The sequence below is a fragment of the Sphaeramia orbicularis genome, chromosome 4 (genome assembly GCF_902148855.1).
Source record: "Sphaeramia orbicularis chromosome 4, fSphaOr1.1, whole genome shotgun sequence".
NCBI classification, from domain to species: domain Eukaryota; kingdom Metazoa; phylum Chordata; class Actinopteri; order Kurtiformes; family Apogonidae; genus Sphaeramia; species Sphaeramia orbicularis.
Genome location: NC_043960.1, coordinates 46551995 through 46624083, shown reverse-complemented (window position 1 = coordinate 46624083; position 72089 = coordinate 46551995). Strand labels below are relative to the sequence as shown.

The window sequence follows — 72089 nt, the reverse complement described above, 5'->3', positions numbered from 1 at the left end:
CAATAATTAAATAGGTCACTTGAGGAATGAGTAACACTGATCCAATTTAATCTTTTGAATAATCAACAAAGTGCAAACTAGCTCCATGTACCGTCTAATACAGTCTAATAGATTGCATAGAGTCTAAATCATTCCATTTAAGAAACAGCAGATGGTTGGTGTGTTTCTTTAAACATATTATACGGACAGTATTAGAAATTTCACGAGAAAAAAGTTAGGGAAATTTCCATATTGGAAAAAAAACGTAAGTTTTGCAAAAAAGGAAGTACTGTGTTACAAAGTTGTGACTCGTCAGCTGTCTAATCTCCATGTCTTCGTACATATTCTAATAATCCGAAGTGTGACAGTAAGAGAAAGCATTTTGTCCTGAGGAGGAAACCAAATTATATCTGTGAAAAAATGAAAAAACAATCACAGCCATTTTGGATAGAAAAATGGTAACAGAATTCTCCACCTCTTCTTACCACTTCTTATGTCTTTTTCCTGGAGCCATGTGTCATCACTCTACACCGCTGGGTATATTCACTCCAAATTAAATTAATCAGAAAAACATATAATTTACATTTTATTTTTTGTGACTTTCCAAAAGTTCAAAGTCCAAATTCACATGGCATTTTATAAAATCCCAGCTGGTAACATAAAAAGATGGAAAATTAATTAAAATAGGTAAAATCCGAAGTAGCTCAAACAGTGCAACAAAATGTAACGGAGTAGATGTGTAGATTTTTTCCTTCAATGTCTTCAAATATTTAAGAGTTAAAAGTACCCTGCAATAAAAATGAAATTAGTAGAGTACATTTTTGTAAAAGCACGCTGCATTTTGAAACACTTTTCCATGATTTGTTATTTTTAGCAAATGTTAAATATGTAACAGATTGCATTTCTGACATCTGACGACTAAAATAGAAGTTAATCAGCACCACTTGAACACAACGCAGCCAACTTGACAAGTAGCCAAGATGTATAGTCGATGTGGAAAATCTGTTTCTTTTTTCTCTTCAAAGATAAGGTCTCCAAGATATGTGTTTGAGCAGACATATGGTAGATTAACACTCCCCTTCATGCCTCGTGTGTGTAAGAGGTCGTTTAAAGCAGTTGGTGAATTTAAAAGCGTTTTAGAGCGGCACACGTTGACGATAAAATACGAACTACTACATTTGCGTGACTCAGAGCTGCTCCATTGATCGTAGACACTTTTGATGCTTTTGTCTTCCTCCTGCCATTCTTTTACAGTTTCCTTTCAATGCTCATCTTTTATGCGGTGCAAAAGCACAAATGTATCCTTTGCATTTTCTGATTCAGCACAACAATACACACTGTCTTTTTAGTCGGGCCGCTCCTGTAGCTGCACCACAGCAGCGCTCCGATCGTCACAATAAGCTTACTTTGCCATATCCGGGCAGACACACAGCATGGGCCTTCAGAAAATAGAAAACTAATGGCCGCGCTCTGTTCAACACAATGGTCACTCGTATTTTAGTCCCAGTCTTTATAAAACATTTTGTAGCCACAGCAGGTAGAAAGAGAAAGGCCGCCGTCCCCTTCCCTCTGTACAAACAGGAAGAGAGAGGCGGAGTGAATGAAAGAGAAAAGGACGCTGAAAGTGAGATGAGGAAGCATAAAAGAGGCTCATGGTCTGGTTAATGACAGCCTTATGACAATGAATAACCCCTCTGGTGCTACTCTTTCATACCTGATGTTTGTACGTAACCACACGACATGCTGCGTTTTCTTTGGCCTGGTCCTTTTCTAACTCCCACACCCAGCACCTCAACTCAGATGTTTTGTTTCCTGTGTATCCGTTATTGAGTCGTCAGTTCGTGGGCCCCACTTTCTTTCTCCCTTCTCTTTCCAGGATGAACGCGAGGCCAGAGAGATGGTGAAGAGAGAACAAGACGAGGCCTACCGCCTGTCTCTAGAAGCTGACCGCAAGAAGGTAATTTCACAAGAACAATGTGGCATCTGTAGATAGGATATTTTCTAACATGACTGGATAATTGATCATTGAATGGGCTGTTTTCACTAGAGTGCAATGTGGTAACATGAATGTAAGTCACCAAACACAATGCATTACCTTTAATACATTAGTTTGTCTTAAAAGCCTAAGTCAGTTCAGATTCTCGTTTGCACTGTGGGCACAAACAACAAAAACTCCAACATAAAAATTCATATCATTGTCAAACTCTGTCTTTTTTTGGTGTTTTGGTGGTAAAATATTGTGCATTTCATTTGGGTAGTCCTATGACAGCCTTCACAGGTACAGAATAAGTACAGAATAAGGATATTTGCATCTGATTTAGTGGAGGATTTTAACAGGTATCGTTTGACCACTTATATTACTAACAACACAATCACCGTATAGGTTTGAGTTGTAAGTCAAGTCCTGTTAGGTTTGTTGTTTTGTCACCATACATGTAATGATCATACTTATGTATTTCTCAGTTTCTGTGTCGAGATTTAACTGGAGTAGAGCTGCAGCCATCAATTATTTTTGTAATCAATTAATCTATTGGTTATTATGTTCGATTTGGTTGAAAGATTATTTGAATAAGTGAAAAAAAAATAGTAAAAATGTAAATAAGACATGTCTGAAAATTACAAACAATTTGTCCTTTATTCCAGAACCAGCTGTAACAACAACCACAAAACATATAAAAGTAAAAGGATATATAAAAAATTTGGATATAGAAATAAGTAAAAGTATATATCCAACTTACTAACAACTTAAGATGGAACTAACATTCAACTTTGTGTTGATCCTGGCGTTATGTGTCACAATAAACATCTGTGTGAACACAACAGTGGAACGAATGTTTAGCAGCAGCAAAATTAAGGAAATGAAGCTTTGATTCAGGAAAATTGGAATCAAATAATTTTTTATCGATTTGAGTTGATTGTTTCAGCTCTAAACTTGAGTATTCAGGAAATATGTAAACAGAAGTGAAAAACAAACATTTCATCAAAAAAACACATGGTACAGACTAAAGTGTCAAGTATTTAGTGTGTCGTCGCTTTGCAGTTAATGTCTTATTCTGTGTTTAGAAGATAATCACCAGGCTTCGATCATGACAGTCGTTTCTGTAATTACAGGCCACACTAATGCTGCTTCTCCTCTGACGATATCATTTCCACTCATCGCAGCTGTGTTGGTGTTTTCATTGTGTGATAGCAACCAGACTCAATCAGATACTGTTTTTGTTTCACCTTTGCTGAAAACTGATGCTAAAAATGATATGTCACAAATTGGTTGATGCAGAATCATTATTGTCAAAACAGACTGTGTGTGGGTCAATACTGGACTCCACAAAAGCAGGAAATCTGCAAGAATGGCATAGGAAACATTCGTGTCTGCTCTCATGAGAAGAAAAACAACTTTATTCTCACAAAAAAACAGGAAAATCTCATTTAAACCTTTAAGTTTTGTCCTCCTCTTGAAACTTGAAAATGACAAGGTTTTTTTTGGTTAATGCCCTGTTTTACATTCCATTTATAAAGTGTCAGAAACACAATAATACAGTATAAGAAATAGCTGTAAGTTTTTGTCACAGCTCATAATTTTGGTTTATTTACATTTCATTTGATTACAGTAGAATACAGTACACAACTAATCTATTAAGCTATTTCAGTGTATGATATAACCTATGACGTTCATGTGTGATCAGTGGCTTGTAAACGCGTAAAGTAACATAACTTGATAATTGATCATTGAATTGGTTGTTTTCACTAGAGTGGAATGTGATAACGTGAATGTGAGTCACTGAACATAATGCATTACCTTTAATGCTCTTTTTTGATGTTTTGGTGCACTGCGTGTTTCATTTGCATAGTCCTATCACAGCCTTCACAGATACAGAGTAAGTAACTGAATCACTGTGTTATGATTGTGCTGATTCCATCCCAGTTGACAAATAAATTCTTTGTGTATTAGAGAGAAGCCCAAGAAAGAGAAGAGGCTGAACAGGTCCGTCTGGAACAGATGAGGAAGGAGCAAGAGGAGGAGAAGGAGGTGAGGAGCACAGCCATATCCACCTCAGCATCGCATCACACACATCACTCACATTATGGTTCCATTTTTATCAGTACAAGACTGAACGCTGATCAGTTTCCCTAGTGCACTGTTCTGTCTTTTTTTTTTTGTTTTGTTTCTCTCTTTCTTAGTGTCACTTCACAGTAATGAGTCACCTAGATTGTGGTTTTGGTAAAGCCTGTTTATAAGTTCAGTGTGTGTAGTATGAACAGCCCTACGGCCGTTTCAGAAGAATGAAATATCCTAATTACAGCGAAGCCTGTCCCTGTGAATGTCACCTTAACATACACACAGTTATTGTTCTGTTTTAATGCTCGAAATTGGCACAAGGCACACGCCTCATATTGAAACCCCAATGGACAAAAGACTGAGGCTCAAACACACACAACCTAAGCAAACATGCACATGGACCTGAAAACAATTATTGTCAGAGAAGAGGAGGCAAACACACACACACACACACACGTAGAAGCAGACACACTGTCACGCACATATGAAAACAATTATTGTCTGTATTACAGTCTGTAGTATTACAGTGTAGTCGTCCGTGGTGGTTGTTTACTCAGCAGTGGCTGCATCAGGTATTGGATGACCTGGCTCACTCAGGTGATTTGTCACTTAAGTCAAACAGATGATAACAAAGAAACCCAGGGTCATCCTTCTTAATTATATCACTGTAGTCCACTAACCAAACTCTGGCTGTTTTCAACAACAATGGCTACTCTGACCCTATGTTTCCTGTGGTTTCCGTAGTGTCTCCAGTATTAATATGCATACCTTAGTCAGCTCATATACAGTTTTTTTTTTCCACTGACGTTGGAGAACACAAGAGCTGTAGATTGATTAGGGTTAATGAATTGTTAATAAATCCACGTGCCCTGTCTGAAATGTATAATAATGGATTTTAAACCTAAAACTCTGAATGGGAGGTGTTCCAAACTGTCTGAAAAACAGAAATGATAACACAACCCAGGACTGGGCATTAAGGCTTGTACATGCCAGTTTAATTTCTAAGCCATCTAGGCCTTTAAAAGTAGAACTTTCTAGTTGAATGTCGAGAAGGCCCACAATAGTTCACAATAGCAAATATGAAAAAACAAGGAAAAATTGTGCCAAGAGTTCAGATTAGGAAATCTGTTTCATCATATATTCCTGTAACTGCTTAATGTTTTACTCATCACAGAGAGATTTCAGAGACTGGAAGCAGTGCACTGACATGAAAACACAACATATTTCTTAGTACATAGAACATCTTCTGGGATGGACTACGTTTTGTTATCGCATTTATTTTTCCTGTTTGAAAGGCTATTCAAGCTGAGGAAGGTGCAAACTCTTCTACTGTTATTAATGTACATGTTCATTTATTGTAGTGAGGCTGCTCCTCAATACAGGGTCAAATTAATCACAAAAATAAACATGCTTAATTTGACGTCCCCAGTTTTTATACAGCTTTCACTTATGCAGGCGGTCTCCAGACACAACAAAAGCATCACTTCATCAGTGGACGATGGAAGGTAGAATCTTTTCTCTGTAATGTAGTACCTTTGTGCAAAGAGAATGGGATGAAAGTAGGAGCCACTGAATTGGGGGGGGGGGGGGGACAGGGACAGTATGTATGTGCCTGTGTGAACCGACATTACTATTTACATCCTCTGGGGGGTCTTCGCATACACTTGTGTGGCTGTCAGGTGCACCCCCCCCCCAACTCCACCACCACCCATCATCTGTTTGCTTTTTGTGGTCGGCCTGGCAGAGCTGCACATGCAGACAAATGGACAGATAGATGTTGGTGATTATTTGCACGCAGCCGCCAGGGCCTTGAGGCCGGAGCAGACGCGTGTCCTGTGGTTTCAGTAGGGACACTACCTCACACGTGTTGGTGTGTCTGTGGTTGTCGGTCCATCTGCATCTGTATGTCTACCACTGCCGCACACACATACACACACTCCTGTCCTATTTGTGTGTGCATGTGTGTGTTAGTTTGGTCCCCAGGGGCCCCTTTAACTCAGTCAGCATCAGTTCTTATACCTATGGGAGCTGATGGCGGAGCGGCACGCGCCCTACCCTGCCCACCAAACACCAGAAGCTGCTAATGAGCTACTGTTGTACACTCTTATGAAATATAATTGCATTATGGTGTGTAAATAAAGCCGGGGCGTGTTGTCACAGCATATGCTCCCTGGCTGGCCAAACAGGAACAACAAGCCAGGGGGGTGGGGGATGGGGGCAGCAGAAAGAAGACAGAGGCTCCAGGGAGGGGCTGGAGTATGGTTTTTGGAACACAGGAGAGCTGATTAGCTTCACTGCAGAAGATGACAGTTGATGTTTGTCTTTTGTGCGAGCAAAGCCACCCTCAGTGTGTGCTGTACGTCGGCAGTACAATCATGTTTTGCATCTTTAAAGTAAGATGTCTAACAAAAGAATCATAAAACACTCAATGCCTGAGAAATTCAATTGGCTTGATCTCAGATGTACCTAAAGATGAAGTCACCGAGCAACAGCAGCACAACACGAAGCAGGATAACACTTTTTTGCAACCGTTTGAGCAACAGCAGGCTTTAGGGAACAGGGTGAGACACAGGGCAACTAATTTAATAACATTCTCAGGACAACGAGAAGGTCTTTAAATGAATGTGAGGAAACAGTGCTGCAGTCAGACTGTGGGAACAAGTTCTTGGCTTGAATGTTATAGCTGTTTGGATAGTGTCATCATCTTTATATTTGCCAGTGTTACTGTTGGGCTTAGGCTTACTATAAACACACACATAGGGATAGAGTCATATGATTATATCTGATTGAATCTTAGCTTTAGTATCGATTAGGTCATAACATTGAACAGTCAAAATCACAAAAAAGTAGAATCTCTTTTAGTATTGATGCTACTGATGTCTTTACCTCAGCTTATCTCTTGTATCAGCAAAATTTTAAATAAAGAATAGAAAAGAGTCGGCTTAGTGATGCTAAACGGTTGAAAAAATAATTGCTGCTCCAGTGAAGACAGATGCCACCAGCACCTGTATGTAAAGACTATAGCCTTCAGCCAACAATGTGCAATGATCTGTCTCATTATTTAGGATCTGTGAAGAATGTACAACTCCTCTGTACTGTACCGAAAAATAAGGGAATCAACTGTTCAGTCACTCAGGTCACTGGTGTAAAAGAAAACTGAAAAAGAAGGCTTAAGTTTTAGGAGAAACAGGTAACATGATTGAGGTCTATAAACTTGTCCATGATGGAACAGTACACCAAAAACAGGGATGACTTAAGAAGAAACCCCTTCCACTTGTTTTTCTGACAAAATAAAAATTTGACTTTGCTGTAAAAGCCTGAAATGAGCTTGCACAGGGGAGAGTACAGACTTCTTATCTTAAAAAATGGACTATACATTTTTGTTAAAAGGCAACATTTCAGATGCAGCACTGGAGTGTTCTTATACAGCATCTAAGAAGAAAAACAAAAAATATAATTTTTCCCCCTGAGATTTCTGGTCTACTCTGTAGAGAAAATACAGTATATTTGCCCATATTAGTTACAGAGATGATAGAGGTTTCTATTATTTGTACTAACAGTTGCGGTAATTGCATATCCACTGTTACTTGTATTTGGAGTTGTAGTACTAACAGTTATGGACATTGTTTCTAGCTATTGATAATTATACTAATACCAGCTGTTCTAGTTTTTAACAGTTCTAGTTCAGTTTGTTGTGCATCCATGTGTCTCCCCCTATTTCCCCCCTTCTCCCCCCTCTCCCAATCTCTCTCTCTCCTCTCTCTCTCTCTAACTCTCTAAATTGGCTTAAGAGTCTGGTTTCAACCAACTCTATATGTACAGTGTCATGAGATAACTTTAGTTATGATTTAGCACTTTATAAATAAAATTTGATTGATTGATACGTTTGGGTTTTTTTTTGTTAGTTTTTTATACATTTGGTAATAGTAGGGGTCATCTATTATTGATGAAATGGGAATTGGGTATTAACTTCATCAATGTGTACATGCTTGTGTCCCTTTGAGCTCTTTGCTAAACATTTTTGCTGTTGATAGAAGCCCAAAAGTGCACAGCTTTGGATTTGCTGTCACGAACCACTCAAAGAATCAGTCCATTTGGTCAGTTTAATCCAGATGTCTTTGGCTCTGTTCTGACCTCTCTGGCCTGTCTTGTTTCAGGCCATCCGTTTGTCACTGGAACAGGCCCTACCGCCAGAGCCAGACGAGGAGTCAGGAGAGCAAATCAGCAAACTGCGAATTCGCACACCGAGTGGAGAGTTTCTGGAAAGGCGTTTCCTGGGCAGCTGTAAGCTCCAGGTCCTCTTTGACTTTGTGGCATCCAAGGGATACCCATTCGACGAGTTCAAGCTCCTCACCACCTTCCCTCGTAGAAATGTGAGTGGCATATGTTCACACACTAATGGAAATGCTCCTCACAGTTACAAAAGGGAAATGTCGTAAAATATTGAGATTCAGAATGATTCACAACATGATAGAATATTAGCACCATATCAACAATGTTATCGCAATGAGAGGTCAACTAAAGCTGAAAGGAAAAAACTAATACTTGTATGTACTCTATATATTATACTAATACCCCTCCAAAACACATTTTACATCTCTGAAATCTATCACTAAACCAGTGGTTCTAAAAACCCAAAAAAGAAATGTTGCATCTCCTTGGGGAAGAGTCAAAGATGCATAAGAGTGTCGTACTGATGTGTGAATGAGTGAAGAAGACAGAAATACCCATAAAATTGTGAAATTATGTTTGCATTGAGATGAAACAATGTACAGAAAATGTAGTCATAGCTTAGAGCCTCTGTCACGTACACTGACTGTTACGTCCATGTCCGTGTGTGCCATTATTCCAAGAAATAGTGACTTTGGAGAGTAAAATCAGGGATGAATCCATTTAAAAGTCTGCATTTTAAGAAAAACGTCAAAATTCGATATCAACCAAATACTACATATTGTATATTTTGTAGGATACACAAGCTCTGTACTCTAATATCTCATTAGTCCGCCTTTAGCTTTGATTATAGCACATGTTCACTGTATCATCATTTCAGTAAGTTTATGACACATGACCCCACAGGCTTGGACTATAGGCACTAGGCATGATGGGTAATCACTTTATCCCCCTCTGGAACAGGGTCAATCTGGACTCATCAGACAACATGACCTTTATACATTAAACACAGTCCAATCTTCATGCTTCTATCAAACTGATGGATGTTTAAGAAATGACAGTCTACTGCATCAGATAAAGGGTTAAAGAACCTGTTGTCGATTATACATATTAATCACAGCTATAATTATCCAGTGGAAGGATCTGAACTATTTATTGAGTTAAATTTAGGTGGAGACTCTTTTATGACCAGGCTGTGTGTGTTACATTCCTGTATCAATATTATGTTGCATCTAATATTCATTTCATTTCATTCCATTTCACATCAGTCGCATCATCCTGTCCTCTGTTCTTGATTGTGTTCCGTACTTTACAGTTTTCCTCTGTCCAGCCAAACAAGTGATAAATGTCTTTGAACCACTGTTGAGTAGCAGCAGCTTATTAAGTGATCTGGTCCAAAGCTAACACCTCTGCGGCAGAGATCCACAGCTGTAATTGGCTTTTCCGTTTGGGCCTGAGCTGAACCTCAGATGACAGCTGTTAACACACACATGGTCTCAACTGAACCTTAACTGAACCACTTCACTTAACTAAACCTGTTGCCGTCCATTTGATGATTCTGTTTTTCTTGCTCTTTTACTTTTATGTTTTGTCTGAATTTCACTGAGTGTGCTTGTACCGGTAAGAGTGCATCACTGCCTTTGTTTACTTGTACCTGCAATGAATCAAGTTAAGCCAACTGTTTATCCATCCACCTGTGCACACGTATTATTCAGTGAATATTAATTAGTATCGGCCCGTTGTGAATACAGTACTCTATGACTGTGTTAGGATACAGTTGTCAGCACGAACAGTAGTATTCTCTGTGGCTCTTGCAGCACTCAGCCAGTTACAACCAGTCATTAGAGGGCCTGGTGGCCGCTCGGTGGCAGCCAACTAATGAGCACTGTTTTAACTACCACTTTAATTAGCCATGCTGCTGGAAACAAAAATGGGATTTCCATTAATCAAGAGCTGAGTGGATAAGGAGGGGTGGGAGGTGTGTGTGTGTGTGTGTGTGTGTGTGTGTGTGCGTGCGTATGTGTGTGTGTTTGTATGTGTGTGTGTATATATGTGTGTATGTGTGTGTGTGTGTGTATATATGTGTGTGTGTGCGCGCGCGTGTACATGTGCGTGCGTAGGCCTGCCCAGGCAGTGTGCCATCATATTCTGCAGAGACTGCCGGGGCACAAACACCTCCAACTAACACACACATTAATGCATAGCTCACACTTTTTCATTTCGTCACAATCACACACTTCAACACATGCACAAATATTTTCAAGCAAACACATGCCCCACTCACAACTTTGTCACTTAAAGGATTCACAGTTGTCTCTTTATAATCAAGAGTAAACATGTGTTTGAGACAGAGATAAAGATGTGTCTGCATCGCAGATGAAATTCCGGCAAAAACAGGACGGGAGGATTAGAGGGGAAGAGAAGAGAGAAGAGGATAGTGACTGCAGAACTAGAAGAAAGAGAACAGAGAAGATAAAAGCTTAAACAAAGAAAAGATTTAATCAGAGAAACAGTCTGAAAGAGAAAAGGATAGAGAAGACAAGTGAGGAAGATATTAAAAAGAAGAAGATGGCAGATAATTCCAGAAAACAGAAAGGCTAGAGATTTGGGAAAAGAGAGGAGTGAAGCAGATGAGTGGAAGTGCCAGTATGAGGCTGTGAACACAGGCCCCGGTCTAATCCTGCAGCTCTGTGTTGTAATTAAATGAGAGGGAGCATAGAAAGCCTCCATCCCGTCCAGACGCTCTCACTGTTGCTCTGCCAGGATCAGAGGATAGAGGATAGACCACTATTGCATTTGTAATACTGCACAACTGTTGAAACCTTCTTTCCCTTTTCTACTTTTCTGCGGCTTTGTGCAGTGTCACTCTTTCTTTTGCTATTTCCCTCTCCATCAGCCCACTTTATTTCCGTCCCATTCATTCAACTGCACCACAAATAGTGTTTTTTTCCCCCGGACTGTTCAAGTACTTTCTGCCAAGTGTGGTGTCATAACTGACACATTATTAACAGGGAGAAAGGGTTATATTTTGAATCCCTTAGTCTGGTAATCTGATAAATATTTGTTTGTCCCTGTTTGTAAATCAACTTTTGACATTTTCTGATAATACATCAGAGATCAGATGTCTGTGACTCATGCTGTAGCCACCTTCCTGTAGCTTTGCCAATAAATGCCTATTAGTCTCCAATTTTTGGACTGAGTGTCTGTCTCAACATTTGGTATCAGTGGCTTATGTCTTCAGCTCTACAGCAGGCCTTACACTGGCATCATTTGTACTAGGCTTAGCCGTGCTCAGGAAACTAACCCTTTCTCAGTTTCTATGACTGTCAGCGAGTTTCAAGACGCAAGGAGGACTTTTAGTGTTTCAGTTTTTCTGCTTTTCATTCAAGATTTTTTCCTTGAATTTTTAGTGAGCACAAACCACTGTTAAAAGGCTCGAGGTTGTCTTTCCTCAGCTGTGTGGAGAACATGTTTAGACTCCCGCTGTAATAATCCTTAGGCGATCGCCTCTTCCTGCCCGGCTGCTCGGAGACATCTAAACACTGTCAAGAGCAGCATATTATTTTTCTCACAGTGATACTGTACTCTCTTTCACCTACTCCTTAATCCGTCTTCCAGCTCCGTCAGGGAAACAGGCCTGAATGATTCTGAGACAAAACCTGAGATGCAGAAAAAATAAACAGTGCCACAAAAGGAAGCTGTGCATGTACTTAAATAGATTTTACATCTGTTGTACTGCTGGGTCTTGTTTTTCTTGTTCTTCTATCTGAAAGAGTTGGATTCACAGGACAACGTTTAGCTGTTTATTTGAAAAAGTAATTTCTTTCATAGTTGCTTCCTCCAGATAAATCTTGTAATATATATTCATGACATAAAACTGCTGCTTTGTGGAGCTGTTTGCTGTTCTGAACTTGGATATAAAGTTTAGAATGTGCACAGTTCTGGCCTCATCCAGCTGTTAATGGATTCACTTTCTTCAGTCCCATTGAAATCATTCTGTTGAGTCGATTCCGACCTAAGTATTCACATGGAATCTGATCCCAGAAGATTTCGTTTATTTCTTCAAAGTCTTTAATTGAATGTAACTGTTTCACATTTATGAAGGTCAGTTTTACCTGTTATATTTGTCTTGCCTGGGATGAAATTTTTATGTGCTTGTATTGGAATGTGCAAACATTTTAATCTGACAGAATAGGTGTTAATTTTTACAAGTGCCAGTTACATATAGGATCAAAACGTAATGGTGAGAAAAGAGGGAAAGAAAATTAAAAAGTTGTATCCATCATATTATTAGCCTTATGTGGGTCCAGAAATAACTGGATCAGCTGCTTTCTGTCTTGTTCTGATTGATACTTCCTTCTGATCTGAGGTCAGTTTTATTGTGATGGGCTGTTGTCGTGATTATTGGAGGCATATTAAGGTCCATGTGGCGGCAGTCGGCGTCTCCCTGATCTCCTCATGTTAAAAGCTGTTTCTTTGAATTATTCTCTGAGGAGACCCCCACCTTCAGCCTTCTGCCTCCCCTCCTGCTTCCAGCTTTCCCTCCCTCCATCTCATTTTTCCCTCCTCTTTCCTCCTCTGCCTCTACACCCGCTTGAACTTCCATCTTGTCATGTACATTTTCCCTCTTTTCTCAAACTTTCATTTCACATATCAAATTCCATTTTTAAAAAAAATATTCTTTAAAAGTAAGAAGTAGTGTAAAATGTACATCTTCTCCCCTGTTTTTTGTCGTTTTTCCCAGTCTCATTCTGTCCTCTGTCCCCTATTAGTGCCCCCACCCCCCTCCAGTCTGTGCGGTGCATTCTCCCTTTGAAGTACCGTATTCTGGTATGTTCTTTTCTGTTCACGCCCCGGCGCTACGTGCTGTCAACACTCCTGGCAGCAGATAATGATCTCCCACTGCTTTTGTAATTGGCCAAATAAACACTTGACAACACTAGTTTAAAACAGACAAGTTATTTGGTTTTAATTAACATAGTAGGGCCTGTAATGGCTTCATTAAAAATGCGTTATTTCAGCTGCATGTTTGATTATGTTGGAAACGGACATCTTGAGGGTCTGTGTTTATTTTCCCTTTCTTTTCTTTCATTGCAGAGCGTTGCTTAGTGTCGCCTCCTGTGTTATCAGTGTGTTTTATTCATTCGACTCAAGTGATTTACAATGCGGTATTTATTTTAAACTTCATACTAAGTGCTAATTATGTGGTTTTAACCGGGTGGAAATCTGCTGTTTGATAATGCCAAATACATGGGGTTGATATTAGCTGATTATTTTATGTCATACAATTTTTCAAAAGGAAAGAAAGATAAAATATCAAAGATTGCCTAGAAATGCCATCTGTCTTTTTATTTGGTTCCAGTTTTAAAATTAGGCTTTTTCGTGTGGAACTCCCAGTAATTCTGATGTGTCTTGAGATTTTGCTTTAGGCAAAGTTCAATTTGGTTTTTATTCAGTTAATTTGTGTTATATTTTTAATTAACAAATGAATGTGTTTTTTTTCCAGAAGGGATCTTTAGTCGGATGAAAATCTTAGAAATTAATTTCATCTCTTAAATTACTCAGACGCTTCTCTTATTGAGCCGACTGATTTGATTTAAATCAGCTGATGAAAACTATATTGACTCAAGGTTAAAAACAAACTGCAAACCAGAGAGCTAGATTGTGTCTGTCTTATGTATGTATGTCTGAATGTATGCATGGCTGTGTAGGCGCAGGAGGAGAGAATATGGCTTAGGCAGAGCAGAGGAAAAACAACAGCTTTGTTTGTTGACAGATGCCTCCATGCTTATGGTCTGTTAATTGGATAACAATGTAAACAATCACCGATGGCGCCCGTCTCCTGTGTCAGTGTGGCATCTTGTTTCCCTACTTTCTTTTTCAGAGTCAGATGCTGCTCTCCCCTCGTCGTCTCCCTGGTGCACATTTGTGCATCAAGCACAAACTCCCATTCACAGAACACACACACACACACATACACACACAGGCTTATATGTAGCGCACATACACACATGTACACACATACACACACACACACACCTGCTCCACCCCAAAGCCTCATTTACTCCTACCTGATGCTGTGGTGTCATAACAGCCTGTCGGGTTCATTAGTATGGCAGCCATTTGCGACGTGTGGCTCCTGAGGTGGGAAAATGAATGCAACAGCCCTGTTGGTGGTTTTCTCCACCATTGGGATGGAATATGTTTGCAGCAAACACACACACATGCACGTTTTACCTCTGTTTAAGGCAGCTCTCCTCCAGTGGTGCTACCAGATAGTTGACTAGGTTAGGGGTTACGAGGGTGATGTGACAGCCCCTCCCTGCCCAGGATCCCGCTGAGGAGTCAAGAGTCTAAATGACACGTTGAAATGAGGACAAGGAGATGAAAGACACGAGTCAAAGAGCGGCGCTGTGTACATGCTGTGACATTTTCCATCACCCATGGGACACGGATAGGTTGGCTGATGCTGATGTGTCCTCATCACCTCCTCCTAATTTACTCTCCTCCTTTTGTTCTTTTCTCACCCTTCTTTGTGAGGTTTGGGACACCCTCTAGTTCTGCAGATTTTGTAGTTATCGCAAGATTAAATGTGTAGATTGTTTTAATTATATTGAGTGTCTGCACCTAACAGGTTCCAGGGAGCAAACATGGATTCAGTGTCAGGGAAACACAACTTATGGCCTGTTTCCCATGACGGGGTGGCATCTGTCCCACCGACCGTAATCTAAATACTAAGTGACAATAAAGTCATGCACACAGGGAATTAGAGCTTCACAGTGTGGCCAGAATCTGTCCATAATATTCAGGATCAATAAATATCATCATATATGTCAAACCATTGCTTCTTTGTAGTTTAAAAAATATGTTTAGGTCCTCAGTGTAAGCTGAAGAAGCCAGATGGTTATTTATGGTTTTATACTTTTCACAACAAACACATCAGAAATCTAGAGGGAGGACATTTAACAAAATTAAGCAAAAAGACAAAACACTGAAAGGTTTCAAAAATGATTTAAGTGACAATGTGAACAAACTAAACTAAAAAAACAGAAGAAAAATTTATATCATGATAATTATTATGATAAAATATGGACATTTACAGAGCCATGTAAACCCTTGATTCATGCTCTACACTTTAACAGTTCGGTGTTTATCTCCTACTGGGGAAAAAGGATTCTTAAGGAAAGGAGTGGGAAAATAGTTATTATTTCTTATTACCTCCGCCAAGGAGGTTATGTTTTTGCCAGGGTTTGTTTGTTTGTTTGTCTGTCTGTCTGTTTGTTTGTCTGTCCGTTAGTGTGCAACATAACTCAAAAAGTTATGGACCGATTTGGATGAAATTTTCAGGGTTTGTTGGAAATGGGATAAGGAAGAAATGATTACATTTTGGTGGTGATCGGGGGTGGGGGGGCCCACGGGGGAGGGGGGCACTGATTGTTAGTGTGCAACATAACTCAAAAAGTTATGGACAGATTTGGATGAAATTTTCAGGGTTTGTTGGAAATGGGATGAGGAAGAAATGATTACATTTTGGTGGTGATCGGGGGGGGGGGGGGGGGGGGGGGGGGCACTGATCAGCCTTGGCGGAGGTCTGCGCTCTCCGAGTGCTTCTAGTTAACTCTATTTTAGGTTTTTATGTATATTTTTGTCATTTCTGTCTTTGCTCCCCTGTATGAGTATGTTTATTAGTTGTTGTTTTTACTTATGTAGAAGTTATATACATGATCTAAAATGCTGATAGTATGCTGTCTGAAAATAATAAAAAGATAATTGCAAAAAAAAAATAAAATAAAATAAAAATGGACATCATAATGTTTGCAGTAATAACGGTTTTATCACTGAGCATTACTGGGAGTTTTGTTTGATTTTCTTTTGTTTTTAAAACAGTTTCAGATAAACCATTTAACAGGTAAAATGCGCTAAAATAAGTGAGTTAATAAGTTAGTTAATTTGCTAAATATTTCCCATTGAAGTTGAGATTCTTTTCGGTTTTATTCATCTCATCTGTTAGCTGTTGTTTTTTAATAATTGATCCATGGATATCTGCAAAAATGGCCTCTGGGAAAAAAGACCTTGCACTGTGATTTTCCATTGATTATATTGTGATGATCGGAAAGGTTATTGTGATAAAATAATAATTACCACGATAAATGTGAAATCATTTTTTTACACCTCAAAGACTGACTACTGAAAGTTGCAGGAAAAAGAAGGTTCTTTGTGGTGTTAAATGTACAATTTAATTCAGTCTATAGAGTCAGATATCAGTGATCACAGACTTATCTGAGGGTTTAATAATCTGTACAAACTACAAAACAAAAACCCTCTGCCCTTTATGCCCCCTGGCCCTTGGTTTGAGTGAGAAATACTCCCCCAAAAAATTATTTAACTTGAAAGAAAGATTGTTGAAATCCTCATGAAGAGGATTATTATTAGTTAATAATTAGTTATTAATACTTGATCAAAATATAAAGACGTCTGTGCTTTTTTTTTTTTTTTTGATACTGTGAACAAAATAAAGATCCTAAAGATAAAAAATTCCTTTCAACCTTATAAAATGATATTGATGTAATTATATTCACTGATCTCTAAGAAAAGTGATGTGGATACAATCTGAAAATAGTATTACGATCACTATGATGATTGTTTTCTCACCATCATTCGTAGAACATGTCCTTGTTTTGCAAAATACAAATAAACCAAATGAAAGGTTGAAGCGTGTGACATATTAATGAATATTTGTACTTTACACCTTTGTTCAATTCTGGTTCATGGTCAAAGGTCCTGTTTCGTTCCCTCCAATTGTCCGTCTCAGCCGTATCACTTTGCTTGTTTGTGAAGTTGACCTTTACGGCACGAGGTTTGCCCTTTGACCTTTTACAGCAGGTACAGGCTGTGGGTTAATTATCCCAGTGTGGGGTTAGAATGGCAACCCTAATCAGAGGGGCTGACGTAGCAGTCATCAGATAAGCCCCGGACACATCTCGGTGTCACACCACCTCACCATCACACACCCACTCAGCCCAGGTGTTAGACTGGTCCGATGTAACTCAACCCCTCCAGTGATTAGCTCACATAAGCTAAGAGGCCCAGGGGGCGGTGGGTGTCAGAGAGAGGGAAACACTCAGATTGTCCTGCTTTAAAAAACATAGGTCAGGCAACCTTAATGTCAGCTAACCTGATCAGATTCGTCGTGGGTGGTGCTGCATTATTCCTGTGCTTTCAGACAATAGCCTGTTGCACCAACGACTGAGCACAGATAAATGTTTCTGTTCCAGACGACATCAGCTACCATTCCATCTGCCCTTTGTTATGGCTGAAATGAGTCAAAATTAGACGAAAAACACAAAGTTCTCTCTTCAGTCACTACACACTGACCTTCACAGAGCTTTTCGAACACACACACTTCCTCTGCCGTCCTGTAACCTACATCAGTTTGTTCTGGATTGGAGCCTGTTTAAGAAAACAAACCTGACGGTCCTCTCAGGGAAACAAAACTCTGGCTGCTCAGATTACTGACCAGACTTTTTAAAACATGATGTTAGAATAATACACACACTCTCCTGCTGCAACACCACACACACATTAAATGAATGCAGCCCTTTTCTGCAGTGAATATGTGGAGAGACAGAATCTGATTGGGACAGAGTCACAGAGGCCACTTGTCTGAATGAATCTGAAAATGCTGTTTTAATGAATAAGATGTGATATTTACACTGAATTTAGAACGTATCTAATGCTCAAAGAGGAAAATAATGGCGTGTGTTGCACTGGGTCATATGTAAAAATAAGTAATGATGTATATACTGTATGTGTAAAAAGAAGTAGATTAAGGATGATGCCAAGACTGATGATGCCAGGATACCTGCTGGAACAAACCATTGTATTTAAGATTAACAAAGCAGGCCTTCTGAAGTATATTGTATTGGAGTTGAATCAGTAACCGTCAGCTTTACAGTGGTTGATGCGACTGTTGTGGTTTTTCCACTGTCAGTATTGGCTCAACTGCATCAACTTGACACTGTTTTTTTGGCATTTCCACTCTGTGAGAGCTGAGACTATCAGAAACTGTTTCTAGTTCCCATTTGCCAAGGTTCAAGGTCACAACAGAATCATTACTTGCAATCACACAGATCACAAATTGCTCGGGTCAAATCCTCGCTGTCGCCTCCAAGATGGTGAACTGAGCTGATGGGAAATGTACAAGAGTCAGAAAATTTTAATATTTGCTCTGTCTTTAAGTAATCTTTTAAATTGACCAAAAGTTTGAGGTCTAAACAGCTATAGTGTCAAATCTTTTTTATAGTGTTTTATGTCAGAAATTCTAAGTCACAGTTTTAAGTTTTATCCTGCTCCAGTGTTGGATGATGATAAAAGAGAATAGCCTTTATTGTCATCATGTGTTCAATGGAATTGTTACTCCAGTCAGTGCAACAATATGAATAAAAAGCCAATACGCCAAAAAATAAAATTACAAAAGAAAACTAAAAAGTAAAATAAGAAAATACAATATACAATTTAACAAAAGTAAAATAAGAATACAACTGAAGTAGAATAAAATTAGAATAGACATAAAATGTGAATTGACTCAGTATTTACAGTATTAACAGTATGTATATCTGAATATTAACAGATATACATACATGTAATGTGCTGATACCAGTAGAACAGGGGAACAGCAGCTTGGATATATCACAATATGACAATTCAAGTTCTGTTTACATCAGTGAGTAGTTGAAGTTCATGATGAATCATTTGTACACAGATTTCTAATAGCTTATCGATTAGGTCTAATGTGAATTATAAAAGTTAAAAAAAAGACATCTGGGAAAGACTGCTTTATACTAATCACTGTCATCATTTGCATATGATATTAAATGACCAAATCCTTGTAAAGTGATAAAACTGATACAAGTTTTAGTAACTAAAAAATACAAACATAACCTGAATGTGGGTGCTGAGCTCCAGCTAAGTAACCGCAGACGGACCCTTGTTCTATATAGTTTGGGTAAAACCAAGAGGAGAATGCTGACTGCAGTAGTTGCTGAATGGTAGTGTGAATTTAACAGATGACTTCTGTTAAGTATTAACCATTAAAGACCCATAACTATTATTGTCACAACTTTCAAATTATTGTTTTTATCTTTCCCAAATTATTTATCAGCATTCATTAAAATATCCTCTGCATTTTTTCAGTGAAAATCAGATATTTTCCCATATGTAATTTACTAATGATGTAGATGTTCATAAAAGCTCAGGGGTTCTTTCAGAAACTGAGAAAACTGAAGAAAAAATGATTCTTTCAGCAAAAATATAATTAACTGAACGTAAAAACAAGTGTCTCCATCCACTGTCATCCACTGGTTTTACTGGTGAATCAGTGTTGTAGAAGATGACGGTGTTTCCACGTTCACCCTCTGAACGTCCAAATGGGTCAAATCTGATGACCATGAAAAGATGACAAACTGAATTTTACACCAATTATTTACATGTATTGATAGAATTATTGGATCAACGGGTATTAAACACTTTAGGTCAGTAGATGCTTCGGTCAGTGGTAGATGTTTGGGTCCTTATGGGTTAAACGTGCTGAAATAAGTCAGTTTGTCTTTTTCCAGATCACGCAGTTGGATCCGGGGTCGACTCTACTGGAGGCCAAGTTGTTCCCACAGGAGACTCTGTTCCTGGAGGCGAAAGAATAGGACGTGGTCATCTGGCGGCTCAGAGGACACACTGACTGGTGGACTTGAACAGGCTGAACATAAACTACTCACCGAGCATGGCCCCCCCTTCCACGTCTGGGCCGACAACACACACACACACACATACACACCCACACAGAGGCCACTCTCAGACACACACACACACACACACTCACACACACTGGCATGCACGTCCAGTGACAAACTAGTGCAGTAAGCTTCTCTGTGGTCGGCCTAGTCGCGGTCATCAATGCCTGGTGTTCACGTGTTGCACCGAGGAGCAAAGACAGTATCACAAGCACACGGCCAAACACTCACCTCGCTCGTCTCCTCTGTCTGTCTCTGAAGCCGTCGCACCTTTATCCACATCACCTTCCAAACTGCTGTGTCATGGTTTTCTCACAACACACAAACACAACATAGTGCGATAACAGCATCGAGAGACTAAGTAGATTCATCTTTGTCAGAGGAGGGAAAAAAACGACAAAACCACGGACTTGTTCCCCGTTTCCACGTTCAACACACTAAGGCTGCTTTTTTTAGAACATGTTCTTTTGTGTTTGAAATCAAAAAAATGCTAAAAATAAAATAAAATAAACAGCAAGAAGAGATGTTGCCCCGCAGAAAAGTTTGGGCTGTCTCATCTCCACCTGTGTTTAAACCTTCAAGCCTTCCTAAACCTCTTCTCTACCCCCTCCCCTCCTCCTCCTCCTCCTCCACCCCCACCCCCTCCGTCCACTGTTGCCGTGGGGATGAGACGAACCTGGACGTGGACGGCGTCTGCTGTGGACACTCTGGTCTTTGCCTCCCTGGTTCTGAACGTCCACCGCTCCACAAGCCAACAATCTGCTCCGATTTCAGTTTTTTCTTTTTCTTTCTTTTTTTCTTTTTCTTGATCCTTTTTAAGTTTGATGCTGTATTAGTTTTAGTTTGATATACATTATATAAAATATATGAATATTGACATCAATCCGTGTAGCGCCACTGTCTGTCAAACCCGTCTGGTCTTCCATGTACATTTTGTACCTCTGTTAAAATAATCTGAACATGCCAACAGTTTTAAATTAGTTTAATTTAGGGTTTCTGTAGACAATGAAAAGCCAAGTGTATGAATTTCATGTTGTTTGGGTGATAATTAAGGAAACTAACATTTCTTCAGACAATCTGATAAATTTAGAGATTTAAAAGTGCAGTTTTTTCATATTGGTTTACACAGGAAGCTGGTTTCCACTGACATAGTATATCATATATCTACAGTAGCTCCAGTCCTACTGTGTCTGAATGTGGACCAGAGTTAAGATCCCCTTAACTACAATGCCCACAACAAACCAAACACAAATATTCACATATTAGGTTCTACATTTACATGGACAGTTTTTGCAGTCACCATAGATAAGGGAGAGGTGGGTACGTATTTGTCTGCAGTTTTCATCTTCGCCTTTCAGTGTTACTAAATATCACACACTGAACCATTAACTCACAAACGGCTGCATCTGAAGGTCACTTCTGCCTGTTCTATTCATATTGGTGTATTTCCTGCAGATTTAGCCAAACTTTCACTATATCATGCCCCAACCTAACCTTAAACAAATAGAATTACGTCCTCTATTAAGGTGCGTCATTGTGTACTACCATGTTTGAGTGTTGGAAACAGTTATATTCCACTTAACCAGAATGGACAAAACTCCAGCTGTAACAGGAGACATTCAGAGTCTTTTCAGCCACCGTTGGTGATGGTATAGGGATGAAATATGCAGTTTCACCCCTAAATATCACTGAATATTATACATTGAACCTTTAAGTGCTATCAAGGATTCTGGAACAGCTATAAATATTAATCTCCCTGCATTAAATTGTGAGAATTTTAAAGCACCAAAAACGATAAAGTTGACACACTTAATGACTTTCTATTCATATTAATGTTAAAGAATCCTTTCACACATGACATGTCTGAGGATTCTCAGTAAATGTGCAGCTGATACTGTCCAGTTTCAGCATTTCCACATCCGTGTCACTTCTCCGTTACCACTGACGTCCTCCTTCTCTTAACTAAAGCTTTAATGCACTCATTCGTATGCCACCTGGTAATATCAGCCACACCGCAGCTAATTTCCTGCCTTCAACGAGGAGAGATCACGCAGGCTTAGCCCACCATCTGTACCGGGGCTCGTCTTGTCAGTTAAAGGCAAAGTTGGAGAACCCCAGCAGAGCAGCGGCATCAGCAAACAGCCTCTCCCTCACTGATTAAAAAAAAAAGGCTCATCGCAGCAGCCTGGGATACACTGAAACACAAGAACAGCACAAAAACACTGACGGGGGAACAGATCCTAATATTGTGATGCTGTGGTGACCAGTTAAACCAGTAGCATGAGCAGATACAGTGAAATGAATCAACCGACCTCAGTGACATGATTGGAAAACTTTATTTTCTCCATAGTCAGTGAAGTCGTGACTTTTGTAAATGCAGTGAAGACAAACATTTAACTCGACTGTAAAACTAAGCTCTGCCTCTTTGGGGAATAATGTTAAGACTTTATTTAATCCCACAAGTAGCTCCAATCTTCTTTATGAACTGGATTAGACAAATCTAGACTAAATAAATCCAAGGTTTCCTTCGGATTCCCAAAGGCTTAGGAGCTGTGATGACTTTTTTGTTATTTGACTAAAAACTATGCATTTTTGGACCGATACTGAAAGATATGTGAAACAAATCTGCTCACTAATGAATTTCCAATATGTGAATAATCGATGACATTTGTAAAATCATGTCTGTTCAATCTGTTTTGAGTTGCTTTACTATTAAATGGGAGTTCTCTGATTTTCACCTTAATCCTTGTGGGTGAAATAGATAAATATCTCTGGAGTCCTGTCATCAAATCAATCAAATGTTAGTGAAAAGTTTAAAGATGTTACTGAAGGTCATTCCCAGTCACACAGTCGTCTTGTACAACACTCCTGTAATGCAAGTTCAGTTTGTGTTTTACTAAATGCGTGGACTGTGTGTGAATCAGACAAATGTCGTACGTCTGAGTGTGACTGTGTGTTTGTCAGCTTCTCTGTGCCTGTCTCATTTCTCACGCAAAGGCATGAGTCGACCTAACGTGCTCAGCCATTCGCACTTCCCAGGTCTGACCAGACAAGAGTTATGCTGAAGGCAAAGACAGTGAAACACTGCAGGACTAATCCTCTGAGCTCTGTCTCTTTGTGTTAATCAGAACCTGTTCAGGTATTTAATAAATGTGGCTCAGTCATTATTGTGAAACATGGCATGGAAACGTGCACAAACTATGATGTTTGGTATTAAACAGAACATGAAAATGCATCTTAACATTTGTTCTTTGATGAACAGGCCAGACAATAATAAGTATAATCCAGGATGACACCACAGGTAAGTAAATAAGTGAAATTCAACAGAGCTTCACCACGGACTCAGTCCATGAAATCAGTTTTCTGTGGGAATATTGTAGGCTTTTTCGTGAGCCTTACAGGCGCAAAGATATGACCAGGATGTGGTTTTACGTGGTGAAGTAGCTCTGGAAGGTAGAGACGACAGGTGATGTAGTTACAGAGGACGGTGGACATATTCTTTATGAATCCATCAGCTGTGAAGGTCACTTTATATCGAGACCATGCGGGTCAAGATATAATTGAGGGACTTTTGAAGTTCATGGGATATATCTTGCATACATCTTTATTAAAAGTAAAAACAATAACCTAATGTATATTATGTTCATTATGATCATGTCTTTAAAATTTCCATAATTATTTAATTATGGAAACCATCACTTATTAATAAATGATTAATAAATAATTAATAAATGACTAGATATACTAAAAACTAATAACCTTCCAAATTTAAAAGCAACCACCCTCTAATTAGCTAAAAAATAATAAAATGAACTTATTCAAAGATCGTTTTGATGGTGTTCTTTTTATTAAGATTATCATGACAGATATTTCTTTTTGGCAATAAATCAAATTTTATTTGGGGAAAGAAACAAATTGTATCTGTGTCTGAGAAATCACTTTCAACTAAGTTACCCATTACAAAATCACCTCTCAAGGAGCTGTGTTCATTCTAAATCACATAACCTTCTCTACATGATGTCATTTCCTCCTGAAGAGAACCCTGGCAAGACTCCAAGATATTCTTTCTCCTCTTAGTTATTTAATATAAAGTGGTGTGTGAGTCTTGTGTGGATTTATCACACTCTCATGTCAAAAGTGTTACTACAATATCTTTATAAATAACTTTCAATTTTACTCAGTTGTACGTATATTTAAAAGAATCTTTCTGTAAAAATGCCATGTGGTGTTAAGGTTATGTTGATTTTAGGCCTGAAAACAGCAAAAATGTCACCTGTCAACTATGTTACCCTGTAAAGGTAACTTAAAAAGTCCCTCAATTATATATTGACTCATGCTCATAAAGCATTTATAAATGCTCTATAACATGTGCATCATTAATAAACATGTAAAACACATTTCAGGTGTCATCTAGTCAAACCATTTGCCAAGGTCAGGTCACTGTTGGAGTTGATCAGATCCTTGTAGTGTATACTTAAGATTTTATGTGGGGTGGAATTATCAACATATGCACAAAATGTACAAGTATCAATCAGAAACACGCAGCCTTTAAAGTGAATACAAACTATAAAAACTAAGACTAAAACTTGATAAAGTAATAATTAAAACAACGTTCAGACCAATAAAAGACGCATCAGATCTTAGGTGAATCCGTCAGGTGTAAACGCTGCTCAGTGACATCATAGGGTTAAACAGTAAACATGTGAGCAGGCCACGCCTCATGTTGTAACATTTTATAAACATCTAATAAAGTGTTTACAACCATATTAATCTAAATAGAAACAGTCAGGCCTATAGTGTTCATCTGTCCCATCTGGTGAACCTAACTTGGATGGTTTACTGTGAACTAATAACCTCTAATAGTTGAATGAGTCTTAAAACTTAAGTGAATTTGCTTTTTTCTTTGGTTTTACAAAACTTTTAAACTTTGACGTGTGATGATATGATTCCATTCCCAAATCTTTTCTGTTCCAGAGACAAAAGACCAATCTGGTGTCTCCTCTGGATCCAAATGTACAAAAATTAACAATCAACTAAGAGAACATGAACAATACTTTACTGGTTCTATTGTCATTGAAACACAGCAAAGACCAAACAGACAAAATAGCTTTACCACTATTTATGATAAGACATGGAAGAGGAAGTATTTACATCCTTAGAAATATCATGGAATAGAATGAAACTTTATAACTTCATATACATATACATACGTGTCACATCATTACTTTATATACTTTTTTGCATTTGGTTTTTCCACAATGTTGAATTCAACGTTCAGTAAAAGTGCAGATGTATTTTCAGCAAAACATCATCTAAAGTTTTAAAAGTAAAAGTAGGGCCTAAACATGCTGTAGAATGGCACTTTTCAAAGTAGCATATCATTATACAATATTATATGTATATAACAAGTGCATGTGAGACAATGTTCATCGTTTTGTCATTGTGAGTCACATTTAGATCACTTATGTACATTAGTAACACCACTGTATTGTTAAGTGTAGTGGAAATGTAGAAAGATTAAGTAGACAAAAACAGAAATACTGTGGTAAAGTATAAGTATGTGTAAGTTGTACAGTAGGTTGTGTACTGCTGTAAATATACTGAGTGACATTCAACCACTGGAAGTAAGAAAAGGACTGAACATGATATAGCCTTTTTAGTATTTTACTCTGTCAACTGGTGACACATTGTGGACACTATGAATGTTCTGACCTAAGGTTTGAAGGAAACATTCAAGGGTTCAGTACTGAACTTTGTTGAATTTGTTAAAACCTAAATTTATGTATGTTTGGTTTCTACAGTATATGAGGAGTGTGCATGTACATACATATGTTTTGGTCCTATAGACACATGCAGCTGTGTGTGTGTGTGTGTGTGTGTGTGTGTGTGTGTGTGTGTGTGTGTGTGTGTGTGTGTGTGTGTGTGTGTGTGTGTGTGTGTGTGTGAGGGTGTGTGTGTGAGGGTGTGTGTGTGTGTCTCTCTCTCTCTCTGTCTGTACATAGTGCATCTCCTCTCATGTGTGTGATTACAGTTTCTATTATTATTCATTTATGCAGCTGATTGAATCCAATGTGCACAGACATGTTCTTCTGTTCCGCTGCAGCTGATGATGCTGATTCGCTCCGAAATGTCAGTGAGACATAATGATATTTTGCTCTTATACCTGAACAAACTTGTCACTAGTTGTTTTTGTTTCGTCAGGTCATCAGGTGTTTCAGTTGTGTAAGAGGACTAGTACTGAACATTATTACTCTGCTTCCATTCAAACTAAACCCAGCCTCGGTTTCTCGTATTTATAATTGACAAACCTATAACATTTGTCAACTGGGTACAAAGGTAACTTTTAAACCAACACCAGAGGGAAGTCAGGGAATTTGAGACATTTCTTTCTATGTCTAACTTTCTAAAGACTACTCTAAGTTTTATGTTTCTCCCTTATAAAGACTCTATATTTCTATAAAAAAAATATATTTTGCCTGATAAAATAGTTAATAAATGTTGGAACCAAACACTTAAGGAACCCTGGCCTCATTCTGTTGACGTGTTCAATTGAAATGAGAAAAATAAGGTTTTACATGTTTAACTTTTTATATTTGAGATGAATTATCAGTAGGACTTTGCTCCTGTAGAAGCTGATGGCTGAAATAAGGCTGCTCAACTAAAATAACTAACTTAAATATTACAAAATGGCACAAAAATGATAATAAAACCTTGATTTTTGACAGTTTGATGTTTGCTTCTAGACATTTACTTGATGTGTTGTTTTACTTCCAGTTCAGCAGTTATCTCTTTTCTAATGTCTTGTCCACACTCATACAGATATTTTACCAAACTATAATTTTTCTCTATGTGGGAGCATCTTGTTCAGATGTAAACAACATTTTAATTCACTGAAACAGAGATTTTTAAAAACACCTTCTGTGAAGATTTCATTAAAAGTGCAGTATGTCTGTTTTTGCTTTGTGTAGTGAAAGAGCAGATGTTAGTCGTATTGTGTGTAGGTCAGTGTGTTACCTGCAGTAGATCCAGGTCACACATTTGGAGATGGACACAGGTTCAAAAGTCTTTTAAGGGAACTTGAGAACTTTTGTTGCTCAGTTTCTTGACAGACTAAAGTATCTGTATCTGTTCAATACTGTCCAAAGGTCCACAGTGTCCACAGTTTAAAACCCTCCAAACAGTGGTTTGTCTGAGGTTTTGAACCAATATGGAGGCGTTTTTGTGTTCTGGTTTGCACAGAGATATTGCATTAATCCGGTTGTGTGGACCAGGCATGAGAAGGCCAAGAACATCGAAGCAGGCTGTGATATCATCTTAAAAAATGGATTATCCATTGACCTCTACTTTGAATATGTAGGTAAATTTATGTTAGTGCATTGTTTCAACAAAGATCCTTCACATGAAACTCTGTAATTTGTCAAAGATGAGCGTATTGGACAGAGCTCTCACTTGTTCTGGAGGAGGGTGGACCAAAGCCTTCTGTGTCTCCAGCATCTTTGCATGGTTTCACATCTTCGTCCCAACGTTTTTAAGTGATAAAAACTAGAAAAATAAAAACGTCTATAAAATCACTAACTTTGTGATACTTGGTCCAACGTTTGCCAGATCTGCTTTGTCCCATTGAAGCTGAGTTTTTGGTCCCATTTTATCTGAAAGGGTTGTGTCATCTCTCAAAATACTTGTCCACAAAAAGTAACATTTACTGTTGGAATATTTAGTTTATAAGGGAAATAACTGCATCAAATGCAGCATCCTAAAACCATTTTTGGTTTTTCATCCATGTATAGAGCAGTAACATGTTTGGTGACCTTCCTCATCCCATTGTACTGACGTCAGATTGACCTGAGTTCAACCTGGTATTTGTTTAGTCCTTTCAGCTGCAGTACAATTATTCCATCAAACATAAAGACTTCAGTTTCCCTTTAAACTCTGATACGATCATATTAATGACTCACAATTACATACAGTCAAGGTGTCAGTTCAACATTAACCTAAACTTATTTTAAACAAATACGAAACAAAACTGTAACCAACTGAAATACTTTTTTCTATTAATAAAGTAAATAATTCCTCTGTGTTTGATGAAATCAAGGCCATAATTATTATATATGTTGAATTATATGCTGAAAATGTCTCCACATCTCCTCAGATTGATTGAACCATACTGGACATTTTCTCCTCATTCCACTGAAAGTAAAATAAGACAGTTCAATAACTCAGATTTCACTTTTGGTGTTTATTTTGATTTAGTGCAGGCTGATGGACAAATATGTAATAAATCAAAATGAACAAAAATAAGAAATTAGTCAATAAAATTAATAGAAAAATTAGGCAGTAAAAGAATGAACCACAACATAGACAGTGAATCACTGAAATTAAAGCATAATCCCCAAAATGAATGAAAATGCTCAAAATGTTGCACAATAAATGAGCAAGAAAATAATCATCAAATCAACAATATTTCCCCTCTGAAATCCAAATATATTACTGTACAGTGGTGGTTAAATTGATGTTTTTCAGCTTTATTGTCCAACTTTAAAACATTACTTATAGAAGTAATCAGATGTGAAATAACGCAATAACATTTCATGTGTAACTTGTTCCATTTGTAAAAGAGCCTTAATATTCACACAATGGCATGTATTAAATATGTAAACCTGACTTTACTCTGACTGAACCTTTGAAATCTGTGTGTGGGACAAAAGCCTGGGATGCCGGCGCAGACCCCCCATCCCAGACCATCTACCCCCCTAAATGTTGGATCTGCCTTGGACAGAAGCATAAACAATATACAGTCCTGCTTTAAAGCCTTATTCCACCTCTTGGTTTGTTGTTTTTCAGGGTTTAAATGATCAAACATATTTATTTCTCATTCTCAGATACAACAAATACAGGAAATATGTGCACAGCCTTAAAGACACAAAAACTGGAGAAAAAATAAAGGAAATGGAAATGAGCTCTAAAGATTAAAGTTACTATTTAGTGTGACCTTTGACCCCGTGACAAGAAGCAGCACAGTTAGAAACATCTGACGTGTTTGATGAAAACTTGTACAAAACAGCAGTGAATTAATGCAATAAATCTGATTTTGTCTGAACCAAAGGATTAAAGACATGTTAAGTCAAAGGGAGGTCACACTAAATACGACCACTGTGGTTTACAGAAGCTGTTTTTAACCTGAAACTGTAGTTTTTTCTGCTGTTCATACTTCACATATATCCAGATTGGATCTAATACAGACACTGACAAATGCATATGTGTGGACATTAGAACTATAATAAACCAACAAACAGAATGTTGGAACAGGACTGTGTATCAGCCTGGTCTTCGTTTGCTGGAGGGCAAGCATATTGGTCTGTTGGTCTGTCTGACTGTATGAGCTTTACTGTCACATTTCAAGCATTATTGATATCAAACCATAACCAAATGATTTGCCATGGTCTCTAGTCGACTTGATTTTTTTTTTTTTTGCAATATTAGGCCAAAGTGCAGCTGAGATATAGGCCAAAGTTGGGATCAAGCGTCTCATTTGCATATTCAGAAAACAGCTTCTATCTTGAAAACTAAGACGGATATCGACAAATTTTGTATTATCAACTTATAGAAAGTTGGATATGACCTTTCATTTGGTACCAATTTTGTTGACCTTAGAAGACCTAGAAAGGTCAAACCTAAGGTCATGATTATCAAGAGACAATTTTCGGCCATAACTCTCTCAGTTTTGCAGATAGAGAAAAACGACTAGTACCACATGATAAGGAGTGAAAAGGTAGACGATGACGTATTTTTTGTTTAACCTATCATTTCCGATTTCACACTTATGCTTGAAAATATCGCTATTTCCAGCACTTTTTTGTGATGTCCATTCACTTACAACTTCGGAACTGTTTAAGATAGAAGAATACGACTTCTACTGCAATGTTCAGCTTGGAAAAGTAGGAAATAGTGTTCTTTTATTTTTCCTCTATCACTTCTGGTTTCTGAGTTAAAAGGGTTGAAAGTTTTTGTGTCACTAAGTCGTGTGTAAATTCCCAAAATGGCTTATATCTGTGAACAAAGGCCTTTAGCAGTTTCATTTCTGTATGTTTGTATGTTTATTCTCATCCCCCTCAGATACTGTGGACGTTTATGGTACAGGCATGATGTGGACTCAGATGGTCTTTGACAAACTGGTCCAACTCTGGATGTCTTCATCATGTGACTCCTTTAACTGTGACCCGGTGGGGGCGGAGGGGTGTCCGTGGGTGATGGCTTATGTCCTCCGCCTTCCACGTCCCACCATCAGGTTGTTTCTGTCTTGGTTCTCGTGGGGACAAAGGAGGAAAAGCGTCCCCGGTGTTTAAGCGGCTCCGTCGGCCTCAAGAATGCATCCACTGGCGACGGGACAGAATTCCTGAAACTGTGTCTTCTCCTCCCTTCTGTGGAAGTGGGGGCCATAGGGACCCGGAGCACGGTGGACGGGTGGGTCCGTCCCAGACCGGCCTGAACCTGGAGGGTCTCCCCTTCAGTGTACTGGGTCAGCTCAGGCCGGGGTCTGCGGTCACAGGACACAAAGCACATGGACTTTTACTGCTGGACAGAAGAACCACACTATTACCACCATCAGCCTCTGGAACCAGTGGAACCAGTGGAACCACTGGACTTAATAATACACAGAGATACGTTCATTACAGAGACCCTTAATGTTTGCGCATGAGCCTGGACTCAGTGGGTCAATGTGGACACAAATACAGTTTGACGTTTTCCACAAACTAAAAGAATTTAATTTAGTTTGTTGTGATCAGCCCATTAATTAAAGAAAACACAGGCCTGTTTAATCAAATAATAGTGATAGTAATAGACCACCAATTCCCTGGAATAAATAAATAAATAAATAAATAAATAAATAAATAAATAAGGTAGGTCTATATCAACAGGTTAGAAAAAAACAGTTCATTATTTTTGCTCATAAATGAATTAATATTTCTCTTAATGTTGAAGTCGTTTCCTCTCATTTTAACCCCACTGTGTCAGATTGTGTATTTGCCTCTTTTTTCCTCATTTACTGCTGTTTTATTCAGTGTCTTTTTTGGTCTTTTTGCGTCATGACTTATGGCCATCTTATTACATCTGCGCCAAACAGAGGCTGCGATAAACTTTTAAAGAATAAATATATATTTTTGTATTTTATGTATTTATGTTATTTATTCGCACAAATAAAATTATATAATAAGAATATGAATAAAATCTGCATTTATTCCTGAGGCTGTCTTTTTTTCCATCTAAATAAGCAGTTTGTTTATATATATATATATATATATATATATATATATATATATATATATATATATATATATATATATCTTGGTATTTCATTTGAAAAGTTGTTGTTTTTTTTTTTGCGGTGAAAATTCTCACTATTTTCACAAAGTCACTATCTTCAATATGATCGAATATTAACAGTAGTTTGGAAATATTTAGTAATCCTTAAGAAAAGTTTAATAAAGCAATTTAAACAGGACATTTCACTGTGTCATTGATATGTCATAATTGTTTTCAGATTATTTACAGTAAAATACACACACACACACACAAAAAAACTATTTAATTTACAAACGTAGCCCAAGAAACATGTCAGATAATCAGGAAAATATTGTCGTTTTTCCTCACATTTATTTTGTTCATCCTAGCCTAAAATAGAATTAACCTGATAAATAAAAATAAAATAGAACCATTACTAAATTTTATAGCTACATTTGTAGTGTAGTAAATGAAGTCTTCCTTATGCGATACTGGCATAGGTTATTATTAATTAATAATGGTAATTTTAGTTTAATAATGCGAGTAATGTCGCCATTTTCTCCGTTTTTATTTATTTATTTATTTATTTTAAATTGGTGCAGTCTTAATTTTACGCATATGTGTGCAGCCTCTTCAGCTGTTGCTCAGTTTATTTCTTGTATTTATTCTAATGCTCCTCGCTTCCACTTCATGACTGCCTGCTTTAAAACACTACAGAGGCCTGATGAAAAAAAAAAAAAAAATACAGAGAGAGAGCTGTGGTATTCGGATTATGAGCCGCATGGGATAAAGCCATAAATGGGCCGGGGGCTCCTGAATGGGCGCAGTGGCGTGAACGGGAGTAATTACAGCTTCATATTAATTGTGTTCGTCTGTGTGTGCGCGCGCATAGACATGCACGCACCGAGGCGGGGCCACGCGGCGGTGACGTGCAGGAGGCCGCGTCTTTGTAAACCTTCAACACTTCAACTTTGAAAAACAAGGCCAATAGAAGCGGCGCCGCTCAAAGGCCGCGCCATTGTAGGCCAACACACAGAGTTTTGATTGGGGACAATGGTGTTTCTCAAATTTCTTGCAAAAAGAAAGCCATACTCCATCTGTGATCTCAATGAGCGCCTATTCATCAGCCTCCTTCTTTTCTGCGCCCATTCGATCTGCGGAGAAAAGAAGGCAGATGTGGAGGGATGGAGCAGGACAGCGTTTTAATTGGCTGAGAGTGGAGGTCCCCCCCCCCAACACCACCACCAGAGTCTGAGTCTGCTTCTTCTGCTTCTTCTTCTTCCCAGGCCGTGCAGACGCAGACGGAGGCCGTGTTGGTTCATACTTGTAGCCCATTCATTAAACACAGATAAACCTACCCCCGGGGCACAAAAAACGTATTTCTGGAGTGTGTTTGTGAGAGAGGCAGAGACCCTGAGAGCAGCCAACAGCTTTGGCAGAAGCAGGAGGAGGAGGATGGGGGGAGGTGGTGCAGGGGCGTTATCCCCTATTTACAGATAAGTGTAATTCTATCGGGCAGAAGATGCTCAAGCCTCCTCATCCTCATCAGCGTTTGTCACGTGGTTAAAAGTGAAGGAACCCACGTGCATTTAGCTCAAGCCTGTGTGTACAAAAAAGAGTAAAGTCTGTTGTTTTTGCAGGATTGTTCTATAATTATGTTGCATGTTTGTTTCTTCGTCTTTCTATTAAAATGCAACGAGAAAACAAATGAAATGAGCGCAGAACGGAAAATACAAAAATATATATAATAGCTAAACTAAACGGCTTCTACTGGGATGAGTCAGTTTTGAGTTTAATCTCTGTTGTCGTGACAAACAGTGGCCAAAACACTCCTAAATGTTTGACATGTGTTGAATAAACTGAGGTCAGTATGAGGTGTTCAAGACAGACGACACTGAATGACACCTCTGGTCTACACAGGAGGATTTGAACACTTCAGACGGAATTTTTTTTGTGTGTTGTTTACCTATTTTCTGTATAAACCAGTTGTAACTTGATTAAGAAATACTGATAAATGCACAGGTTTGTTTATTTATGACCTTTGACGGCAAACATGAGTCCAGTTAAAGAAACGTGCGCATTAGATCCTAATTAAAATAGGCCTATATTTATTAAATCTGTGGTTGAATCTGGATCTACAGTCGCATCCTTAATAAACTTCTGACTTTAATTTCTGTCCGTTTAAGAAACTAAAACAGTAGACTTAATGTCAGTTTGGTGCGTGTGCCCCCCCCCCCCCCTCCGACTTGGCCTTTGATGGAATCCACGGGCTGATCCGTTTGTATGTGTGTGTGTGTGTGTGTGTGTGTGTGTGTGTGTGTGTGTGTGTGTGTGTGTGTGTGTGTGTGTGTGTGTGTGTGTGTGTGTGTGTGTGGTGGGGGTCAGGTTAACCACCCCCTCCTCTATAAAGGCTGGGCCTGGTTCACTCGGTGTGCCCGTCAAAGCGTGTAAATACCTCTGAGAAGAAGAAAAAAAAAGCCCGTGCGTTTTCCTTTTCTGCCCTCGGCCCCTCCTGTGTTTAACTGCTACTCTAACCTCTCTGCCTCTGCGGGACGGGGCCGAGCCGGGCCGTGCAGTCCAGGGCCAGGCCGGGCCGGGCTGCAGGCGGGGCGGCGCGGCCGGTGGGAGAGGCCGCGGGCGTAGAAAGCCGCTCCGGGGTGCAGGGCAGCGGAAACATGCTGCTACATATGTTGGGTCAAGCATGGCCTTTGTTGGATCTTAGAGGGTGTTAAAAACCCACTCGGCTGTAGCTGCTCCTCAAAGAAATGAAAGCCTGGCGTGGGTTTGGGATGCATAGGCCTAATGAAGCGGCTAAAAGAATGTTGGATTTTCTAAGTGGCACAGTCACTTTTAATTGCGCGGGGGGACGATTTTAATTGGACCAGGAGGAATAATAGTGAACTTAATCCCTGTCATAAAGCATCTAAAAAATGAATTTTCCGTTAGTTTCGGCCAAACGTAACAGAAAACAAAGTTTAAGGCTCAGTTAATAATGAACGTATCTGTGATATCAGCTCTGTGGACGAACACAAACCAATAAACACCGGTTCAGTTCAAGTATTTTCCACTGAAATATGTCCTCCGAACAAACTGATGAAAACCTTTAGTATTTATTGTGTCTAACTGCTTCTCTCTGTTTCTCTGTGTTTCTGTTCTCGCAGACATCCCCAACTAAAGAGGAAGACTTGGCTGTACTTAGACATCATCCACCCTTCTTCCTCTCCTTCATCTTCATCCTCCTCTTCCTCACAGGTCTTCTCTTTGTAGGTTGTTACTGAAGGATGACGGATGACGGTCGGCGTCGCCCTGCAGATAATTACTTTGAATGTCAAAAAGATGTAGTTTTAATATCGTCTCTATTAGCCTGTTGGTTGGTAATTAAGGTGCAGATGACAGCGGCGGGGGAAACAGATGGCATTTGCTTACAGTGATTCACAGTGTAAACAATGAGGAGAGAGAGAGAGAGAGAGAGAGAGAGAGAGAGAGAGAGAGAGAGAGAGAGAGAGAGAGAGAGAGAGAGAGAGAGAGAGAGAGAGAGAGAGAGGGAAGCAGGGCTGCGCGCGCCGCTCACACCGACCAGCCTTCGGCGGCTCGTGCTTCCGGTCTCTGTTCACGAGCCTGGTGTCGCTAAGGCTGAGGCTCCTTTGACTTCGAAGGACGGACAATTATTGACTTAGAACAAAACAAAACAAAAAACATACAAATGTCTCTGGTTAATGTTAAATTCAGCGTCTGTGTGAATTGTCTGAGTAAAAGCAGCTGAGGATAGAGGAGGGTTTGTGCTTGGACACACCGGTGCATCCTCAACTTGGATATCTATCAAATATTAGACATTTTCATGAGGGGCGAGAGAACTACACACCACCAAACAAACAAAAAAAGTTCATTGTAATTAGCAACAAATTACCCAATCATAGATGATTGGGTAATTTGTTGCTTTTTTAAAGACAAAGAATATGAAATTTGTTACAAATGAATAAATGGTAAATTAATACTTTCAAAAATTGTAACACACTGAAACCTAAATAAAAATCACATATTCAACAATGAAACAGAGTTTCCAGTAATTGTTGGCAAATTAATCCAAATAGACGCACAAAAGTGAAGAAACACGACTTCTGGAGTCATTATTATTATTTTAAAATGTGTATATTATTATTATTATTATTATTATTATTATTATTATTATTATTATTAATAATAATAATAATAATAATAATAATAATAATAATAACAGCAACAACAACAACAACACGTCTTATTGGACAGTTACCGCCTGGACGTTTTCATCCTAAATGTTTCGTTATTTACAATAACGCTTAATAGAGAATAATGACATGTTAACACTGATGAAATTACAGGTTTCCTGTAAAACACCAAAGGTAAAAATATCCACTTATGACAGACAATATACCGAGGAATTCAAGACGAGAGTAAACAATTAAAAATATCAAGTATTGTTTCAATAACTAAACAGTGTAATACATGTGTAATCCTGCATAAAAGAGGAGTTTATCATTTGTCGGTTTGCGGAACTGAAGGAAAATCCAAAAATCCGCAACATTTATGTTTGTGAACATTGGACAAAAATGTGTTCGACAACGAGCGTCGAATAAATAGATTATTACAGATGGATGAAACTGTTCCATCAGATCATAATGACTGTAAAATAGAACATAAAAAAAGAAGGAATGGAAAATAAAATAAAACAATACAATAACATTTCTTTAATCCGAATCAGTAAAACAGCGAAAAACATGACTTCATTAATCGAAAATAAGATTTTAATATCAAACCTTGAACAGGGGACATCTGAGGTTCTGTTTCCAAAAACCCATTTATTGCATTATAAGATGGTGTTCAAAGTATTTTTTTTCGTTAAGTTTGGTCTCCACATCGCACGTAACGAGATTAGAATCTGGACCAGATTTAATTTACAGTACCCTATTTGTGTATCGAGTATCCGTTCACTTTTTCAATAGCTTCACTCTGAACAGTCGTTAACCTGCAAATACACACCTGTCTGACAGAGCAAACGAAGCCCCACGAATCAACAAAATAAATCATACTTACCTCCGGGATGGTGAGGTAACGGTCACAGCATTTGGGGGAAATACAACTTTAACTAGTCTGTTTTATATACCTTTAAAGGTTCTTATTACTTCATATCAATCATGTCTCCGACATGATGCTAAATATGAGTAAATGTTCACAGAGGATGAGACTGTCCTTCATCTAAGGGCTACTGTAGGACTTGACTCTTCTGTTTGGAAACAGATTTATGATAAAGATAAAGTTTGCCCCAATGAGGGGGAGAACATATTGTTTTCAGTCTATAAAAATCTTTTTTGGAAATACAGAGCATCGATTTGAGCTTTCCGGGAACTCCCTTCACAATCTTAACACTTGATATTTGGAAAAAGAACTCAGGTGGACACAGTAGAAAAAACGCCAAGCCAATCAGGTGTCTCCTTCCTCCTTTGGCCAATGACAGGCGCCACATTGTTGTCAAATTTGTCTAATGAAAACGTAGGAGCAACAATAGAGAGGGGGAGAGGGGGATCTGTATCCACTGACGATCTCTGGAGGAAGTTAGTGTCTCAGGCTGCGCCGAGTATCCACCGGGCTCCTTCTGGACAGTCTGAGCCCACGGCTGGGCAGGAATGGTTGCTCCACTCGGCTCTTGTCTGATCCGGATCTGACTGTAGCACATTAGAGTCCGGCTCGGTTCTGCTGTTGACGCTCCTTTCTACAGTTTTCATTAGATCTTCGATCACAGTTTTTAATTTCAGAGCAGACCCGGTTGACTTCACCTGTTGCCCGGACATGTCTGGTACCGCGGCGCTGATGTGAACGGCTCGGTTCGGCTCGGCTCGGTTTCAGAGTAACTACACAGATCTTTGAGAGCAACGCCGTCGTCTTGTTCATCGATCATTGAAACCACATTAGAACCCGGACATGGATCTGAGACCGGAACACCCCACCGCCTCCTCCGCATCCCAGGTCCACCCCGGGGCGGCGGCGGCGGCGGCCGCGGCGGCCTCCATCCCGGTGTCCATGGCCAGTAACCTGCTTCGCGGCCCGCCGCTGCTCTTGCGCGCCGCGGACAAGTACCCACGCACACCGAAGTGCGCGCGCTGCAGGAACCACGGTGTGGTGTCCGCGCTCAAGGGCCACAAGCGCTACTGCCGCTGGAAGGACTGTATGTGCGCCAAGTGCACCCTGATCGCCGAGAGGCAGCGGGTGATGGCGGCGCAGGTGGCGCTGCGTCGGCAACAGGCGCAGGAGGAGAACGAAGCCCGGGAACTGCAGCTGCTCTACGGGACCGCGGAGGGACTGGCTCTGGCCGCCGCCAACGGCATCATACCCCCCCGGCCCAACTATGAGGTGTTCAGTTCTGTCAACAGCGAGAGCAACTCAGGTGAGTGGAGCTGCAGGGGTAAAATAATCCGATGGATGAGATGTGCTAAAACCAGATGACATCAGGGCCAGGGAGTTAAAATAAACACAGAGCAGCGATTTATAAAGTCATCAAACCCACATAGTATTAAAAAAAATCATTCCCATTTGTTTGGTTGAAGTAATTCAGTAAACCTGTCAAATGACACAACTGGGTGGAATGTTGTGATGAACATGTTCTTAGAATAAAACTCCACTTTGATCGATCAGCCCGTGACTCCTGCTGGTGTCATTTGACTGTTTCCACATCAGCCTCTTTGTCAGTGTGTGTTTTATGTGTCCTTCTGTCTTATGTCACATCTCTCCTGGTGTTTGTGAACAGATTCCAGTATCCAGAAGTACGAGCTGTTTCCGAAGACCCAGATGTCCGGACCGGCCACCCCCCCAGCAGACCGGGGCCAAGCCGGCGTCCACGGAAAGTGACTCGGCTCCGGGCATCTCGTCTCCGGACGGACGGCACGGAGGTTCTGGTTCCGAAAACGGAGACAGCGAGTCTTTCATCAACTCCCCGGTTTCCAAGCCCCTAAAGGACGGAGAGGAGACTCCCGGGTCCGTCAGTTCCCTCGGTTCCGATTCCGGTTCTGACACCGACAAAGACGAGCAGGAACCGTCCCCGTCCTCCGCCGCCTCTCGACACATGAACGCCATCGACATTCTGACCCGGGTCTTCCCCAGCCACAAGCGGAGCGTCCTGGAGCTGGTCCTGCAGGGCTGCGGAAAGGACGTGGTCCAGGCCATCGAGCAGATCCTGAACAACAGCGGCGCCCAGAGCCACAACAAGAGCGGCCCGGAGGAGCCGTGGACAGCCGAAAGGATGCTGCAGGGCGCGCAACCACCGCCGGCCTCCGCGTCCGCCACCGCACCGACCAGGCCCATGTTACCCGGAGCCATGACGCTCAGTAACCGATCCGCCTTTTCGCCCCTCCAGCCGAACGCACCGCACTTCGGCGCCGACCCGGGCACCTACCCCCTGGGCACCCACCTGGGCCTAAACCCGCTGCGCCTGGCCTACTCTGCGCACAGCAGGGGTCTGGCCTTCATGACCCCCTACTCCACCACCGGCCTCATGCCCACCCTGGGCTTCAGACCCCCGATGGACTACGCCTTCAGCGACCTGATCAGAGACAGGACGATGTTACACAAAGAGCAGGGCTACGCCGGCGGCCTGTACGGGCCCCTGGTCAACAACACCCCGGACAAACAGTGACGGAGGCGGCGGTCCAAGCTGGACTCTGCACACACACACATTCCATTGTATTTGTAGCCACAAGTGTTGAACGTCCTGGCAAAATCTGTGATGTGTTTTGGCTACGGGCTCCTGTAAATAATAGGATTATCTGCCTGTAGTCAAATGGTCCGAGAGGAAAAAACGAAACTCACTTATGTGTAATTTTCAAAAAATAATTTTATATGTTACACTAAAAAAAAACTTTTGGATGGCATTCCCCATTTATGCTCCATTTATCGAAAAAAGAAAATGGAACTGAAGCGATATTTATTCTGTTCCGAGTCCTGATCAACCCGGGAAAGTAAAAAAAGAAAAAAAAAAAAAGAAAAAAAAAAAAAAAGGAAATAGGTACAAAGAATGCGTAAATGCTTTTATTAGTTTTTAATAATGTGGATCTACAGGATTTAAGATAAAACACGGACAAATGAATTTAATTTGTTCTCATCCATCAAATAAAAATTGTAAAGTTTTCATCGTCATTTTCAAAAGTTCAGACTTTCTGTATTCATTCCCCTCTCACACCTGAAAGTGTCCAGACGGACCAGGTTAAGTTATTAAAGCATGTAGTTCACGGATGTTAACCCTAAAAGTTACCTGTTCTAAAACTAATTCTGTGTGGATACCGTCATCCTTTTTTTCTTACGTATTGTTTCACTTCTCTTCTTTTTAGTTGGTTTTCTGCCTGTATTATATACTATATTGCATTTGGTAAAAATGAAATGCTATGCTATACCTATCTGACTTTTCATTTATCCGTTAGTCAGCTCTATTTTGTGACAAAGTGCTGAATCAAGTCATTTCTTATTCCAATGTTCCGAGCTGTGCTGTCACATTGTATGAATATTCTGGAAATAAATGTTATTTTAAAGAAACAATATTTCATTTATGTGTACAAACTTCACCCTGACGCGCAAAGTTATTGCGTAAGAACAGCCTCTAAATGTGTTAAATGTGTATTTATGTGTCACCTGACAGGGAACCTGTGCAAACCTCGTCTGTATTTTCAGATGTTCAAGGGCAGAACATAGACAACATTTACAAATGGGCAAAAAAAGGATTCTTTACCACACAGGTCAGCCACCACGGACAGGATTTTCTTAATTTCTTTATTTAAATAGGCTGCACATGAACATTATTATTACACAAATTATTATTACAACATTTATTTGGTTAGAGATTATAAATCTAAGAGATCTTTTTGTAATTTAGAAAGCAGCTTCAACCATGACGTTTGATTCAATTTACTCATATCATACTGACCTTGAAAAAATGTGGAAAAAAAGCCTTGTCTAAAATAATTTTTTTTTTTTAACCATATTTAAGTCAGTATTTTACAACCACTGTTTCATCTAAGAGATGCGCAAAGGCCTTTTTTTTTTTTTTTTTATATTTTTTTTACCTCTAATATTTTTCTGTGAGATCTCAGTCTTGGTATCAGGCCATTGAGTAACAGTAAAATTAGTCCTAGATGACTGATGAGAATAAACTGATGAGAATAAAAATGAAACACTATGACACAAGCACAACGATGTTTAAACTCAAAATGAAATGAACTTTAACAAAGACATCGAATGAATAAATAAATAAATGAATAAATAAATAAATAAATAAATAAATAAATAAATAAAAAAGCCTAAATAAATAAATGAAATAAATAAATACAAATTGAGAATACACACTGAAAATTTTGTAAAAGAAAAGAAAGGGAGGAAAGAATACATTTTGATTAATGCCTAATTGTATTTCATATTCAAAGATACATCTCTTAAATCTTTGTGGAAAGTTTGTAGAAGAAATATTCAGGGTCAGAATGAAAATCCAGACCCAGATGTGTCATTAAAATGAAAAGTCATGAAGACTGTGGACTTTAAATACAGTTCAATATAACTTCAATCCTTAAACCCAGATCACCTACTGCTCAGTAATAGTATTTTATTTTTGCTTCAGATCATCCATTTCTTCGTTTTATCCACTCGCAGATTTCGCCGCAGGACAAGAAGGGGGACCTTTGTACGGATCGATGGCGCCACCTGCTGGTCTAATACGGTCAGTACCACACACAGTCAAACACTGGTGCCTGATTTTACACAATCAACTCACAGAACTCTCAAGTATAAATTCATAGACAGGTGAATGAAAATAAAACTCTTGTGAAAACCCCTGTGTTTAGTATGAACTGAAAAGATGTGTAAAAGAAAACAAACAATACAGACAATGGATGAAAATAAAGGAGGTAATATTGTTGCGTCAATTTGAAGTTCTAAAACTCACGTATTAAAAAGTTGATTAAATAGTCTCCTAAAACAAATAAGCTCTGGTTGGATTTACTAAATATTTCAAAACTGTTGATTTAGATCCACCAAGTCCTGGATGTTTGTATCTTTAGTAAAATTAAGATAAGATAAGATAAGATAAGGTAAGGTAAGGTAAGGTAAGGTAAGGTAAGGTAAGGTAAGGTAAGGTAAGACTTTATTGATCCTACCATGGGGAAATTTTGCATTATACAACAGCAAAATATGCAACACACCAGTGCAAAAGAAAGGCAGGTAGAAATAAAACGTTCTTAAAGTGTAAAATTTAAGTATAAAATAAAAATTCTCAGTAAAATCTAGTTCCATCTACATCATTAATCAATATTAATCTTAAGTCAATCAATCTAATATTGTTTTTTATTTCTTGAAAAAATAGTATTGACTTAAGATTGATATTTGTTTTTTCTTTCAAATAAAAAACAAAACAAATATCAGTCTTAAGTCAATACTATTTTTTCAAGAAACAAAAAACAATATTAATACAACTTCATCAAAATCAAACAAAGAGTGTAGTGCCTACACGGGTGAAGTATGGCCTGTTGGAGTTTTTAATCCGGCTGTCAAACATTAGCAAAACGTTGTCTAAATTATAGAAAACACCAAATTCATTTGGCCTTTCTGCTGAAAGGCAATAATTAAAAGGAGCATTTTCAAAGAATGACAAAACAGATGGGATACAGGAAAAATAGGATGACATCTATGTCCAGTTCAGCAGCTAGTGGGGACAGGTTGAATAACCAAAAGGAGTACCAAAGAAGAGAACATCTTAACAAGGCTGAGGGTAGGACATACAAGACTGAACAAAACAATGAAGTTGATAAGGAAGCATCCTACAGGATTATGTAATTATTGCCAAGAAGAAGAATCAGTAAAACATGTTATTATTCATTGCCAAAAGTACACCCAAGAGCAAAAGATATTAAAAAGGAAGATGAGGAGACTTGGTATGAAACACTTTAATCTTAAAAATGCTATCAAGGGATCAAGGTGTTTATTTCTATTTTTAGCAGACACAGGGTTGATCAGTGGGATTTAAGATATGAGAATTTTTTTTTTTTTTGATAAATGGGTAGTTTACTCTGGTCCACACTCCATCATAGTAGGGGGTGGTAATGTACCTTAACATTAGGTGCCACCCACCGTAAAAACAAAAAAAGAAGCCATCTCTTCAGTTGATCCACTAGATGGCACACTCCAGACAGTTGACCGTTGCTGGATTCTGGTCTCTTTAACCTTTGACCAAAGAAAAGTCAACAGCGAGTGTTTAATAAGGAATAGACAAGTACATATTTTTAATTATAATCAAAGCCTTTATGTCTTATTTGCCAAGAAACCACAGTTTTCGAAGAATACAACATCAGTGGCTACTTTTACCCCAGTCATGTTAGCTACCAGTCAAAGAACAGGCTACTGCTCAGAGATAGGAGCCAGTTTACAGACTCAGAAACATATGCCACATTTCCACTACGTGGTACTGGCTCGACTCCACTCCACTCGACTCAGCCTTTTTGCATTTTCATTATGATAAAGGACCTGGAATTGGGTGCCTGCACTTGTTTGTTGTCATCGCCTCCGCTGAGGTTCCAAGACTGGGGAACAGATACTAAGACGTGACATGTAAACACTACAGACCCCTGATTGGTCAGAGAGTTGTCTCTGAGCCGCCGTTTTACAAAAAACAGATGTGGAAGTTTACAGTAAATACAGTGGTTGGTCAATCCACATGATGACAGCCCGCAAAACTACACCATGGTCAGTCGAGGAGATTCAGTCTTTGGTGGCCAACGTAAAAATTCAGCATGAGCTTGATGAGACAACATGCAACAAGCGAGTTTATCAGTGACTCTCTGCACAGATGACATGGAAGTAATGCACCACATCGCTATGACATCCAGGTACTCTAAAGTCAGTAGTATCCTGTAATGGAAACGGTCTCCAGGAATAGTACCTGGTACCCAAGTTGAGCCAAGCCGGTTCCATGTAGTGAAAATGTGGCAATATTATCCTCCAACAAACTACTGTTTAAGAGTCAAGCACCAATCACGTTACTAGCTGGCCTTCACAAGAGCTAAAGCCAGTTAGCCTTTCTCCACAAAACAAATGTGAAAAATCAGCAAAACAGTGAGATTTTGCTGGTTAAAAAAGCTGAGTCATTTGAGTTAAATTCGTTAACACTGGATGAAAGAAACAACATAAAAGGCACGATGAGCTCTTAATTTTTATCAGAGGGAATAATTAGGATGACCAAACATCCTTTTATTCCCGGACATGTCCTCTTTTCACGTCCTGTCCATAGTGTCCAGGGTGGGGTTTATAAATTAGTGAAAATGTCTGGTTTTCATTGTTTTTCACAGAACCATTAGGCCTATTTAAACTGGCCGGTGCTTTGCACAGAATACTACATTACTTGTATAGTGTGTGATGAAATCCCCACGAGACTGCCTTGTGGATCAGACTGATCTCATGAAATCGTGTTGTATGTGACGCAGTGTTGGGCAAGCTACTTGGAAAATGTAGTGAGCTAAGCTACCAGTTACTCTGCCATGAATGAAGCTTCACGACACAGACGCTACCACCCAGTCAAATGTAGCAAACTAAGTTACACAAACACTGCAGAAGTAGCTCACTACATGTGAAGCTACTTTAAGTTGCGCCAACTTAACATGGCAATAATCATAAGAAACTACATGTTTAAATTACCAAATACATGCAAAGTCAATTCCATTGGGTTATCAATATGCCAGAGTAAGTATAATTAAAGACCAAAATTACTGACCAAATACTGACATCTGCAGACCAGGTAGTTAACAATGCTCACTATGGTCCAATTGGAGTTCAAAGTCATGTGGAAGCAGTAAACAGAATACTTTGGATGGCTGTGCAGGCAGGGGACTCACTAAAAACCAGGCGTTTCACCCAGGGGTGGGGCTCTACGTCACACACATCATGGACATCGTGGACGGTGCATTTCTGAGTTCATCTGATAGGTTTTGAAGTGTGGAAGACAATGATTTATTTAAGGTGAAATATGAACAAGGAAGCATTGTCAACTTCACATTTAAGAATTTTATTCAAACAAGTGCTCAAAAACAACTGTAACCCTATGTTTGCCTCATATTGAATACATTTACATTCATGCAGCTGTTTGTGTGATCAGAAAAACCTACAAACTGCTCCTCATTAAGTCAGGATCATTTTATAATAGTGAGGAAATACTACTGACGGATTTTTTAATAAACTAAATAAAGTAGTCTGACATGTCACTGTTTCTAAAATGTGTTTTTCTGGACTACTGAAAAAAAAAAAAAAAAACGAAAGCAAAAATTGAGAGTATACCCACTTCGCCAGGGACCACTACACCCCTGACAAACTGGTTCCTTTAGTGCAGTGTTTGTCAAACTGGGGGGTGTGAAGTCTTTCAGGGGGGTCATGGGATCAGTCCTGGACGTTTTGTTGTTCTTCAGGTTAGAACATGTATCAGGTGGAACTAATGTTTGATGTTTGGAGCACCCTGGGCTCATTTTATGGACGGACACCAAATCAATTTACTGCCATGGTGATCTGTCACTAGACTAGACAACGAGTTTAGGTTTGGACACTAGACAAGGACTGGACTGGAAAAGACACACGGGACATGTTTGTGTTTTGGACCAGTTTGGACTTTAATGTTCTGAGATGTGCAATGGAAACGGGCTCACTGACCCAATGATGTTGGTCACATGTTCATCTTTGGTACCAAAATTTGTTTGTTGTGCTAAAAAAATAACTTTATTGTCGTAGTTGTAAGATAATTGCACATTTCCTTTTTTTTTTTTTTTTTTTATAAAATATTGCCACAGTGAGCGGTCTGGTTGAGTTTATTTAGCAAAAATCTAAGTTATTTTCAAGAGGGAATCCGGCTGTAATGCTCTTTACTGTGTGTTTGGCGGCTCTGAAAAGAGCCTTTGTGGTGATCATCGTCCACACACCTCAGCCAACAACCATCGGATGTTCTGCAGAACACCGGCTCCCTCTGCAGTAAAGTGAACATCTGACAGGTGCTCCAGGTGAGACCAGGTACCGGTGTGGGTCTCATCTCCTTCTCCGCCATGAAAACTCAGCACCGCATGATGCACCTGGTCCGCTCCATACTCTATCTGCTGTCCGTTCACTGGTACCGCCAGCAACGACATATTTGGCGTGCCATACGTACACATTTTCATCCTTTTGCATGTGTTATTTATCGCCATTTGATGGCGTGTCAATGTGTTAGCCATCGAGCTAACTCCTAACCCTAAACCCTAAACCTAACCCTATCCCTAACTGCTAATCACTCTAACTCACAGGTGTCAAACTCCGGTCCTCGAGGGCCGGTATCCTGCATGTTTTAGATATTTCCCTCTTCCTTCCACACCTGGTTCAATTAATGATCAGCTCATCATCATGCTCTGCAGAAGCCTGATAACGATGTAATGGCTTCCAGGTGTGATGGAAGAGGGAAACAGCTAAAACATGCAGGATACCGGCCCTCGAGGATCTGAGTTTGACACCCCTGCGCTAACTGCTAACCCTAAACCTAACCTTAACCGCTAATTGCGCTAGCCACTAATTGCGCTAATTGCGTGTTATTTTACGCGGTGTAAATATACACGCTGAAAGATTTTAATGCGTTATCTGTATGCAATTATATCACGTTGTGTGGGTGGCTTCACAACACTGAAAACAGTGGGAGCAAACTTTAAAGCAGCGTAGCCTCTCACCATGCCCAAGTGTAAATGTTGTTCAACTGATTATTTACAAAAGAAGTTCTCCATGTTCCGGCCTGGTTGGGATAAATGGGAAGTGAAGTGTACTGTGTTTAAAGTTGGCGCATATATTTCTGTGTCAAGTAAAGGTTCTGGGGATCTGAAAGCTCATGAGGACAAAGAAAACCTAAAAATGTGGTGCAAGGTGAGAGAGGTTAAATATTGTCTTATTCCAGGAGGCACACACAGACGGTGTTATCGACTTAACAGATCTTCGTATACTTTTCACAAAAGTTGACTGAGTTCTTTGTTATATCTGGGAGAACAAAGAATGCTGTAAATGCAGCAGAAGGTGTGTTGGCATTTCATACTGTGAAACACCACAACAGCTACAAGTCCATGGACTGCACTAGTGCTTTTCTAAAACAAAAAAGGCCTTTCCAGACTCTGACACACCAAAAAGTTTAGTAGTCCTGTCCTCGCACTAAGACAGAAGCCATTGTTAATGGTGTTATAGCGCCCCACGCTGTTGAAGTCACTAATGAAGAACTCAATGACTGGAGTAACCGTGGAGCAGGGAAAAAATTCCCAATCATAATCCATTACTTTGACTGGAAGAAGGGTGGCATGCTAACAAAATTAACTGAAGTTAAAGACACACCTAATGAGTTGAAACCATTGCACACTGTGTGTGCAATTATTAGGCAAATTAGTGTTTTGAATATATCATCATATTTATGCAAGTTTTCCAACTTCAAACGGAAAAGGAAAAACACTGTATCTTTCAAGAAAAGTTTTCTTTTTTTTTTCATGATTTTTATGCAGGACAATGGTCCATCACATGCATCAAACTACTCCACAGTGTGTCAACAAGTCAAGAAACTGACAGACTCCATAAATGGAAGGCTTATGACTGCTATTGAAATGAAGACTGGCTATATTGGTCAGAGATAATTTATTTTTTGGGGTACATTTTAAGTTGTTTGTTTGTTATTCTCACTTTAACAGATGAAAATAAACTAGTGAGATGGGAAATTTTTCATTTAGTTGCATAATAATTCTGCACACTAGTAGTTGCAAAATAATTGTATGTACATAGATATTCTCCTAAGAACACCAAAACCTCACTTTTACTTTCTTAAATATTTAGGTTGGATATCTATGAACATTTTGAATTTTGAACATTTTGAACTGCTCACTAAATGACCGAAAACAATTTTAAACAAGGAAAGCACTCGGAGAGCGCAGACCTCCGCCAAGACAGATCTGCCCCCCCCCAACCCCCGATCACCACCAAAATTTAATCATTTCTTCCTTGTGCCAGTATCAGCATTTCCTGAAAATTTCATGAAAATCCGTCCATAACTTTTTGAGTTATCTTGCTAACAAACAAACATGCACGGGAGGCAGATCTGTCCTGGCAGAGGTCTGTGCTCTCTGAGTGCTTTTCTTGTTAAATATTAATGTTTTATTTAAATGATTTTAGGCATTTCCATTGTCTTCTTCTTTATGAGATAGGAAGGACGCCGTCCTAGCGCCCTCTATTGATGAACAGCCACTGATCTGGAGAGGTGGATGACTCTCATGATGGAAGAGTTCCCAATATTCATGCAGATGGATTTGAGAGAACCACCAGATTGGAATGATGTGGAGGCCTGCATCAAGTACCTGGAGAGAAGGGGGTGCCAATTAATATCCTCAAATGTTTTGGCCAGATTACCAGTCTGAAGAAATTCACAGAAAGGTACAACAGTGATGAGGAATTCAGTGGCCTGCAGGTGTACCAGAAGTGGGCCAAATATTTTGAGAAGGCCAAAAGCACTGCAAGTTACTCAAAACAACTGAAGACACATGAATGCACAGCAAACTGAACTAGAACTGTTAAAAAGTAGAACAGCTGGTGTTAGTATAATTACCAATAGCTGGAACAAATGTCCATAACAGTTAATACTACAAGTACAAATGTAAGTATTAACAGTGGATATACTACTACTGCAAATGTTAGTACTAATAATAGAAACCTCCACCATCTATGTAACTATATAATAAACACTATCACAACAATATGGATAAATGAGTGATGATGATGTCGGCAGGAGAGAAGCAGGACCACAGCAGCAGATCCAGAGATGATCCAGGGAAAACCTGTGAGGTGATAGAGCACAGACTCCAAGTCAGTAACATGTATTTGCTGTGGCGTGAATAGAGGAGAAGATTAGGAGAGAGAAGGTCAGAGAAGAGGAGGAGCAGAGAAGAACTCAGTGTATAATGATTAGTCTCTCAGCAGTCTACTCCTTTTTTATTTTTATTTATTTTTTTAGTGCTAGACAAACATTGTGACGTGGTGACAAAAAAAAAAAAAAAAAAAAAGCAAGACAAAACATCTGGCATACGATACTAATTCATAGACCTCAAGGGGATACAAGTTCATAGACACCAGACAAGACAGAATAGTTCATAGACATTAGGTGAAACAAGGATGGATGCAAACAGAGGGCTATTTACGGATGAGTTTGTGTGTGTATGTATGATTATTTTGTGCGTGTTGGGAATATTCAGGTGGAGACAGAAGAGGGAATGAGTCACAGGAAGCGGAAGGGTCACAGGATGTGAGTATACAAAAACGAGAAATCAGTAAAGGGTTTTAAATAATAGTGTAGAAAGAAGATTAAGGGGAAAAAGGAAAGAAAGGAAAGGAAAGGTAAAAGAAAAAAGAAAAAACAGCAAAATCAAAAATACCAAATACAATAATAGTGACAGGCTTTTCTTTTCTTTTTCTTATTATTTACATTACAGTTACCAAGATATGAAGAAATATTTTGTTAAAAAGGATTTTCAAATACAAAAGAGGTATTATTAAAACATTATTATTATTATTATTTTTTAATTTTTCCAGGAGAGCTATTATTATGGCAAGAGGCATTATTTCTAACATTCCAGAAATTTTTATTTTAATTTTAATTAATTTACTTAGTTTTTTAGACTTGTTAAAAGAGAGATTTTTTTAAAATAGTAAAGCGTATTGAAGAACATCTCAGAATTTGAATTTGTGTCTTTGGTTGTAAAGAGACATTATTTTGTTGTATAACTGAGGCCTACTTTAAATATATTACATTTCTAAGGTATCTTTGAGTGATTTTTGAGTATCATATACGTATCTCGAAGGCAGAGCTGAGTGTCCTCTTTTTTGGAAATCAAAATATGGTCACCCCAGGAATAATGATGATTTTGAGATAACAGAGGACTTTTTGACAATGGAATCCTTGAAGGTGAAAACAGGAGGAGACTGATCCGACAGGTGTCTGGTGTCGTCCAGAGGAGGAAGCTCCACTGGAGGAAAACTCACCAATTTAACAGGAAAATCCATCAGGCTGCTGAAAAGAATCCAGGCCAAGGTGAAAGAGGAAAACCCTGAGCCGGGTGTAATTTTCCTCCTCTGTCCAACATGAAGCCCTGTGTAAGTCTGTGTTACAGCTCCATCATGCAGTACGTAAACATGTGAACTTCAGTATCATCAGCTTTAGTTGGTTGATGAAACTGATGCTGATCACCAGGACCTGCTTTACTCTCATGTCCATTGGTTCAGTTTAATGGAAGTATGTCAATGAGCGGTGGAACTCAAAGGGGAGATGAGCTAATTTCTGGAGTTTATTGGTAAAACCTGAGCTAAGTGACACGGATTGGCTCTGTAATTTTATGTGATTTTGCTTTTGCTCCGGACAAACTGACACATGAATGAGCTGAATGTGAAGCCACAGTTTGTGCATGAAATGAACACAAATGTGAGAGCCTTCAAAGCCAAGCTGACATTATTTTCAAGACCAATGTCAAACCTTTCCCTCATTTCCCCTTGATGTGTGAAGAAATACAACCAATCACTGGATGACCTGCACAGAGACATCTGTCCACAGTTCTGATTTTAACTTCAGGTGGTGTCATGTCCTCTCATAAGACTATGAATCAGAGCTGCAGGAGTTACACTTGGAACTGATCGTTCTTGATTCCATCTTAAATAGAAATTGGACTCTGTTAAACTGGATGAGTGTTCTGCTTAGTTTCCAAACATTGTGAAGTTGGTCCAGAGGATGTTGGTGTTGTTTGGTTCTACATGTGTGTGAACAGACCCTCAGGTGATGAACATCAACAACACTATTCCCACTGAAACTAAAGGTGATTTAAATCTAAATGTTTCTTTTTAGTAACTGCTTATACATGTAAAGTATATTAGTTTACACAAACACTCCATTCTTCTGGTATTGGCCCGGCCCATTGTCAGTGTTTAAAACTCACCGTGGCCTCGGACCCAAAAGGTTTGTCCAGTGTAATGAGAAGATTATGCATAAAAAAAGCAAAATTCGATGCAAATTCTGTGTCAGTGGGTCAAATAGAATAGAACGGAATAGAATAGACTTTGACAACATTGTAGGTGCTCTCTGCAGATTCAGAACAAAAGGGAAAACAGAAAAGAAAAAAAAATTCTGTAGGTAAAAAAAAAAGCTAAAATTCAAATAGAAAAGTAAAAACCAACTTTAAAATCTAAGTCTTTCCCTAATTAATCAGTGAATGATGAAAATATGTTTAATTTAACTTAATATTTGTTACAACCACCTTTAGTCCAATTGACCCATTAAACGTTAAGTTCATTTGTGTCTTCAGTTTTTACTGTGGCAGAGTTTAAGACCGTGATCACAGCTGACTGGAATCAACCTGGAGCCTGATGTGTTTTATGAAAGGTTTAGCTCTTTTATTTATGAAGCTGCGTGTGACACAGACAGAACCACTAGATGACAGTATCACCTAACAAATGGCATCAGCAGCACAGGCAGAAAACAGAAAACCATCCCCTTTCAGTAGAACGCCAGCTGTAGGAATCAGTAATGGTGTGAGTTTATGATTTTGTCAGAATTTAAAGTTTTTAATGGAAACATCTATATAGTTGAAATGTGTTTAAGCTGCACTTGTTGTTTTCTTGTCATTTTTGTTTTTTCAGTGAATTCATTTTGACAATAACCTTGAAAAGTATTATTTCCACATGACCTACTGTGGTTTCGTATCACTTAACTCAAAGAATGAAAGCTCCCAAATGTTTATACAAAGCACCCACATGTATCTACTACAAATGGCACCAATTAAAAGTTCTGCAAAAATATTCCAGTCCAGGAGTTAATGTCACATATAGTGTTTATTTGTTCCAACCTACCACAGAGGCGGTCCAGCTAGTTTCTGACATATGCTGTGGTAAGTTTGACAATTAGAAAACAGAAGCAATACCAGAGGAATACACAATAACAAAATAATGGTTCGATTTTTCTTAGACATCTTGCAGTTGTGACAGGAGTGGGCACGTAGTCGGGTTCATTGAATCAAACTCTGAAGGAATGAAGGGAAATGAAGGAGGGTTGTTATTCTCCTCCACCCCTGAGCTGCACCTACTATGGCAAATGCTGACAAAAACACAAGTCCTTTCATACAGCCTTTTCTTTTATTGGGGTTTAGTCCACCATATATTTCCTCATGTGTACATGTTCCACCAAAAAAAAAAAAAAAAAACAACAACTTATTTGACACTATTTACAATTTGCAAAGGCACTGATGCAGTCTGTCACCAAAGAACTGGCTGAGCAACCCAGATAGTTTTTCCCCTCATCCAGAATGATAGTGGATGGTTCTAGACCTACAGTGCTGTAATGAAGTGTAGACTTAGATCTAGAAATGTGGAATGAGTGGTCTGTAGTTTAATGGTGTGTTTCATGAGACTAGATTTAGGGTGGACTATGTCTGTAGCACTACAACCAACACTGTAGTTATAATGGGATAATGAGACCTATTTTACCTTTATCCTAAAAAACAAAAACTATGACACTTGGTCATGCTATCATTTTGATACATAATGTTAATTAGCATAATGATCAAAATTATTCAGTGTTGTTAGATGTAAGAGGATGGTCTCAATACTTTTAAAAATGTTACTGTTGATTAGCAGTTGTTTTAGTATTGGAGTTAAAATTATCCAAATTTTCCTGTGAAGCTTCGATTCAGTTCAACATATACTACATGAGTTAAACTGGAATCATATAAATACTAGATAAAATATTATTGCACTTTCTTGCTTTAAAGACACTTTCTTCACCATCAAGGAGGAAATGGGTAAACGTTGAGATGATCACATGACTGCCTTTTTATTCCACATTGGTGAAACTGGTGCTGTCACAGCATCTCTCATGTCAAAACCATATCCCATCATCTCGTCTGTGAACATGTGCTTCTCTGGGGTTTTGACACTGAAGTACACACAGTGTCCTCTGCTGGCCATTAGTGTGTACAGCACTAACTGAAGGCCTTTCTACCCATAGTGCATCATGTCGCAGCCTTATTGAGCACATCAGTATTCAGTAGTGTTGGAGTGTTCTGCTCATCAGACCTGTATGTGGTGACAGTGAAGTCAGTAGCACCTAGTGTTGACCACCCAGCAAATCATTACATATAGTCATTCTATAATATCAGGGTTTTATCTTTGAGGATTCCTTTGAGGCCCTGTTATACAATCCACATTCACAGAAAAGTTTGAGTATTTATTATTGAGTATTAACTATTTGTGCAATAAAAACTAAAATATGCAATTTGTTAATTAAATTGAAATGTTATTGATATGACAAAAAGGTGTTTTCATTGAGCTTATTTGTATTTTAGAGATAAGAACACATTTAGATTTTGATGCCTGTAACACAATCAAAAAAGTTATGGGATACAATAAATTGAATATTTTAATCAAATCTATGAGTAACGCTGTTTTGTCAGATTCCACTATAAGCAATAAAAGCAGCATCCACCAAAGGTTTAGTCTTTACAAGCACAGGTCCAGGCTCAACACTTAATGCCAAAGTTGATGAGAAATCAGTTCAAAAAGAATATCTCTTAATGTAAACCATCTACAGGACATAATAAACAAGTGAATAGACAGAACAGTTTGTGTGTGACCTTTGACCCTCAGGCATTGCATAAAGAACCACTATGATGAATACACATCAGGAGGACTTTGGAAAAGTGACGTCACTTAAAACAGTCTGGGCTTCATCCAGAAACACAACCTGAACCTGTGTTACACATGGCGGGAGGATTATCTCAGTTCTGTGCAGAACCTGTGCTAAGTCCTGTGACCCAGGCTCATCTCAGATGTACTGAAACAGTGGAATTATGGGATGTGGTCAGATGAGTCCATGTAACAGTTTGTTTTCAAGGAAAACAGATGTCGAGGTCTTTGTGTCACAGATGAACAAGGATCCAGAGCAGAGGTGATTTCTCAAAGACTGCAAGGGAAGCTCAGCTTCCCCTAAAATTACAAAAATTAAATGGTCAAATATGTACAGTTTTGTTGACATTTCATTAACTACAAATGTGTTAGAACACGTTCATCTCAAAGACGAGTTCGTTCAGAATCAGCTTTATCACAAATCAATGGACGCGATGTTGTTCACTTCTCATACATTCCTGTTGCGCTGTTTTCTCATACAATCTATGGTCAATGCTTTTGCCTGTAGACACTCAGCGTCCATGCACTTCAATGGGACTTCATGGATCAGTTTTTTTCATCGCCTCAAAACTGGACGGTAATTGGATGAATGCCACAATGTTGTCCCCCCCCGGACGCTCAGCGCCTCTGGGGGTGAATGGAGCTGTGGATGGACCTCAGCTGGACTGGATGCTGGGCTTCCACGTGCTGATTGGAGGATCAGTCGAAAGGCTGAATCCTATTTGATTGACAGCCATTTTAAGATCTACTCCTTCACTTGACAAAGTTCAGTTTAATACTGTTGCGCATTCTGCTTGTGAAATCACTACGAATCACTACGAAATTACTTGTTCATTTCTTGCACTGTAAACAAAACACATTCATTGTACTTCCTTGTTTCAATTTAACATAATTTCAACGTTTTCTTGTTTCAGTTACATAATTTAATCATTCTTTGTTCGAGTTTAATATCGTTTTATAGATAGTTAAATGAATCATACTGTTGGCTAGGTTGGAGTGAACTAGCTATCAAGTCCCTGGAAAAGACGCCTACTTGGTACAATAAGGTCACTGACTATTTTCTTAAAAAGGAACGGAGGACCAAATTTATGTTTAAATAACTTGACAATTTTTTTGATGTAAGCCGACAATGAGCTTCCTCTCTCCTAAAGACGAGCAGCCACCACTGATCCAGAGTGTTATCAGTAAAAGGTGTAAAAGCAGTGTCTGTGATGGTCTGGGGCAGCATTGGTGATCCATATGAATATGTGTTGAAACATACAATAGATTGGATTTTACAGAGACATATGCTGAGCCATGATTATTTCATCAGGAAAGAACCAGGTCCAGAAGCATAATTTCATAGTCACATACTTCTGGTCCTGGACTGTCCTCTCTACAGTCCACATCTGTCTCCTATTGATAATACATGGACATCATGAAGAGGACAATCAACAAACACCACAAAAACAGCAAGAATGTGCAAAAATGAATGTCCTCAGTTCAGAAAAGATTAAAAAGTGCAATAAGAAGGATAGATGATGTATTACAGTAGCACATGTATTTGTCTGTGAAGATAATGTAGTTTTAACATAATGTTGTACGTAAAAAGACAATTTTAATGCTACCATTAGCAGGATTTAATCAACCTTTACTGTTTTAATTATTCACTGTGCATCTGGATCAGTCCAATATCAGTCAGATATCATCCTCAGCTCAAAACTTTCTTGCCTGCCTGTTTTTATTATTGTTCACTCTATGATGAACTGCATTTGGATGATTAACATCCATAGTCAACACATCCAGGTCAGCTGACAACCAAACCTCTAACCTTTGCTCTGAAATGTCTTTGTAAAATGTACATTTATCTGTTTCTACAGGAGCCATCACCACATGAAGCTGTTAAACTCCTTAACTGTTCACAAGATTAGCCAACCTGTGACAGCTTCAGTAACTCTGAGTGTTTTAGAGGCATCAAATCTAAGGTCCATAGATTTCTATTTACAAAGTGCAGTTAAGTGAAGACACAGACAATCTTCTCTTTGCACTTTTGTTATTTAAATAGAGGTTCAAATGAATTAAGAAATAATGAATAATTTGTTTTGTCATCTGTCCGTCTGTCCATCCATCTGTCTGTCCATTTAATGACATAATCACATTATCTGAAGAATACATTAAGATATTTGCACCAAATTTATACTGTGGATGCATCTTGGCTTGGAGCAGAGGCCTATTGAAAATAGGTGACCTTGACCTACTTTTTCAAGGTCAAATGGCCTTGTGCAGTTATAATATCTGAGTACTTCGAAGTATAAATATGTATAAGTTTTACACAAAGACAATCTAATCTAAATTATAGGGCAGTAGTTCAACAGAATCTTACACTACATGTGGCCGAAGGGTATTAAAAGTGTGCAGCACGTTATGTTTATAAAGTACCCCACCTTTTGTGGAATTGGATTTTGTAGTTTAATAAGTGATTTGTCTCATGTCTATTGATAATGTCATCACATACATCATCTGTGCAGATGCTGCTGTGTTCTTGCTGTGCTCCTGTAGTGAATTTTCATTGCTCGCTATTTCAAAAGATCACATATAATACTAACGGTTCTGTCAGGTGACTTACATCATTGCCCGTTGTCAAATACATGCTACTTGACAATGGATACTAATTCACTGCTCCATCAGTCAGGTATGGTCAGCGACATGTTTCTTCCTTCATGGGCTGTTCCAGCTCTGGTTGTGATGCAACCTTGTTGTATTGTTTGATTACCTGGGCTGCGATAGACTGATTACTGACCCTGTGGAGCAGCACTAGTCTAAGATGACACATTATTGGCCAGTGCTGGGTCACATCTCTAGGACAATGGCAGAGTGCAAAGCTTACGGCTGCACAAACAACAAGCTTGAACCTGTGGTTTCCACTCAATCTCTCTCACTGACTGCTGCTTGTTTACTTACATTCCGTCACATAGAAACAATACAGGTAAGTCACTTTTGGTCAGCAATGACTGCTCCCCATAGGTTCTACCCCTGCCCATAATTCATGTAATAAAAGGGTCTAGTGTGATGCATTTATGGCATTTTTTTTTTTTTTACTGAATTTGCACCTCTCTTGCTTATAAGTAATACACAAAGCACAGTTAATGGTGTAAGCATGACCAGTACAGGTTCACTTTAAAGCCCAACCGAAAGTGCAGAAGGAGAGGCATAAGGAGAGGAGGAGGCAGAGCATCAACCCAGAGAGCGACGTCAACGTGGTACAGTGAATGCACCACTCAGTGTTTTTTTCTATTTTGCTTTCTGTGTTCACTAATGAATAATTAGACACAGGCAGATAAATAGCCACCGGCTCCCAGAGCGGCGAGAGAGAGAGAGAGAGAGAGAGAGAGAGAAAGACAAAGAGAGAGAGAGAGAAATCCATTTAGGTTATTACTCCATACATAAAACCCATTTTCATTTTCAGAGCCACTGTTTGGTGTACTGTCAGAATAACAAATAGATAACAGCAAAACAAACCAACATTGAGAAGAAAACAATTGTGCACATTGCAGAGTGAATTTAGTCCCTGACTCTTACAGCTCAGTAAACCCACAGTAAAAGAAATAAATAAACAAGCAAAGCAAATAAATAAAGTTGTGTCAGGCTCAGCAATCAACATTTTTATAGCTTTGTTGGCCAACAGCATTGTCGTCTCAATAATTTGGTTGTAAACAACCACTAAATGCGTCCACAAAACAGGACTTGAAGTCATCTAAACTAATCTTCTCAAACACACATATAAGTTAGTTTTAGCTCTTCAACTTGAGATTAACATCAACCTTTGCCTCCAGTTTAAGTTAGTGTGAATGTATTTAAAAACCTCTGAATGTGAAACATGAGGTCTTGATGAAGGAGGCCATTGGGAGGCAGGGTCCTAATTTGACAGAGAAACTCTTTAAATCCTTAACAGTTTTTGAGCACTTTTTAAGATTTACTGGAAGGACGTTGGCTGAAAAAAGTCACATAGTGTAATATACTGACTTCATCAGCTTTACACCTGGGAAATGAAGGAAAATTTTAGGGTTAGAAGCAAAAGTACAAACCTGTTACTTTATTCAGTTGGACTCAGCTGTAAAACTGAATGGGTGATAGTGATTTAGGAGACCTTGCCATATTCACCATTATTTCATTCAATGAATTTTCTTTCAGGCACAAACACAGTTTAGTCCAGAACAGTTGAAGGACACCATTTAATCAACCCTACAACATACACACAGCAGTGAACTGCCACGGATGCAAACCAGAGACCAACCCCTGGTCTGTACCAGTACCTCGGTCCAGGTGGATTGATAAAGAGAACTAACCTAGCATACCTGTTTTGGATAGCTCAAGTTCCCGCAGAAAACCTGCACAGCACAGGGTGAACATGCAAACAGCACTTTTTGTCAAAATGATTGTATATTTTCTAACTTTGAAAACTCTCCATTCTAATTTGTGGACTTTTGTTTGACAGCTGATGGCTGGTGCTTGCTTACAAGCATTTGCTGACTCATAGCTGGGATTCAGGTATGAGCACACTGTAAAAAACTCAGAGATCTCAGAAAATAAAATCTCCCAATTTGTATTAGTTTGAGATTTTGTTGACACTGGACATCTTGCTAATCACAGGACAAAAACTAGGTTATGTTCATATAAGTTACATTTGTTCTAGGTTTTTGAATGAGTCACTTTTGAATGAATGGATTTTAGCTTGAGATTCACAGTGAAAATCAAGTCAGATTGTCAGATTTGTAAATAAAGTCATGACCGCTCTTGCATTTGAAGTTTGAGCTCTTAACTCCAGAAAAGAAAAGTTAAAGATACTAGTGATCTAATCAAGGTCCAAGGTGACTTTTTTTGTACCCGTGGGTATTTAAATGAGAAACAGTCCTGTCTGTAGGGCCAAGAAATCATAATTACAGTTAGAACTACAGAATCCAGTCTGCCATGTTCTGTCTTCAGAGAAATGATGTTAGAGCTGCAGAAGGAAAAGACAGTGATATCATAACATATTGATATCATCATAACATTTACTAAGAGAGCGCATTTATTGGTTGTTCAAAATTCTGATGTGAATGTTTTTACTACATTAAAAAGATTACATTTTCTGTGAATGTCAAGATGTAAAAAAGACTGACTTGAGACAACCTGAACTGAGCAACTCTCACAAACACTCAGGATTTGAATCCATCACATATTCATAAACAAACCTGAATAAAGTAAGGTGATGGATGGATGTTTTTGGGTTACAGGTTCAATGTGTGATATTTAGTGAAATCTAGTGGTGAAAAATACCCCCAGTCACCTACAAGGACCATAAAAAAATGTATAAATCCATCATTGTTTGTCCGTCCATTCTGACTGGAACTGCACTTTGAGGATGATGCCACGCCAAAAAAAAAAAAAAAAAAAATCTAAAAATCCAGTGTGAATAACTGTAGAGCCCTGACCTACTCTGAAGATACAAACAGCTCATTGTTAGATTACAAAAATTATTATTTTTGCACAATTGTACCAGAGCTGATTCCCATCTTGCAAAAAGGATCTTTGATTTTACATGGTTCTGGATCTCCCATTCTCTCCATTTCAACCTTTGGATCCCTCTAAGTCTTACACACTGGACCTTTAAGACCTGGTTTTGACAGTAGCTTTATTTTTTCAGTTGTGATGGTTAAGATTTTGGTCAGAGGTGAGAGAATACCGTACATCAGTGAGGGTCTTCATGATACTATCTAGCACAAACATTTATGTGTGTGAAGCGTCAGGTGATGAGTATTGAACGTGGGCTTCTCTCTGCGTTAATAGAAAAACACCTTTGGTTGGTATTGATCCAGGAATTTCAGTCTGTCCTTGGAAGGGTCCCTTCATCATTCTGCCCCAGGAGTACGCCTCCTCATCCTGCTACCCCCTCCTCTCTTTTCCGTAAAATATTGCCCCCTGTTGCTCTATCTTTAAAACCTTCCTCCCATCCCAGGTTATATTCCTCTGGCACAAACAAAACAGAAATTTAAAGGAAAAAGCCTGCGATTGCTTTTGGTGCAGATTGATCCAGAAAAAAGAAAACCCCTTAAATGAATAGGTTTTGTGTGCAATGTAGTTTCAGAGTCGATTCCTTATTACACCATGTCCAGTAAAAACATATTTTTGATGTTTAGTCCTCAGAATCTGGAGATGTCACACTGTTTAATACATTTTACAATATGAAATTATTCAGAGATGCAACACTAGAGGGAAATGTGTGAAGGTGAAATTTACAAATGTAAAAGAATTCCAGATAGCACCACAGAACTTTCTATTTATGTTTATTATTACATTTATGGTTTTATATTTATGGGAGACATAAATGAGCAGAATTTGTAGTCAATGGTTAACCCTTACTTAAGTTAAAGGGGTCATATTTTGCTAAGCCCACTTTTATTAGTCTTTGGTACATTTATTTATGTATTTGGGGACTCTAATAGTTCATAAAGTTTGAATTTGAACCCTCCAGGTGCTGCAAAGCTATCTTTATATTCATTTTGGCAAAAATCAAGTAGTTTTCAACAACCCTTTTTAATTCCTACTTAATTTGTTATGTCTTAACAAGTTACGTCACGACATTTGCACATTATAGGTCAAGCCTTCTGAGGAACATTTCTCTGACTAAGCCCTAATTGTTTGTCAGCCTCAGTGGTTGTAGTCCATACTGAAAATATGTCCAAACTTCGAGTCAATTACCTAAAATGTTCAGTAGTTGGTTGTATTAAGGAACACAAATGGCTGAACGGGACAGAGCAGCACAGCCAACCACCTGGAGGGGATGGGGAGTGAAGTGGCTCATGCGCATTTAAAGGGCCAGTGCTCAAAACAACCTTTCTGGTCTCATTACTCAGAAATAGGGCTGAAGATGGACCTGTGGAGTTGAATTAATGAAGAATTCAGACCCAAGCAGAGCATTTACAGTTTATGTAGACCACAGGGAAATGTTTTAAAATGCATAATTCCATTAAAAAAAAACAAACAGCAAAATATCACTCCTTTACCAGTTGAGTTTGTGATGTTTAGTAAAATTTAACTGTTTTTATGGCGGCTCTCGTGTCTGTTCTGGTGTTTTTAGGCTAAGGATATATTATCTCTGGTTGACTGTCAAACATGACAGGTGACTATAATGCAAGATGCAATCTGCCTTAGAGTGGAAGAAACAAGAAACCTCAACAACCTGACGGAAAAAAAAAATTATGTTAGGAGCTGTAAAAAGACATTCAACACCCCTCTGTGCCTTACCATTACTCTGTGGTTGCCTATTTCTGATTATTTAGTTTTTTCCATTTCCATAACAACATTGTTTGATGGATTTATTAAATCATCCAACTACAATAAAGAAATCGGTTGAGATTTTTGTTATTTTTGTTTGGTGGGCTACTTCCAAAACACAAAACGGATTCACTGTGCATAAAAACCCATTGGCTTACTGAGAAACACATTATGAAGAAATGCAAATTGAGACTGTGTTGTTTGGCAAAACAAAACAAAACAAAAAATGTGCCAGCTAGGTCTTAACACCTATTTTGGTTGTTATAATTTTAGCCTCCAAATGAATGTTTTTATTCTGTCTTTTAGAAATGGATAATGTTATAATGTAATAATGACCTGCAGCAATGACAGTAAGATGTCCAAATGTTCCAAACTAGTTCTATTTTTAATTGGATTCTTGTGTTTTTCAGTCACCAGATGACATGTGGCTCAGTGCCTGAACATGGTGAACAACATGGTGGAAGATGGAACAGTTCATTCTCAGGTAACACTTTTCATGTGATTACACACTAATGAAGACATAATTATGAACATTATATTCCATTTCTGCAATTAGATCCTCCTAAATTCCCCTAAATCGGACAGACTGAAGCTAATTGCGATCCATTACAGGGGATTACAAAGATCCAAAAGGTTACGTGGGGAATGTAGCATTCATTCTGTTGTTTGGCATCCTTTCTCAGAGCAAGAATCCATTCATTTGACAGAATTACAGATAGTATGGGTCAGCAAAATCACAGAGACAAATTTGTTGTAAGTTTTCTACTGCCAGGTTTCAAATCATTTTTTCAGGACTTTTGTTGGTTAGAAAAGTAATCATATGAAATTACACTGAAGTCATTTACACAGCTCCATTACTATTTTGTTCACTGTAACTTGTAATCTGTTGCCTCTTACATTTCAGTAACTTTCCCAACACTGTCTGTAAAACTACTCTCTAAACTAATGCAGCTTTAATTTGGGATAAAATATAAGATGGGACTTCTCTTATAGTACTGTTTTAGCCTTCATACACACATAAGAGCCCATGTGGGTGAAATGCATTTCTCTTGTGTGTGTAAAATGGGAATACAGATATACAAATACAAATGTTAACAGGCAGAAAGGAGGATGAGCAGCGATGACAGTGAGTCGTCAGTAGCAGCTCATCCCCAGATGGTCTGTGTGTTTATAGTGAGTTGGTGAAATCTGTTAGAACCACAGTCGCCACAGGCTTCTTCTCTCTGCTTGGCAATTAAACACCAAAAAGCTGATGTTGGATGAAAAACACATACCTACAAAATGACTTTAAAGTAAAAACCAAAAAACAAAACTACAGATGCTTTGAAAAATCCAGTTTCTAAAGCCCTTGAGTCCCAAAATCAGTTCACTCAGTGACCATGTGCTGTAATCATTTGATTCAAGAACAGAAAAAAGAACATCATCTACTGTTTTTATTTCTCTAAATGATGGCGGCGGAGATAAAGTAGCAGGTGTGTGCACTGAAACCAGGGGCATATGCACATGGTGGGTGGCGTGTGCACGTGTTTTGGCGCTGGGCTCACAGAGAAGCCTCATATGAGTTTTAAGGATAATGGACGTCAAGCTGTGCCGACACAGCATGAGCGCACTAATCTGCTCAAGTGGAGAGTGTCAGTCAACACTGCTGGGGCAGATAAGGTGTGCAATGTGAAGAGGTGTGTGTGCATGCGCTTGTACCATATTGAATGATGTGTGTATTGCATGTTTTGTTGTGTTTGTACAGTTTGTGTATGTGTGTGTGTCTGCCGAAAAATCCTGCAGGAGACGCAACATTTCTGTTTTGTAAAGCATCATGAGGCTCCAAACTTCAGTCTGTCACAGAAAAACTCCCAAATCTGTCATACTGTACAACATTGTTAAAGCTCATTCTAAATTTAGAGGCTTTTCTTCAAGAATCGTTTGATTCATACTCCTACTCACAAAGCACATGATCTGAATGTCTCTTTTTTCTTATTTGTTGTTGTTTGCCAAGTATCAGTAGAACATTTGTGTCCCTGCACTGAATTCACTAAATTTTCACCAGCATTCTCCTCGGTGACAGAAGTAGGTCTGTGTGAGAACAGCTCTTCCTTTTTGGCTCTTTTCCTGGTGAGATCTCCTCGTTGACGTCTTCCTTGTCATGACCATGGGGGAGCTTTTTTCTTTTTTCTTCTTTTCCACTTCTCTCCTTGCATTTCTGTCTCTTCACAAACTTCTGTCACTCTTCTTCCAGTTGCTCTTACTCTTTTTTCCCCACAGCTCTGTTTCCTCTGCCTCTTTCCCTCTCTCTTACTGTGTTTTCAGCCTCCCTACTCCGAGAGTCATCAAATGAAGATTAAAGATGCTTCTGTTTCCACTGACAAGCTCACACTCATACACACTCACTCGCTCGCTCACACATATGCATGTACACAAACAGACAGGAACACACACCGTTGGCCGTACACACATACACATACACACATTCACACACTCGCCCCCTCGGGAAACCTTACACAATTACGGCTAGAATGGAATTCATTCTCAGCCTTCAACAACTCATTAACTGCATATTGCAAATCGTACGTTTCAGCAGAAAGCATTGATGAGGAACAGCGAGAATGGGGGCTTTGGGAGAGGCCGGCATCATTTTAACGTGTATTCAGAATTTATTAGCATATCACATACACTATACTGGATGTATATTATATATGGAGGGAATGGAAAAAAATGCATTTCACATTAGTTAATCACAACGTGAGACCTACAGCTCAACTATATGCACATAATATTTTTTAATAATAATCTGCATGAAATTACTGGTAGGTTGGTAAAATGTGAAATTCTAGTGTTATTAAGATAAGCTTCTGAATTCCATGTCATATAAAAAATACATATTTATATTTGCATGAGAAAGTGTATGCTGATGTTGACACTTATTAGCAGTAATTTTCCAGGCAAACCATACTAAACTCCGACACCTCGGCAGATTAAACAAAGCACACAAATATACTGAACTCCTCTGTCTGTACACTGGCCTGTTAGCAGTTTAAGTCCTTTCTAAGTATATAGTGTCATTCACATGTCCTTTGCTTTGCACAACAAATAATGGATCCCTGGAGAGCAGTTAGTAACAGCAGTGGAAAAGCTGCACAAAAATAAGCGCATGTGTCCGTCTTTGGGTGTGTCGTTCTTTGTGTGGTTTTGTTTTGTAGTTGTAGGTTTTCCTTCAGTTTGTGTTTGGGAAGAGGAGTTTGTGGTTTGAGCTAAGCAGAGGTGCAGTGGTTCAGCTGCAGAGGTTCAGCTGCAGAGGCTTCAGCTGCAGAGGTTCAGCTGCAGAGGCTTCAGCTGCAGAGGCTTCAGCTGCAGAGGTTCAGCTGCAGAGGTTCAGCTGCAGAGGCTTCAGCTGCAGAGGTTCAGCTGCAGAGGCTTCAGCTGCAGAGGCTTCAGCTGCAGAGGTTCAGCTGCAGAGGCTTCAGCTGCAGAGGTTCAGCTGCAGAGGCTTCAGCTGCAGAGGCTTCAGCTGCAGACGTTCAGCTGCAGAGGCTTCAGCGGTGACATGACCAGCTCATTAAAGTTTCATTGGCTCTTTGTTTCCCCTTTGGGTAATCCTTCACAGTCCAGGTACTCTCACTCACAGCATCTCAGGCAGCATAGACACATCAGTGTGTGTGTGTGTGTGTGTGTGTGTGTGTGTGTGTGTGTGTGTGGGTGGGTGGGCGGGTGTGTGAGTGTGTGTGTGTGTGTGAGGAGAGGGGACCAGACAGAGAAACATGACTGTAAACTGTATATATTTTTTAAAGTCTGTATCATTTCATTGTTTATTACTTAACCACCAGCCATATTTAAGGTATGTCTTTCCTGACCACTGATGTTTTGTCCATCGTGATGTTATCTGCGAAATATAACTGTTTAAATGGAAAATTTAGATAAGTGATGCAGAGTTAACTTTTACCGGACACTTGTGCATCACTGCTGCATGTCTTGCTCCACAGATAGAAACTGTCTCCTGTCCTTACTTTCAAACCCACAATGTTATCATCACTGACTCGTATCTGTGTAGAGACAGGATAAAGAATCATGTCCACTGTCGGTTAAGTTGCCATTTGTTTAATAGGTCAGTTATGTTGTATTTGTTGAATTTATGCAACTTCTTTTCACGTTTGAGGACTTCGAAACAGATGAAGGGGTGAGTTTAACGCTCAAGTTGGAATATTGTTTTGTCCTCTAAGAAATGAAAGGTAGCTTGTTCTGTAAGTTTCTCTGTTGACTATTTATCCAATTTATTCCTTTTGTGTGTATGCAGATGTTTGTAAGATATGAGAAAAGGATTCTACTTTGGATGCTTTTGAATAAAAAGATTTTACTATAAAGTCAGTTATTTACTGCTGTTGTTGCTGCTTTTCCTTTCAATCTTTTTCATACTCAGTCTATTACTCTAGCCTACAGTTTTTTATTATCTGCCTCATTAATTGAACTAAGTCTTACATACTTTGATAAGATGAACTGGAAAACAAATGACAAAAATGCTGGTTATTTGATGTTTTGAATGTATATGAAAATATTGCCTTATATATATTGGTTTATTTTGACCTATATAGGGTGATATCAGATAAAATGAGCCATTAAAGGTTTGAGCCTTCTAGCTCTTTACATTTTAAGAGCCAATGAAAGCAAATTATTTCAAATTGCCGTATCTGTACTTGACAAAAAAGAATTGACTTGATTGGTGTGTGTTTGCTGTGGTGGGTGTATCAATGCCTTGCATTCCAGTCTGCTGAGGAGAACTGGGAGGAAAGTGGCCTGGCAGAAAAATCTGACTTTAAAGTGATATGGGTGATAAATAGAAAGCAGGTGTATATAAATAAATAAATAAATAAATAAATAAAGACACACACACACACACACACCTACACACACCTACACACACACACACAGGGCTTTAGGCTTTCAGGCAGTGTCAAGTAAAGCATATAATTTTGAAAATTACACTTTGTTGTAAAAGTTATTCAGGAATTTTCTAGGACAACCAAAACAGTGGCACCGCTAGGTTATGTGAACTGCTGATGGCATGTCGCTGGCTCCATGCAATAAAGCCTGATGCCAAAGTATTAGTTTTCAAATCCACAAACTACCAGCCAAAGTATATATACATGACCTAACAGGCAATTTGCTACAGTTTGTTGTATCATTGAAGCTATGTGAGTTCTGCTTAATGAGCTCAAAAACAGTAAACCAGATATATAAACCAGCTCAGAGGCAAATAACCACATACAATCATATAAACTAGGTCTGCAGCAAATAACCAGATAACATTTAAGATAAGATCAAATAAGATAAGATAGGACAGGATAAAATCATCTCTTATCATAGGTTGCAGTCTTACCAGCTCAGGCTCAGCAGAAGTTTGTTTTAAATTACTCATTTCTTTATTGTTAAGACAGAATATGAGAAATTAGTACTTTCCTTTTTGTTTTTTCTGCCCTTCCAGTGGGGCTCCCTCCTGCAGGTGTCACCCTAGGTCCGCCTATATGGCCTATGCCACGGACCAGCCCTGTGAAAACTAATACAAATACATCAGACTGTATTACATGGAACCGGAAACATGCCATCAGCTGTTCACATGACTTAGCAGCACCACTGTTTTGGTTTTCCTCAAATATTCCTGATTAACTTTCACAACAAAGTGCAATTTTCAAAATGATACGCACTGCCTGAAAGCCTAAAACCAAAGAAACGGCTTACCTGCATGATAGGGCTTCAGTAATTAAATAATCTGATAAGGTTTACATTCGTTTTCATGTTTTAGTTCTGCTCTAAGTAGTATTTACATGAAATGACAAGTTAAAAATGATTCTTACCCTCCTGGCACAAAGCCTCGCCGGTCTATCTTCGGGTGGTCCTGGTCCTTCTCCTGGTGTTCCTCTGGTAGGATGATGGTTTCTTCTCCGGTAGATTGATCCTTCTTCTTCGTCTTCCTCTTCTTCTTCTTCTGTGCTTCTTCTGTTGTCCTCCTTCTCTCTTAGCTTTGATGCTGCTAGCTTAATTACCTCTGCCAAGGAGGTTATGTTTTTGCCGGCGTTGGTTTGTCTGTCTGTCTGTCTGTGTCCAAGATAACTCAAAAAGTTATGGACGGATTTGGATGAAAATTTCAGGAAATGTTGATACTGGCACAAGGAGCAAATGACTACATGTTGGTGATGATCAGGGAGGGGGGGGCACTGATCTGCCTTGGCAGAGGTCTGCGCTCTCCGAGTGCTTCTAGTTTGATATCTGTCACTGAGCTTCAGATATCTGCTTCTCTCACTCACAATAAGTTAAAAAAGTGAAGGTCAGTAACCGTCCGGTCTTTATATACTCAGTCTGTAACCTGGCAACAGTAGAATTCCAATGTAGTGTTTTCATTTTGTCCGTGGTTTTCATGGTGATCTAGTGCCGGTTGTACTGCGCATGTGCTAGTCTCTCTGACCCTGTTTTTGGTTCATGTGTGGTTTGGCCGATGCCTTAATAAACACAGTCCTGTTACTGTCCTCCGAAGATTAATATTTGCTTCCAGTATTTTTTTGTCCTGCCTACAGCTTATTAACGCCCTAAAGCTCGGACGTTGCTGTATGTTTTAATATTAAAGAATGTGCAAACTGTAAGGTATATAAAACTTTAAAAAGTTCAATCTTAGATACACAACACACAAATATATAACAAAAAAAACCCTATAATAGATACTGCCGAAAAACTACATCACCTGTGGCTGGGATGCAGTTTTCGGCAGGGAGCAGAATTCTGCACATCAGACAGGATGTGTGTGTAATGTTAAAATATGGCTCAAAAATGGTCGGTGTGGACGTCCTCTGGATGTCTTATATGGACCAAATTTGAATGTCATTAATATATACAAGATTATTTAAAATGTGACCAAATTAACTGACCTAATTAATATGTATGAAAATGTTTAAACATTATTCTTTAAAAAGAAGAGCATTATTTAGAAATGTTACTGAAATACAACTGGACATAGAGTATACAGTGATCCCTTGCCAATTCGCGCTTTAAGTTCCACGGTTTTAGTTATTCGCGGATTTTTCAGAAATATTCATCAAAAAATAAAAAATCAAGAAAAAATCGCGGAAATTCCGCGAAAATCCACCCCACAGCAGACGAGAGGCCGCAGCTGCCAGCGAAATGTCAAACGATGACTCACAGCCTCCTGTAAGCAACATGAGAAACGCAGACAGCCCAGCAACCGCTTACCCTGAGCGAGAGAGAGAAAATGTAGAAATGTCAGTTCATGCATGCCCATGTACGTGTGTTTGTGTGTGTTGATGCTCGAGACCAAAGAGAAAGAGAGAGAGAGAGAGAGAACTGATTCGTTTCTTGTGCATACGAGAGGAAAAGAGAGCTGGGAGTAGATGTGCGTGTGTTCGTGTGTACGTATACGATGGATAAGCGTCACGAATGAAGAGAGGAGAGAGTATGTGTCAGCTGTTAGTACGTATGCATGTGTGTGTGTTTTGTTTACTTTCTACATTCTTTTCTTTCAGATGTTTTACAGTACATACATGTACATATATCCGATCTATTAATATATGCATGTATACATGTACTAATCATTGTTTTCTTTTATATATATATCTCATTTATTTCATAATTATTACATTTGCAGTACTTATATACTATTTATAGATACATACATACATGTACCTAGGTCTAGGATAGGCTCGGGTGGCTCCGGCTCCAGTTCGCGGATTTTCGATTTTCGTGGGGGGCGCCGGTCCCCATTAACCGCGAAAAATAAGGGATCACTGTATACTCAGTGACAGTAGATAATACTGAATAATACAGAAAAGTTTAGGTCAGTCTATGATTTGTAATAAATGGAAGCATAGTCTATTTGTCATGCTGAAAAAATGAATTTATTTCAGGGTAACAGTAACAGTAGAAGGAAGTGGAGATCGGTCTTGGGTATTTGTGCCCGTCCACTCTTGAGGTAGCATGCTTGAGGTGCTAAATTTGTAATATAGGTAAATTACAAATAAAGAGTAATTTCTTCGTAACAGTTCCCAGATAGTCTATTTAAATGTGACCATATTCACAAAATAATGAAAATGTAATACTTGAAACTTAACAATCATCTATATAATCAACAGACTGAATAAAGTGTCGAAATTTTTTACATATAATTCTTTGCATCAAATTCACACTATATTTTTAGGTCTGAGGCATGGCTACGGTGTAAAAAGTACAATTGATAAAACTGGTTGTAACTTATTTTTCTACAAGTGGCATTTTAAGGATAAGACTGAATCAATAAACCAAGATTGGATGTATGAAATGCAACTGAATTAATGCAGGAAATCAGATGATACATTCTTATAATCTATGTGATCTGATGTTTTAACAGTTTGCATCTATATTGTAAGTTAACCTAGATTTTTTTTTTTGTTTGTTTTTGTTTCAGTCACTTAAGGAGACATCTCAGAGTAACCCTTTTTCCCAGATATGGTGGTACCTATTGTTTCAGTACTTTGAGGGAAACGTCAACGGCACAATCCCCTGTAACTACCAGCTGCCGTCGTGTCAGTGGAGCCACAGTGTCAAGTACAGCAAACTGGACATCCAGTGACCCCTGCTTCTGTCCAAGCAGGCGAGGACTGGGACTTTAAAATGTGCCATTTGTTTTTCTCAACTCCACAGAAGACGGCTCTGTTAATGGAGCGCTGTCATCTCGCCTCTATTAAAAGACACCTCCCTGTCCAAATGATATCACTGTGACCCACCTAGTATTTTTTTTGTTTATGCACATATTCATATTTTTAAGTTCTCTCACATCCTCTTTCTGTTATTGTTTGTCAACACAGAGCACTAATTTATATTGGTTTAGTGCAGTGTTTTTCAACCTTAGGGTCGGGACCCCACATGGGGTCGCCTGAAAGGTCTTGTAATTGATGAAAATTAAAAAAAGAAAATTACTAAAAAAATATATAGTAAGTTGATAGAGACGATCGCAATTCATAAAAGATATGACAAACTGTGAAGCTGAAACTGAAGCACTGTGGTACTGTTTATCTTTCAAATGTTCACTGTGGTATGTTTAAGATGCTGCAGCTCTTTCATAATTCATAGTTTGAGTTATTGTTTGTTCAGTATTAATTGTCAGCCTTGTAAATACAAGCTGGACTGACTGTATATCCTGACCAAGGAAAATAAAATTCTCCCTTTGTGCAGTAATTTACACCTGGCTTTTCTGCCTCTGTCCATAATAATATACATAATATAGACTAGATGTCATCAAAAATTAATGTGTATTTGCAACATAGTATAGCAAACTATTACATGATCAAAAACAAACTAATTTTAGCAAAAAAAAAAAAAGTCTCCGTTTTGAATGTCTGGGGTCACCAGAAATTTGTGATGTTAAAATGGGGTCACGAGCCAAAAAAGGTTGGAGGGTTGGTTTAGTGTTTTTCTGCTCTCTGGGCCATGGTGCAGCTTCTGCTTTCGTAGCAGATCTATGAAGCATTTCAATAAATATATCAATAATCAAACTTCTTGCTTTGGCCACAAGGACACAATACTTTTTTCTCGCAGCACAAAAACTTATGTCTGTTCTTACAAGATTTTTTAGTGCAAATAGTGTCAATCAAACTCTTATTTGATAACCAAAATGCCATAAGCATTTTTTTCCTTTTTATAGCAGATTTCTTTTTGTTAACTGTACTTGGTAAAATGAGTCAAAGATGCAATAAATTGTTTTCTAAGTATGTCAAACTTTATTTTTCAAAAACAAATGATGTCCAAAAAAGATTTTTTGATTTTTACCTTTTTCAAGATGGATAATGGAGAGCAAACAAATCTAACGTGGTATAGCTTTATTCTAGTGCCTTTCTTAGCTTTATGGTAAAACAGGTCAAGTCCTACGTGTCTTGGATCTACCTGCTCCCTTTGTCGGCGATGGCAGCCAGAGTTTCCTCAGCTGGGTGAAGCAGCTGGAAGTGGCAGTCGGAGCTACGGCGGGCGACACCAGTGAGTTCAGCGGGGAGCTGGTGACAATACTCCCCACCTGTCTGTGCAAGTCTGCTTTTCTACTATGGGACAGCCTTCCCAAAGTGGTCAAGTCAAATTATGCGGCCGTGAAAGAGAAGATGGGATCGGCTTTTGGACAGAGACAGTTAATGGACCGTTTTAGAGCTAACATATCGGCTCATTCACGAGTTCCAGGGGACAGCCTGGAGGTGTACGCTGCTGATGTGAGCCGGTTGGTAGCTGGTATCATGTTTTTGCCTCCGAGTTGCACGCGCATCACTGTTGTTAGTAAACACTGAAACTCATCTATGGTGCCTTTATCACAAGCAGACATACTCGCAAATAACAAAACACGCAAACACGAGTCCAAAGACAAACACGATATAAAGCAACAGTTCTGACTTTCTGGATCCAGATAGCGTGCCTACCAATATGGCGATGTAAACAATCACATGACCAGTGACGTCAGCTGCAAGTCCTAAATAGGGTGATAGGCCAGGGGAAGCCCTCTTGGTAGGTTTAAAGGGGTCTTCATCACCGTACCACATGATGGCAATTCTTTTTTTCCACGCCGCTAAGCGTAACAGGCGCACAGGCTAACTATACTGAGAAGCTACGCTAACCACGGTAATAACTATAAACAGCGGTTGGCAGAACAGAACCACTGCTGCCACCAATGGAACCGAGCGGTCTTTATGCCTAACTTGTACTTGGTGAAAGCTAAGTAATAAACGGCACACAGGAGTTTAACAGGTCCATCGTTTAACATGCTACGAACTCGGCATGACTTCCGCCTCTAAGACTTAATGTATGCATACGTCACATGAAAGTCATCTATATGGATGCTTTACGATGTCAGTTTGCTCTTGATCAGTTAATGCTGTGCTAACAACAGAAACAGTTTTTTGTTTGTTTTTTTTTCCTAAACCTGCCACCACCACCCCTCTTTGGAAGACAACTTTATTTTTAATTACAGCTTGTGTTTAAGCAACAATCTCCAACTTCATATTCACTATGCATATATATATATATATATATATATATATATATATATACATATATTGGGAGGACTCACACAGATGACAGTGTACAAGGACAGAACGAGACAAGACAGTGGGACAAGCCAGCTAAGTGGCTGCTGTTGAAAACATAAAACATGTGAGAGACATGACAACAAGTAGGACAAGACAAAAACAGATACTGATAACATATTCATCATTATACATTTGTGTGTGTGTGTTTGCCTCTTACAGCACCCTCCTCAGTAGAGCTGTGAAAACGAACAGAATTATTGTCTCCTAAGTGGTTTGCTGACTCGTGTGTCTCTGTCCTGTCTTTTTTGTCTCTCATACATTCACACAGATACACTAACTGGATTTTGTGCTGGGATTTGATCAATACATGAAGCAGTAAAATGGAAAAGTACTGCAAGTGTCTCCTCTTTCATCAGGGACACACATACATATGACATGTTTTCATGTGTTTAGGTCACATTACATTGACTTTTGTTCATTTCATGGAGTCAGTCATCTTAACCATGACTATGATTTCCATTACAAAGACATATTCATAAAGGTTCGTAGTGCATAGAGTTGCTCTTAGTGATAAAATTCCCTGAAAATTCTTAGAACTAAGAGGTTTACTTAGAAATTATTGTAAACAAACACTTAACACAGACAAAGAAAGTAAGGGGAAAGAAGTTAAAAAATATTAGAAAAGGCAGGAGTGACTGCAAGAGGCTGTATGCCTGTTGATGCATGTGCATATATCTT

The 72089-nt window shown here is 39.0% G+C and overlaps 2 protein-coding genes across 2 annotated transcripts in view; both read left to right on the top strand.

Moving 5' to 3' along the window:
- Window positions 1–21910, top strand: part of faf1 (Fas (TNFRSF6) associated factor 1) — an 83533-nt gene extending 61623 nt beyond the window's left edge. The window contains exons 16-19 of the mRNA XM_030132588.1: window positions 1856–1936; window positions 3929–4006; window positions 8194–8409; window positions 19822–21910. Coding sequence (XP_029988448.1) covers window positions 1856–1936; window positions 3929–4006; window positions 8194–8409; window positions 19822–19905 — 459 coding nt within the window. The 3' untranslated portion in view covers window positions 19906–21910. The remainder of the gene's footprint in view (window positions 1–1855; window positions 1937–3928; window positions 4007–8193; window positions 8410–19821) is intronic.
- A 15214-nt stretch (window positions 21911–37124) lies between these two features.
- dmrta2 (DMRT-like family A2) lies at window positions 37125–39708 on the top strand. Its single transcript, XM_030132620.1, is given in 3 exon segments — window positions 37125–37693; window positions 38054–38112; window positions 38114–39708. Coding segments are annotated over 3 exon segments (1347 nt in total). The 5' UTR covers window positions 37125–37230; the 3' UTR covers window positions 38939–39708.
- Window positions 39709–72089: the final 32381 nt, after the last annotated feature.